The sequence below is a fragment of the Balaenoptera musculus genome, chromosome 3 (assembly GCF_009873245.2).
Source record: "Balaenoptera musculus isolate JJ_BM4_2016_0621 chromosome 3, mBalMus1.pri.v3, whole genome shotgun sequence".
NCBI lineage: Eukaryota > Metazoa > Chordata > Mammalia > Artiodactyla > Balaenopteridae > Balaenoptera > Balaenoptera musculus.
Genome location: NC_045787.1, coordinates 119532549 through 119604637, shown reverse-complemented (window position 1 = coordinate 119604637; position 72089 = coordinate 119532549).

Sequence of the window (72089 nt, the reverse complement as noted above, 5' to 3'; positions counted from 1 at the left end):
GTCCTCAGTGGAGATATTTCTAGCTTTTCCTCCTCCTACTCCACCCCTCAAATAATAAGGAGCTTTCAATCCTCTGAACTGAGGCAGCACCACCACCTCTGCAGGCACTGATTGAGCCCTCACCAAATGTTGGCTGTCTGTTGAAAGTACCCAGCCTGGGGCCTTAAATTAGTCATGTAATGGTTCCAACTCTTTTCATTCAATTAAATTTAATAACATTTGATTAAATGTCCAAGTGCTATGCTGGGCCATAGCCCTGTGTATATACAAAGTGTAGTTAATGGACCCAGCAGGAGTGCCTGAAGTACATTAAAGTATGATCCCACCTTCTTCATTTAATCCACCTTGGTGTTCCCAGCTCCTGTACCACCCCACCCCCATCTGCATGATTCCTAACCTCTTTCCAGATCTAGGTCCCTATGCTGTCTGTTGCCTATCCTTTTCAATAGGTTCATTCTGTCTGTTCTACAGGGGTTATGACTTGCCGTGTTCAAGGAATACTAAGGAAAGAGGATGATTTTTGACTCACGAAGAAGTTGACTGATACCCTCTGAATTAGTCAGCACAGACTTCCGTAACAAAATATCATAGAGTGGGTGGCTTACACAACAGGAATTGATTTCTCACAGTTCTGGAGACTGGAAGTGTGTTGTCAGGGTGCCAGCGTGGTTGAGTTCTGGTGAAGCCCCTCTTACTGGCTTGCAGACAGCTGCCTTCTCACTATATCCTCATATGATGGAAAGAGAGAGCTCTGGTAACTCTCCCTCTTCTTAAAGGGACACTAATTCCATCATGGGGCCTCACCTTCATGACCTTATCTAAACCTAATTAGCTCTCAAACGGTCCACCTTCAAGTACCATTACATTGGTGGTTAGAGCTTCAACATATGAAATTTAGGAACACATAAGCAATACCCTCAGTGCATTGGCTTTCAGTTTTCACAATTTAGTTTGGTGAATTTGAGATTATATTATCTGGCTCTATATAGAGTATCCCTCACAAAATAGAATACTGACTCAGAAAGTTTATCGATATAAAGAATCCCTCACACAAAGCATATGATCATATGACCATCTCAGTAGATACAGAAAAAGCTTTTGACAAAATTCAACATCCATTTATGATAAAAACTCTCAACAAAGTGGGTATAGAGGAAGCATACCTCAACATATAAAGGCCATATATGACAAACCCACAGCCAACATCACGCTCAATGGCAAAGAGTTGAAAGCATTTCCTCTAAGATCAGAAACATGACAAGGATGCTAATCCTCATCATGCATTCAACATTGTAGTGTAAGACCTAGCCTCAGAAATCAGACAAGAAAAAGAAATAAAAGGAATCCAAACTGGAAAGGAAGAAGTAAAACTGTCACTGTTAGCAGATGACATGATACAATACATAGAAAATCCTCAAGATGCTACCAAAAAAACTGCTAGAACTCATCAGTGAATTTGGTAAAGTTGAAAAATTAATATACAGAAATCTGTAGCATTACTATACACTAACAACAGACTATCAGAAAAAAGAAATTAAGAAAAGAATCCCATTTATAATTGCATCAAAAAGAATAAAATGCCTAGAAATAAATCTAACTAAGGATGTAAACAACTCATACTTGGAAAACTACAAGACAGTGATGAAAGAAACTGAAGACAACACAAATGGATGGAAAGATATACTGTGCTCATGGGTTGAAAGAATTAATATTGTAAAAATGACCATACTACCCAAGGCAATATTCAGTGCAATCCCTACCAGAATACTAATGACATTTTTCACAGAACTAGAGCAAATAATTCTAAATTTTGTATGGGGACACAAAAGACCCCAAATAGCCAAAACAATCTTGAGAGAGAAGTACAAAGCTGGAAGTATCATGATCCCTGATTTCAAACTATACTACAAAATAATCAAAACTGTATGATACTGGCACAAAAACAGACACATAGATCAATGGAAGAGAATAGAGAGCACAGAAATGAACCCACACTTAAGTGAGCAGTTCATCTATGATATAGGAGGCAAGAATATACAATGGGGAAAAGACAACCTCTTCAATAAATAGTGTTGGGAAAACTGGACAGCTATATGCAAAAGAATCCAACTGGACTAGTTTCTCACACCATGTACAAAAATAAATTTGAAATGGAGTAAAGACTTAAATGTAAGACCTGAAACCGTAAAACTTCTAGAAGAAAACATAGGCAATAAGCTCTTTGACATGGTCTTAATAATATTTTTTTTTGTATATGTTTCCTCAGACAAGGGAAACAAAAGCAAAAATAAACAAGTGCGACTATGTCAAACTAAAAAGCTTTTTGTACAGCAAAGGAATCTATCAATAAAATGAAAACCCTGCCTACTGAATAAAAGACGATATTTGCAAATTATATATCTGATAAGGAGTTAATACCCCCAAAATACAAAGAACTCATACAACTCAACATCTAAAGAATAAACATGCAAATTAAAAAATGGACAATGGATCTGAATAGATATGTTCCCCCAGAAGACATACAGATGACCAACAGCCACATGAAAAGAAGCTCAACATCACTAATCATCAGGGAAATGCAAATCAAAACCACAGTGAAAGGGACTTCCCTGGCGATCCAGTGGTTAAGACTTCACCTTCCAATGCAGGGGCTGCAGGTTCGATCCCTGGTCAGGGAGCTAAGATCCCACATGTCTTGCAGCCAAAAAACCAAAACATAAAACACAAGCAATATTGTAATGAATTCAGTAAAGACTTTAAAAATGGTCCACATCAAAAAAATCTTAAAAAAAAAAAACACAATGATATATCACCTTACACCTGTCAGAATGGCTGTTATCAAAAAGACAACAAATAGTAAGTATTGGCAAGGATGTGGAGAAAAGGGAACCCTTGTACCCTGTTGGTGGGAATGTTAGTTGGTGCAGTCATTATGGAAAACAGTATGGAGATTCGTCAAAAAATTAAAAATAAAACTACGTGGGGGCTTCCCTGGTGGCGCAGTGGTTGAGAATCTGCCTGCCAATGCAAGGGAACACGGGTTCGAGCCCTGGTCTGGGAAGATCCCACATGCTGTGGAGCAACTTGGCCCGTGAGCCACAACTACTGAGCCTTTGCGTCTGGAGCCTGTGCTCCCAATAAGAGAGGCCACGATAGTGAGAGGCCCGTGCACCGTGATGAAGAGTGGCCCCCGCTTGCCGCAACTAGAGAAAGCCCTTGCACAGAAACGAAGACCCAACACAGCCAAAAATAAATTAAAAAAAAAAAAAAAAAAAAAAAGAAACGCTGTTTCTTAAAAAAACAGAAAAAACAAACAGAAAAACTATGTGGGACTTCCCTCACGGATCAGTGGTTAAGACTCTGCATTTCCACTGCCAGGGGCACAGGTTCAATCCCTGATTGGAGAACTAAGATCCTGCACTCCATGCAGTGCAGCCAAGGAAAAATAAAAAAGTAAATAAATAAATAAAACTACCATATGATCCAGTAATTCCATTCCTGGGTATTTACCTGAAGAAAATGAAAACACTAATTAGAAAAGATATATACACCTCTATGTTCATTGCAGCATTGTTTATAACAGCCAAGATATGGAAGCAACCTAAGTGTCCATAAGAGTCCATAGATAGGTGAATGGATAAAGAAGATGTGGTGTATATATACATAGATGTATATATAGTGGAATATTACTCAGCCATAAAAAGAATGAAATCTTGCCATTTGTGGTAACATGAATGGACTCAGAGGGTATTATATTATAGCAAGTGAAATAAGTCAGACAAAGAAAGACAAATACTCTATGATTTCACTTATATGTGGAATCTAAGAAACAAAACAAATGAACAAACATAGCAAAACAGAAACAGTTATGGATACAGAGTGTTCTGTGTATCAGGTGGCAACAGGTGGTTGCCATAGGGGAAGTGGGTGGGGGGAGGAAAAGAAAGAGGTGAGGGAGATTAAGAGGTACAAACTTCCAGTTGCAAAATAAATGAGCCACAGGTATGAAATGTACAGTGTGGGGAATATAGTCAACAACTATGTAATGTCTTAGTATGGTGATATATCATAACTAGACTATGATCTATCATTTTGAAATATCAAATATAGTAGTATAGTATAGAAATATCAAATCACTATGTTGTGTAACAGGAACAAAAATAGTGTTGTAGGTGAATTAGACTTCAAACACAAACAGATAAACTCATAGAAAAAAAGATCAGGTTTGTGGTTACCAGAATTGGGGTTAGGAGAGTGGGGAATTGGATGAAGGCAGTCAAAAGGTACAAACTTCCAGTTACAAGATAAATAAGTACTAGGGATGCAATGTACAACACGATAAATATAATTGACACTAATATGTGTTATATATGAAAGTTGTTAAGAGAGCAAATCCTAAGAGTTCTCATCACAAGGAAACATTTTTTTCTATTTCTTTAATTTTGTGGGTATATGAGATGATGGATGTTCAGTGAACTCACTGTGATAATCATTTCATGATGTATACAAATCAAATCATTATGCTGTACACCTTAAACTTGTACAGCGATGTATGTCAATTATATCTCACTAAAACTGGAAGAAGAAAAGAATCCCTTGATTAAAGATATTATGAAAAGTCTAGACAAAAATAAGAAATCTACATCTCTCAATTTCTATTCTTGATCTGAATACTTTTATAGCCACATTCAGTGATGATTGAATGCTATTAATAAAACATCTACTATAAATATATATTTCACTGAGATGAATTTTTCCTTAAGTATATTGTCACACAAGTTTTTGGTGTTCTGATATTTCTGGTAAACAGTATTTTTCTCAAGTGTTGAAATATCAGTATTTTGGGGGAGGGGTCCGATATAATTATTTTATATCTAAAATCTGAATTATTTCTGTCCTAAGAAATTCCTGGAGAGTAACAAAGTACATTAAAATTTCAAATCAAATAAAGATACAGCTGTTTAGGAAATGTTCTTCAGTACCTTCAAAACCCTCAAGAGGAGGAATAAAAGCAAAGTTTCTATTGAAAGAATCATTCTTTTTCTAGTTCAAAGACTTCCTGAACGAAAGGGAAATAAATTGACAGTACTAAAACTGATACAGGGAACTTAATCTCCATTGGAATCTCAGTCTATATATGATCAAACTAGCAGAAGAGGAATCAGTAGTGCTTTCTTTAAAACAACAAATATGGTTTACCATCATTTAAAAAATTACAGTTCTTGAAAAAAAAGATTAATATGTTCTCAAAATAATAAAACAGTAGAGGGGATAGTTGGAGAGGAAAGAGTCAAAGGAAAACATTTAGAGTTATATCTCTCTTCTCAGTATTTGTCGATTAGAATCATAAAACTTTTCCAGAAGCTGGAACAAATTTGTGCTAACAATTATAACACTTTAGGATTGCCTTCTAAAAAATCAAATATATTCCACTTTCAATGTTCTTAATGTATACTGTGTTGGTTTATATTTAATATTTGGGTTAGTTTTGAATAATGCTTTATTTTACCTGTAAATTTTTGTTTGAATAATGTATGTTTTTATTTAACTTTTTATAGATTTGCTTTAACTTGTTGCTTTTTAATATATTTATGTTTTTGTTTGCAATATGGTGAATATTTAGCTTTACTGACTTTTTATATTATGAATTTTGAACATATAAATTAAGCAGATATCTAAGTGAATATCCATGCTTTTATAATATACAAAATATGTACCAAAATGCTTTATTGTCATTTTGATATTTTTGTACTTTGAGGAGTTGGTTAATAAAAGTGTGAAACTGTCACAATTAGGGAGATTTTTAAATACTGGGTATTTTAACTTTATCTCATCCTTTGAAAGTTTCAAGTTTTTAATGTTTTATAATGAAAGCAATATATTAATAGTAGTCCATTCAGAAAATGTATAAATAGATTCATATATTGAAGGTGGGTGTTGAGTAAGTTTTTACCAACGGGAAGCACAGCGCAAAAAGCTTGGAGACTGTTAACTCTACAAAACGATAACATATTTATGTTGTCTGGGGATTTTTTAAAGAAAAGCTAGCATTCAGCAAGTGAAAACAATGAAAACCATCTGATGATCTAAAAAGTATTTTGGAAAGATTTCTGGGGTTCCTAAATTTATCACAGTTAGTTCAAGCCATGCTTTCTCCTCCTTAAAAACGATCTGATCCTGCCCCACTACTCCCCATAATACTAGACAGACCCAAGGAAAGTCGTTTGATTGCTTCCATTTTCCATGGCATCTTGTAGCATGCTTGTCGTTACTGGAAGGGGAAAATGAGAAAATATTCCTTGGCTTTTGTTCAGGAGATGTTTCAACTGTATGTATCTGAATAGCCTTCCCTGAGTATCTGGTGTATGAGGTCATTTAGCTGAAGGCTTCCCTCTGTCACAGGGTGCAAGCAATAAAACTACCAGAGAGCAAGTAGAGTCATTCCAAACATGCATTTCTCTGTGTTGCCTTAAACAAAGAAACAGGACGAGCCTGTATTCCTAAAGAATAGAGGATTTTTTTTTTGTAAAACATTTTTTTTAATTGAAGTATCGTTGATTTACAATGTTGCGTTAGTTTCTGGTGTACAGAAAAGTGATTCAGTTATATGTAGATATAGATATATAGATACAAATATAGATATATAGATATATAGATTCTTTTTCAGATTCTTTTCCATTATAGTTTATTACAAGATGTTGAATATAGTTCTCTGTGCTCTACAGTAGGACCTTGTTTTTTATCTATTTTATATATAGTAGTTTGTATCTGCTAATCCCAGACTCCTAATTTATCCCTCCCTCTCCTGCCTTCGGTAACCGTAAATTCGTTTTCTATGCCTGTGAGTCTGTTTCTGTTTTGTAAATAAGTACATTAGTATCATTTTTTAGATTCCATAATAAGTGATATCATATGATATTTGTCTTTCTCTGACTTACTTCACTTAGTATGACAATCTCTAGGTCCATCCATGTTGCTGCAAATGGCATTATTTCATTCTTTTTTATGGCTGACTAATATTCCATTATATATATATATATATATATATATATATATATATATATATATATATATATATATATATATATATATATATATATATATATATACACATACATACATGCATACACCATGTCTTCTTTATCCATTCATCTGTCAGTGGACATTTAGGTTGCTTCCATGTCTTGGCTATTGTAAATAATGCTGCTATGAACATTGGAGTGCATTATCTTTTCAAATTCGAGTTTTTGTCTTTTCTGGATATATGCCCAGGAGTAGGATTGCTGGATCATATGGTAACTCTATGTTTAGTTTTTTAAGGAACCTCCATACTGTTCTCCATAGTGGCTGCACCAATTTACATTCCCACCAATAGTGCAGGAGGGTTCCCTTTTCACCACACCCTTTCCAGCATTTATTATTTGTAGACTTTTTGATGATGGCCAGTCAGACTGGTATGAGGTGATACCTCACTGTGGTTTTAATTTGCATTTCTCTAATAATTAGCAATGTTGAGCATCTTTTCATCTATCTTTTGACCATCTGTATGTCTTTGGAAAAATGTCTATTTAGGTCTTCTGCCCATTTTTTGATTGAGTTGTTTGTTTTTTTGTTGTTGAATTGTAGGAGCTCTTTGTATATTTGGAAGTTAAGCCCTTGTCGGTTGCATCATTTGCAAACTTTTTTGTTTGTAGGTTGTCTTTTCATTTTGTTTATGGTTTTCTTTGCTGTGCAGAAGCTTATGAGTTTGATTAGGTCTCATTTGTTTATTTTTGCTTTCATTTCTGCTGCCTTGGGAGACTGACCTAAGAAAACTTTGCTATGATTTATGTCAGAGAATGTTTTGCCTCTTTTCTCTTCTAGGAGTTTTATAGTGTCATGTCTTATATTTAAGTGTTTAAGCCATTTTGAGTTTATTTTATATATGGTGTGAGGGAATGTTCTAACTTCACTGATTTACGTGTAGCTGCTCAGGTTTCCCAACACCACTTGTTGAAGAGACTGTCTTTTCTCCATTGTATGTTCTTGCCTCCTTTGTCAAAGATTAATTGATCATAAGTGTGTGGGTTTATTTCTAGGCTCTCTATTCTGTTCCATTGATCCATATGTCTGATTTATCATGCCATACCACTCTGTTTTGATTACTGTAGCTTTGTAGTATTGTCTGAAATCTGGGAGGGTTAGATGTTCTCTTTGGGAAATATTCATTTGCTGATGGAAGAGGGGATGATTGCTCGCATCAGGTACAAATGATTTAAAGCCTCAAGTGCCAAGAATTTATCTCATACATGAAGTCCAGCGCCACCCTTACCCACATTAATGTTTGTAACTTTGAAGAGACACTGGGTCACTGCAGGGAAAGAGAATACTTCAACTACATTGGCAGTCCTGGTATTTGTGCTAAATCCCATCCTACTGGGATTGAGCCCTTGGGCAAACAAGGGGAAGATGGTCTTGATTTGTCACTTCTAAAGGTATGTCTCTCTCTATATATTGATTCACAAACATTGTCTCCATCCTTTCTGTGGAAGCCTTCCTCAAATAGGACTCACACTTAGACCACATGTAAATGTGGATAATGATCGCTTAAGTGTTGTCAGAGAATTTGGCACAATGCCCTGCAAAATCAATGGAACTGTAGGAGAGACTGCTTTTATCCTCAGCATGGATCAAATCAAGACATGAGAAGGAGCATGCCTTCCAAGAATGCTTTTCTAAAACATTGCTGGGGAGAAATACAATTGAAGGGAAATCTGACATGTGGCTGGAATATGTTAGGTAACTTCTCAACTTCATAATCAAAAGCAGTTGTCATTTGATTGAAGTAGAAAACCAAGGAGGAAGTTGGTTTGTTCTACTACTTGAATCTTTTGAAGTTACAATCACCTATACCTACAGATTCCCAACAAAGACCATATGTTATTACACGTCTTAATTGTGACTTCATTTTTTAATTTTAAATTTGAGTCTTTTAAAAAATAGTGAGAAGGAACAGGAGAGATTAATGGGAAAAAATGAACATCTAAGAAGCAGTTAACTAAGATATTTGAAAGTATGCAGTGAATTTGATTCATAAATGTTTTACTGTCCCAATGCTAACAGTTTCTTAAAATTGTAGCTCATGATTCCAGTGGAGGTAGAATCTATACTCAAATAATATTCAGTAAATTGAATTGAACATAAATGAAGCTCAATTTCTCAGGGAATATATATATATATATATATATGTAACTTTCTATCAGAAGATGAAATGGAAATGAATATAGATAACTAGTAAAAAATATATGATACCTTATTTACTAATGTATTTTTATTAGCCTTATTTTTCATGTCTTTTTATTCTGTATTTTTGATGCTTTTGCCATCTTGGAGCCTTGCTAACCCTGGAGGGACTGCCTCTCTCAGGGTCAGCTAATTCCTAGAGATAGCAAATAACCTGCCTGTGAATGTGCCTTTCATATGCAGACCAACCAATACAGAGCTTATACTTCTAACCACCAACTTTACTGAGCTCTTCCACTCCAAGCCCCTATTTCCCTAACTTACTCATCCCAGGGGCTGACTCCCAAACAACCAGGAATACCCCCTCCACCACAGAGCCTGCTGAATTATTCAAACTAGCCTGTCCTAGTCTCACCAATTACTTCCTGAAGAAACCACAATAAAGGCTCTTGACACAACATTCCCCTCTCCCCCTGCCTCCTGAGCAATCCTGGCACTTCCCCCCTATGGTGTGGTGCGCCCCTTCCTCTTGGGATCTGTGAGCATAACAAACTATCTTTTCAGTGACAGTAATAAAACCTATATTTTAAAACACAGCCTGGTGATATAAATGCTTCCTGTGTTATGGCAGACTAGATTTCTTCCAAATCAACCTCCAGGTACAAATCATAAAAATGCTGAATGAAACATAAAAACATATTTTAAAATGCATAGCTAGTTCACTAGATAATAAAGAAAAGCCAAATTGATGAAAAGTGCAGCTCCAGACAAGTAACCAAGTTGATGGCTGGAAACCTCCTGAGGGTATTCACTAATCTCTGGTGCCTAGAGCTTCAGTTTTAGTTGGCTTTACATAGGAAACAGAAGGCAAAGCCTAGACATTGCACAAGGTGGGGAGTTACTCTCGTAAAACAGGGACCCCTCAAAAGTGTTGATCTTGGTGGATGAACTAGAAAAGGCTACAGCCCACAAACCAAGATAGTCTTGGTTTGGGGTTGGGAAGGGGAAATGGTTAATGATCTCTCTTGAGGATTCATAGTGTTAAGACTGACCTCAAATAAATGTGGGGCTGGAATTCACAATGTATTTGTATCCCCCCAAAACCTCAGGCCAAGAAGTTTGTTTAAGTGGTCCTAGGTTGGAAGAATATCCAGCTGCCTGGAAGAAACAAATGGAAGTCATATCTAGAGAAACTAACCTCAACCTTGGTCTCAAACACTTCCCACAGATAAAATTCCAAAAACTTTAATGCACATCAGCACATATACAAAAACACTGAAATACATGATAGCATCTAGGTACACTGTCATAGCCAGAAGCACAGTAGACTACCGAGTACTCTAAAAGTAGTGTTTCCTAGGTGAATTTTCAAAATAAAGAGCCTGGGCTCGACGACCCTTGAGGTCCCTTTGATCTCCACAGTTCTGACACCTAAAACACTAAACTGTGAAACAGAAGAGAGTTGCTGGAAATGCACAGCCATGCGAGAGGTCGAGGTTTAGGTTTTCAGAAGGAAGGTACGGAGTTGCTGACTCAGCCTTGATGTTTTCTAGGCTCTTCGCCTACACAGGCCGAGGAGTGGTGTCTGGCCATCCTGCTCATGCTTGGGACAGTGTTAGTCATGCTGTCTTTTGGATGAGGATGAGGATTTCCTAGTTCCTTTCACATTCCCCTTGAAGCATCAAGCGTGTTCCTTTACTGCCTGAAGCAGTGTTTTGACCACAAAGAACAGCCAGGAGAGCTATGTGTCATGGACTATCTCAGTGCTCTGTGCAAAGTTCCCATGCAGCTGAAGAGAGTTGCTCAGATGTACAGAAAGGCCACAGGCCCTGATTCTTCCTCCCCCTCCCCCTCACACTGGCCTTCTCGTCATGGTGGTTCTGCTGTGATTATCAGTTATGGATTGGTTAAGCACCACACTGCCACTTAATGTCTCTGAACCTATGGAGAAGTTACTTCACCTCTTTGAGCCTCGGTTGGCATCCTTATTATCAAAGTAGGCATATTCCTAGTACCTACCTTTTAGGATTGCTATAAAGATTAAATAAGATAATCTCCCTGAAGCACTTAGCACAGCGCCTGGCGTGATGTGTTCCACAATTGGCAGTTAGTGTCACTACCTTCCCAACTGGGGAAGATAAAATTAAGAGTTTGATGAACACATCACCCCTGAGGTATGATGAGAATGATCAGATATCTGAGATATCTAGAAACTTCTGCACATTATTAGTATGCACTGAAGTTTCAAGCCATGTTTAAGAAAGGGAGTTTTGAGCTGAATCAAATTACATATTTGTTTGTTTGTTTATTCCATAGCAACTTCTTATTCTAAAAAGGATTTGAAGCACCCCGAAGAGACTATATATCATGCAGCAACATATAAAATTAGATGTGGAAAATAAATTTCAAGAGGAAAATCAAGGTAAGAAAATTGAAATATATAGTACATGACAGAGAAAAATTTGTAATAGAGTCTTAAACATCTGGTATCTAATGCATTTCAGTTGTTCTTAAACCCAGAGAAACTAAATCTGGAACAGAGAAAGAAGGGCATCAAAGGTTTTGAGTCTATTTCCCTAACTCAGGAGATTATCCGTGGCTTATGGCAAAGCCTTCTACAAAAGGTTAATTACATGCTTCTTTAAAGGATGGGCAGATGACACCTTCAAGCGTCTAAGAGTCCTCAAAAGGACCTTTACAATGCCTTTGTTAGCCTGTAGGTCCCCGCGGTGTAGCTAGAGGGTCAGAGTGTTGGGTCTTGCTCAGTAGTGGGCATTTATTATGTTTTTGTGATTTCTCCGTGCCCTTTGAACACCCATCCTATATTTGTGGAAATTTCTCCCTGTAGTGGATGCTCAGGGAGAAGCAGTTGACCCTGATATTTATTCTTCTCCTTGTGCTGTTTTCATAGTCCCTAAATCTGATTCTAAAGAAAAAAAAATGCTATATTTTCAGGTCATAGAGATTAAGCATAATGTAAAGCAGAATAATATAAAAACATGGTCACAACAAATGTTATTATTTTAAGGCTGTGTTTAATGGAGCTTTGTAAATGCATGCAATAATGTTTCAGTTTTTGAAATTAATTCATAAAAAGGAGGCTTTTCTAATGTCTATTCTCAAACTATTTTGCTCCTCAAATGTACATAGGTTCCCATAAGGTATTAAATGAACAATGTATAGTTAATTTTCTAGAGTTGCATTTGTATAGTTCTCTAGTTATCTGGGTATTATTAGATGTATTATGAAGAATTTAGTACAATAATTCCATTGTTTTCATCTTGAATTGTTGGAGTTAGCAGTTTAAATGGACCATCTACTTTTCCAAATTAATTTTTCAGATTTTCTGCGGTCTCATATACTCTTTACACTTCACACTTTATCCCTCTTCTACACAGTTTAAAAAAAAAAAAGGTGTCATTTGATCATCAAAGCATGGAGAGGACTGTCAATTAAAACAGGAAAATCTAAACAATATTCCTTAAGTACTTTACTTGCTTTGGATTGTGTTTTCCTTCACTGCTTAAAAAGTCATCGCATTACTGAATTTCAGCCATTCTAAAGCACATATCTTTTTAACAGAGCTGAAATACATATATGTTTCATAATCAGTGGCGTGTCATAGTTTGACTGTTTTTTATTATCTGAAGATAGAAAATAATGGCATATGTTATAATTGATACGTCTTAAATCCAGTGAAATTGGATGGCAGATGTCTATGAAGCACTGTTTTCTGGGTATTCTATACCATACTAGGCACTGGAGAAATGCAACAGCCCCTGACTGAAGGCAGCAGCTTCCACACGTGCCCTAGGAGCTCTAGGGCTTCTTGTGAGGAGGGAGCTTGGGCTCACCCTTGCAGAAACTCTGTCCTTTTGTCCTTTCTTGCTTTCCAAACAAATGGGACTTGTCTGCAAGCTTTCCTTAGAAGAGAGGCTGTGTTGCTACCTAAAACAAAACAGAATTTTGAAAATTAGTGACCAGAGAGAGAGTGACTACCCACAGCAGAGTGAACATAGCTCTTCCTGAGCTCCTGCTGTGGGATAGACCCAGAACTAGATACGGTACATATGGGGCAGGGGATTTTATTGAGGTACTATTTTGTGCTTTGTCGTGTACAATTCTACCGCTCCTCCTCCACGTCTAGCCACGTTTTGTTCTCTTTACCCCCCCGGGAGGTTTGTGGCAGGGCCAGAAGCAAGAACACCTCTTCCTGGTTCTTATAAACAGTTCAGTCCTTAAAGATGATGCTGGCTGTTCTCCACCTCCCCGCCCCCGCACTGGGGAAGGGTCTAGGTCTGAGCCCAGCACTGCGGCCCCCTCTGTGAAGGTGGTCTCAGGAGACGGCTTCCAAATACACATAGGAGGGTGGACCCCAGGTACAGGACTCTAATTCTCTGTAGTAATCTTGACAGAGACTCTCCTGGACCACATTTTAGTCAGCCTCCTCTGAACCCTGTGCTCGACTAGGCCCAGACTCGGGCTACTGTCTCTGTCCTTGTAGATTCCAATTTTAGCAAGAATCCTGCTACGGCAGTTTAGCCAGAATCCTCCACTTCTGAAATCTGATCACCTTCAGTACCCGCCCCAATTCATCATCTGCCATCATCCCGCTGGTAATATCTAAGCACCCTGACTAGCCTTCAGTAAGAATCCAGTTAGGTCAGTTTAGCAAGAATTACCCTTCTGTCTTAGTAATTTTCCATCCACCAACCCCCTCTCCCCAGTCTGCTCCTTGGCTATAAATCCCCACTTTTCTTTATCATATTTGGAGCTGAGCCCAATCTCTCACCCCTACTGCAAAACCCCATTGCAGTAATTCCTACACCTGTCGCAACAGTCCTGAATAAAGTCTGCCTTACCATCATAAAAAGTGTCAGAATATTTTGTTTCTTTGACAGTCTGTGCCCCAAGAGTGCCAAGGCAGAGCACAGTCACCAGACCTGCAGAGACAGTGAATGTCTTCTTGGCACCCAGGGTGGGCAGATGTCTGGAGGGGTCTTTGGTGCTTTGACAGGTGCAGCATAATGAAAGGAGAGGAGGGAGATCTCTAGAGGTGGCTGTACTTGAATTTCACACCAGCCTGCTAGGTGGATGCTTGGAGAAGCTTTAAGTTGATCTAAAAAAAAAAAACAAAAAACATTTCTTGCACAGCAAAATTTGGTCTTGCAAATTTATATCATGGCATATTTTATCCCATTCAGCACCAGCATCACAGCATCTGAAAGGTTAGTGTTACAGCCATTTTCCCATTGAGATCTGAGAGTCTCAGAAAGAGAAGAGATTTGCCCAACTTTTCAGAGTGAGGCCATCAATGTAGAACTTATGTGTAATAAAAGGCATAACAAGGATACCTTATTTCCTGGCGGAATTATTTAATTGCCTACTTGACGACTACTTTCTAGTCTAGTCATTCTTCAAAGGTATGCTTTCTCATTGCTTTCTTTTTAAGGGTGTTGAGTCATTCAGGAAATGAAGCCAGACTTGAGGAAATAGTCTTAATTATACCCCAAATATCTGGATACAAAGTAAACAAAAAATAAATAAATAAAAGGAAACATTCAGCTTCATCTGGAGGATTAAGAAGCCCTGTGGGCAGAGTCAGCATGGGAGAAAGATGAAAGACATTCATTTAAATTGTGGTATAGTGTCCTGCTCTGTGTTTATTCTTTTTCTTTTCAAGTGAAATCTAAGATGGAACCTCAATATTTAGGATGAACAAAAATGAATGGGATCCTCAGGCAGTTTAAATTTTGACAGAGGCTGAAAATATACCATTCTTTATGCAATCTATGAGGCATCTTCCTCGGAGCTCTGAGGGCATCCTAAGCAAAGCTGAAAACTATTTTGGGGAAGAGGACCCTAGTAGAAGGACAGTAGGATAGTGATAATTAGCATGAACTCAGCAAAGTGCTAACAGATGGCAACCCATTTTTTAAAACTGTTTAGGAAGGCTGAACACAGGCTTAGGAGTCTAAATTAGTCTCTTCCATTTAGCAGCTGGTTAACTTATGGCACATCATTTAACCTCTGAAAATCAGCTTTTTTTTTTTTTTTTAACATCTTTATGGGAATAAAATTGCTTTACAATGTTGTGGTAGTTTCTGCTGTATAACAAAGTGAATCAGCTATACATATACATATATCCCCATATCCCCTCCCTCCCACCCTCCCTATCCCACCCCTCTAGGTGGTCACAAAGCACCGAGCTGATCTCCCTATGCTATGCGGCTGCTTCCCACTAGCTATCTATTTTACGTTTGGTAGTGTATATATGTCCATGCCACTCTCTCACTTTGTCACAGCTTACCCTTCCCCCTCCCCATGTCCTCAAGTCCATTCTCTATGTCTGCGTCTTTATTCCTGTCCTGCCCCTAGGTTCTTCAGAACCATTTTTTTTTTTTAGATTCCATATATATGCATTAGCATATGGGATTTGTTTTTCTCTTTCTGACTTACTTCACTCTGTATGACAGTCTCTAGGTCCATCCACCTCACTACAAATAACTTAATTTCGTTTCTTTTTATGGCTGATTAAAATTCCATTGTATGTATGTGCCACATCTTCTTTATCCATTCATCTGTCAGTGGGCACTTCAGTTGCTTCCATATCCTGGCTATTGTAAATAGTGCTGCAGTGAACATTGTGGTACATGACTCTTTTTGAATTATCGTTTTCTCAGGGTATATGCCCAGTGGTGAGGTTGCTGGGTCATATGGTAGTTCTATTTTTAGATTTTTAAGGAACCTCCGTTCTGTTCTCCAGGGTGGCTATATCAATTTACATTCCCACCAACAGTGCAAGAGGGTTCCCTTTTCTCCACACCCTCTCCAGCATTTATTGTTTGTAGATTTTTTGATGATGGCCATTCTGACCGGTGTGAGGTGATACCTCATTGTGGTGTTGATTTGCCTTTCTCTAATGATTAGTAATGTTGAGCATCCTTTCATGTGTTTGTTGTCAATATGTATATCTTCGTTGGAGAAATGTCTATTTAGGTCTTCTGCCCATTTTTGGATTGGGTTGTTTGTTTTTTTGATATTGAGCTGCATGAGCTGCTTGTATATTTTGGAGATTGATCCTTTGTCAGTTGCTTCTTTGCAGATATTTTCTCCCATTCTGAGGGTTGTCTTTTCGTCTTGTTTATCATTTCCTTTGCTGTGCAAAAGCTGTTAAGTTTCATTATCTCCCATTTGTTTATTTTTGTTTTTATTTCCATTTCTCTAGGAGGTGGGTCAAAAAGGATCTTGCTGTGATTTATGCCACAGAGTGTTCTGCCTATGTTTTCCTCTAAGAGTTTTATAGTGTCTGGCCTTACATTTAGGTCTTTAATCCATTTTGAGTTTATTTTTGTAGATGGTGTGAGGGAGTGTTCTAATTTCATTCTTTTACATGTAGCTGTCCAGTTATCCCAGCACCACTTACTGAAGAGGCTGTCCTTTCTCCATTGTATATTTTTGCCTCCTTTATCAAAGATATGGTGACCATATGTGCGTGGGTTTATCTCTGGGCTTTCTATCCTGTTCCATTGATCTATATTTCTGTTTTTGTGCCAGTATATACTGTCTTGATTACTGTAGCTTTGTAGTATAGTCTGAAGTCAGAGAGCCTGATTCCTCCAGCTCCGTTTTTCTTTCTCAAGATTGTTTTGGCTGTGCGGGGTCTTTTGTGTTTCCATACAAATTGTGAACTTTTTGTTCCAGTTCTGTGAAAAATGCCATTGGTAGTTAGATACGGATTGCATTGGATCTGTAGATTGCTTTGGGTAGTATAGTCCTTTTCACAATGTTGATTCTTCCAATCCAAGAACATGGTATATCTCTCCATCTGTTTGTATCGTCTTTAATCTCTTTCATCAGTGTCTTATAGTTTTCTGCATACAGGTCTTTTGTCTCCTTAGTAAGTTTATTCCTAGATATTTTATTCTTTTTGTTGCAATGCTAAATGGGAGTATTTCCTTAATTTCTCTTTCAGATTTTTTCGTCGTTAGTGTACAGGAATGCAAGAGATTTCTGTGCATTAATTTTTTCTCCTGCTACTTTACCAAATTCATTGATTAGCTCTAGTAATTTTCTGGAAGCATCTTTAGGATTTTCTATGCATAGTATCATGTCATCTGCAAACAGTGACAGTTTTACTTCTTTTCTGATTTGGAATCTTTTATTTCTTTTTATTCTCTGATTGCTGTGGCTAAAACTTCCAAAACTATGTTGAATAATAGTGATGAGAGTGGGCAACCTTGTCTTGTTCCTGATCTTAGAGGAAATGGTTTCAGTTTTTCACCATTGAGAATGATTTTGGCTGTGCGTTAGTCATATATGGCTTTTATTATGTTGAGGTAGGTTCCCTCTATGCCTACTTTCTTTTTTTTTTTTTTAATTAATTAATTTATTTATTTATTTTTGGCTGTGTTGGGTCTTCGTTTCTGTGCTAGGGCCTTCTCTAGTTGCGGCGAGCAGGGGCCACTCCTCATCGCGGCGTGCGGGCCTCACACTATTACGGCCCCTCTTGTTGCGGAGCACAGGCTCCAGACGTGCAGGCTCAGCAGCTGTGGCTCATGGGCCCAGTCGCTCTGCGGCACGTGGGATCCTCCCAGACCAGGGCTCGAACCCGTGTCCCCTGCATTGGCAGGCGGACTCTCAACCACTGTACCACCAGGGAAGCCCTGTGCCTACTTTCTGAAGAGTTTTTATTATAAATGGGTGTTGAATTTTCTGGAAAGCTTTTTCTGCATCTACTGAATTTATCACGTGGTTTTTATCCTTCAATTTGTTAATATGATGTGTCACATTCATTGGTTAGCATATATTGCTGAATCCTTGCATTCCTGGGATAAACCCCACTTGATCATGGTGTATGATCCTTTTAATGTTCTGTCTGATTTGTTTGCTAGTATTTTGGTGAGGATTTTTGCATCTATGTTCATCATTGATACTGGCCTGTAGTTTTCTTTTTTTGTGACATCTTTGTCTGGTTTTGGTATCAGGGTGATGGTGGCCTCATAGAATGAGTTTGGGAGTGTTCCTCCCTCTGCTATATTTTGGAAGAGTTTGAGAAGGATAGGTGTTAACGCTTCTCTAAATGTTTGATAGAATTCGCCTGTGAAGCCATCTTGTCCTGGGCTTTTGTTTGTTGGAAGATTTTTAATCACAGTTTCAATTTCAGTGCTTGTGATTGGTCTGTTTATATTTTCTATTTCTTCCTGGTTCAGTCTTGGAAGGTTGTGCTTTTCTAAGAATTTGTCCATTTCTTCCAGGTTGTCCATTTTATTGGCATATAGTTGCTTGTAGTAATCTCTCATGATCCTTTGTATTTCTTCAGGTAGGATTGTATTGCTATAAACTTCCCTCGTAGAACTGCTTTTGCTGCATCCCATCGGTTTTGGGTCATTGTGTTTTCATTGTCATTTGGTTCTACGTATTTTTTGATTTCCTCTTTGATTTCTTCAGTGATCTCTTGGTTATTTAGTAGCTTATTGTTTAGACTCCATGTGTTTGTATTTTTTACAAGGTTTTTTTTACTGTAATTGATATCTAGTCTCATAGTGTTGTGGTCAGAAAAGATACCTGATATGATTTCAACGTTCTTAAATTTACCAAGGCTTGATTTGTGACCCAAGATATGTTCTATCCTGGAGAAAGTTCCATGAGCACTTGAGAAGGAAGTGTATTCTGTTGTTTTTGGATGGAATGTCCTATAAATATCAATTAAGTCCATCCTGTTTAATGTGTCATTTAAAGCTGGTTTTTGTATCCATTTAGCCAGTCTATGTCTTTTGGTTGGAGCATTTAGTCCATTTACATTTAAGGAAATTATCTGTATGTATGTTCCTTTTATCATTTTCTTAATTGTTTTGGGTTTGTTCTTGTAGGTCTTTTCCTTTTTTTGTGTTTCCTGCCTAGAGAAGTTCCTTTAGCATTTGTTGTAAAGCTGGTTTGGTGGTGCTGAATCCTCTTAACTTTTGCTTGTCTGTAAATGTTTTAATTTCTCCTTTGAATCTGAATGAGATCCTTGCTGGGTAGAGTAATCTTGGTTGTAGGTTTTTCCCTTTCATCACTTTATATATGTCCTGTCACTCCCTTCTGGCTTGCAGAGTTTCTGCTGAAAGATCAGCTGTTAACCTTTGGGGGATTCCCTTTATGTTATTGGCTGCTTTTCCCTTGTTGCTTTCAATATTTTTTCTTTGTATTTAATTTTTGATAGTTTAATATGTGTCTTGGTGTGTTTCTCCTTGGATTTATCCTGTATGGGACTGTCTGTGCTTCCTGGACTTGATTGACTATTTCCTTTTCCATATTAGGGAAGTTTTCAATTATAATCTCTTCAAATATTTTCTCAGACCCTTTCTTTTTCTCTTCTTCTTCTGGGACCCCTATAATTTGAATGCTGGTGCATTTAATGTTGTCCCCGAGGTCTCTAAGACTGTCCTCAATTCTTTTCATTCTTTTTTCTTTATTCTGCTCTGTGATAGTTATTTCCACTATTTTATCTTCCAGGTCACTTATCCATTCTTCTGCCTCAATTATTCTGCTGCTGATTCCTTCTAGAGAATTTTAAATTTCATTTACTATGTTGTTCATCATTGTTTGTTTGCTCTTTAGTTCTTCTAGGTCCTTGTTAAAACTTTCTTGTATTTGCTCCATTCTATTTCCAAGATTCTGGATCACCTTTACTATCATTTTTCTGAATTCTTTTTCAGGTAGACTGCCTATTTCCTCTTCATTTGTTAGGTCTGGTGGGTTTTTACCTTGCTCCTTCATCTGCTGTGTGTTTCTCTGTCTTCTCATTTTGTTTAACTTACTGTGTTTGGTGTCTCCTTTTAGCAGGCTGCAGGTTCATGGTTCCTGTTGTTTTTGGTGTCTGCCGCCAGCGGGTGAGGTGGTTCAGTGGCTTTTGTAGGCTTCCTGGTAAAGGGAACTGGTGTCTGTGTTCTGGTGGGTGGGGCTGGATCTTGTCTTTCCAGTGGGGAGGACCACTTCTGGTGGTGTTTTGGGGTGTCTGTGAACTTAGTATGATTTTAGGTAGCCTCTCTGCTAATGGATGGGGTTGTGTTCCTGTCCTGCTAGTTGTTTGGCATGGAGCGTCCAGCACTGGAGCTTGCTGGCCCTTGGGTGGAGCTGGGTCTTAGCATTGAGACAGAGATCTCTGGGAGAGCTACAGCCGATTGATACTGCATGGGGCCAGGGCACCTCTGGTTGTCCAATGTCCTGAACTCGGCCCTCCCACCTCAGAGGCTCAGGCCTGATACCAGCACCAAGACCCTGTCAGCCACATGGCTCAGAAGAAAAGGGAGAAAAAAAAATTTTTTTTAATAAATAAATAAAAATTATTAAAATAAAAAAAAATAATAATAATAAAAAGAAAAAGAAGAGAGCAACCAAACCAATAAACAAATCCACCAATGATAACAAATGCTGAAACTATACTAAGATAAAAATCGGAAACAAATCAGTCACAGATAGCAAACCCCAAGTCTACAGTTGCTCCCAAAGTCCACCGCCTCAGTTGGGATGATTCGTTGTCTATTCAGGTATTCCACAGATGCAGGGTACATCAAGTTGATTGTGGAGATTTAATCTGTTGCTCCTTAGGCTGCATGGAGAAATTTCCCTTTCTCTTCTTTGTTCACACAGCTCCTGGGGTTCAGCTTTGGATTTGGCCCCACCTCTGTGTGTAGGTCACCCTCAGGCTTCTGTTCCTTTTGGGAGGTCTGAGGTCTTCTGCCAGTGTTCAGTAGGCGTCCTGTAGGAGTTGTTCCACATGTAGGTGTATTTTTGATATATTTATGGGGAGGAAGGTGATCTCCACATCTTACTCCTCTGCCATCTTGAAGGTCTCCCTCCTGTTGCATCAGCTTTATCTTCCAGAAAATAGACGTCGTAACAGAATATACCTCATGGGTTGATGTGAGGATTAAATGAGATGATGGGTGTAAGCTTTTAGCCTGAGGTTTCCACACGATAAGCACACAATAAATGGTTGCCTTTTTAGTAAGTATTATTCTACAACAACTGCTGTTAGTTGCACCCATGAGTCTACAAGTGCTTTGAATTAAACTCTGGCAGCAACCATTCTCTCCTCTTCCTCCTCCTCTTCCTTTCTGTCTTTCTTCTTCTGATCTTTTCCCTCCTCCTTCTACTCCTCCTTCCAACATGATTTGAATTGAGCTAATGTCAAAGTTCTAGAGCCCACATCTTTTCAGCATGAGCATAAAAAATGAGAGTTTCACAATCTTTGCCTAAATTCATTTAGAGGGAAAGCTTAGATCTGGAGGAGAATGACTCATTATTATTCACAGCTCTGTAAAAACTAGAAGGTAAATATTGGCCTTCTGGATGCAAAGCATTACATTTCCTCTAAAATTTGTGTGAAGTGGTTTCCCACTAAGAATATAAAATAGATGATTTTGTTTTGAGAGCAGTTATTATTATGCAGATTAGAGATTAAGCACCCAAATATCTTATTTGCTAATTCACCATTCATGAGAAAATTAGACATGCTAAAATTTCTCCTTTTTAGAGCACAGAATCTTCTAAATTCTCAACTCAAAACGAGGGCTACCATTTCAAACAGATATTTAAATGCATGCAGATCTTTCTCAAAATCTTCAATCCAGATGAAAAGTGTAATTCAGTTTTCAGTGCTGCTGCTTTTTGACAAAGCACTATGATTTCTTTCTTGTTTCTTTTTTTATACATATATGCAGACAATTGCAGTGAAAGCAGTAATTAATTTGTAAGACAGATGAATTGAAAGTTCAGCATTCTAAAGAGGTATTTCAGTGTCTCAGAGCAATCACAGCATTGTGTTTCCTTCTCTTTCTTAATGGGTCTCAACTTCCTGTGGCCTTTGTTGCTAGGAAACTAGTCTATACTGAATTGAAAGCCACCTTTTTGTTATTGTTGTTGACTCTATGGAGGCTGAAATGAACCAGGCAGATCTCGACTCTTTCAGGATTATCTATCAGTGCCTATGGGTGATGTGAAAAACCCTGAGCTCGACATTATTTCTGGAGCCATTGCTGAAAACCCCAGGAGCCATCCAGTTCCTTTATAACTTCCCTTTGGAAATTTCCATTAGCCTATCCTGTGTGAAGTTAAGTATCCCAGAAGTAGATGGATAAAAAGAATCTGTGGTCCATTTCCCTTCATTTCCATATTGCATTAAGGTCCAGGCCACCTTAGGAACATTGACTGATGTTTAGTGAGGTAGAGCTTCAAAGGAATGACGCACTCCTGGGCAAATTGCATACTTTCAGTTTAGTGCTTTTTGTATTCACAGTTCAAATTCAGAATCTGAATGTATGCCGGAGGCTTTTCAGCTTCCTCAGTGGTATTGAAATTACCAAAATGCATTTGCAAGATGAATAAGTGTGTTTTAGATGTCTTGGTCAGAGGAAGAAGATAGTGAATACAACTTGTTTCCTCCCTGGTCCAACTCAGAAATACAGATTCTCTTTAACAGCATTTTGATTCTGATGCAGTTTGAAGAGTGTATATTCAGAGGCAGAGGTCATGCCTGTAAGATGCAAATCATCTGATGGTAGAAGTAAAGGTTCAAGGTAGGGCGTTAAAGCAGCCCTGAAGTCCAATATGACCAGAAATGGACCATCAGCCAGTGAGGGAATGGGGTAAGAAGCTCCTGGAAGAGCTCAAAGACTGGCTGACTCTATTCTTTGAAGCTTTTCTGCTTTTCTTTTCCCATTCAATTATGCACCCTTTTGTTTATGTGTGTGTGTGTGTGTGACTCCACTATATTTCAAGCTTGAATTGAGCTAATGGCAGAATTCTAGAGCTCACGTCTTTTCAGCATGAGCATGGAAAATGAGGATTTCCAAATCTTTGCCTAAATTTACTTGGAGAAAAAGCTCTTCCCACTACACCTTGATCTCCTGTTACCTTAAGCATATAGATGGTATATAGATGGCATGCACCAACAGTTACTAGATGTACTTCAGTGGTCCCTCACAGATGACTCTGAGTATATCTAAATTATACCCCAAATTATGCATATCTGTTGTTAGATGCAATCAGTCAGATCAGTTGAAAGAAAAACCAAATATAGACACAGTCAAATAGCTGATTATACAGCAAGCCATTTTAATATGATTGCATCAGCAGTATTTTCATTCCTGCTGTCATCAGAATATCCCCTCAGTTTAGGTAGCTGGAAATGGAATAAGAACATGTCATCTTCAGCTGTGACCATGAGGATAGGTGCTGGCAGCCGGGTGGCAGCTGGCCCAGAGGAAAGCAGTAGGGGAGCTGAGGGGACCTCCAGCCAGTCTAGAGGACCATGGTAGCACTGTGCATCTTCTATTCTGGCTTCTGCCGCAGGTGGTAGTGCATGCTCATTTCTAGCATTCAGAATAGCCCTTGTTAACCGAGCCACCAGCCTGCTGATAGATGCTGGGCTCAGACAGACTAGCTCAGGGTTCCTGCATCTCATGGATCAAGAGCTCTACCAATTTTCCTTTCTCCCAATCCCTTCCCAGGGGACTGGGCAGAGTCTCCTTTTCCATCCTCAAACACAAAAGCTCTGATGCTGCTATCTTTCCTTGGCAGTGGAGCCGTTTGCCCATCCTCCTGATACACCCACTTTTTTGAGTTCTGCCCTTAGTGACTCAAAGGAAAGTTACTCTCCTAAAGGCAGTAAATGCTTCCAAAGAAACTTTCTGAGATATAGCTTGTGGATAGGAAAACAGAATTCTGGCAGGGCATTAGTGCATACTAAATAAGGATAAAACCATTCTTCCATTTCAGAAATTATGTCTGCCTTTTCATAGTGGGATATTCACAATAAAGCAGTGTTTCTTAGTGCCGTAGAACCTGGACTTTGGAAGAAAGCCATTCGCGTTCAAACTGTACCCTACCGGGAGCCATGAGCAATTACTTTACCTCTCTAAGCCTCAATTTCCTCACTCATGCAAATTATAGTAATTATAGGAATATTCATCTTACAAAGATTATTGTGAGGATTCCATGAGATAATGCATATTCTTAGCAGAGAACCTGGCATAGAATAAAATGTACATTAAGTAGTTTCTATTATTATTATCATCATTATGTCTCACTGTAGTATCCTATGAGCACTTTCCATGCATTACTGGGTACTGGGGAGGGAAGATGAATAAAACAGACATTCTACTCTCAAGGAACTCTCAGTCCAGTGAAGAAAACAGACATGTGAAGAGTAAGTTACAGGACAAAGTGGTGTTTTAACAGAGGAAAACATACACTGTCATGAGAGTCTTGAGGAAGTCTAGAGATAGAGATTCCGAAAGTTTTCACAAAGGAGGGACATGTGATCTGGCTATTGAAGGAAGAATAATAAGGGGAGGAGGAAAAAATTTCAGGCAATGGAGCATTTATCTCAAGATAAAAGACTCTTTCTTGCTGTGTTTGGACAACTTGAGTCAGCTTGGCACTAAGCTTGAGCTTGGTGTGCCTGTGGATAGGGTGCGGTTTGGAAGTGTGAGAGCCTAGAAGAGACAGTCTTGGTGTATTTCCTTCCTGCAGTAGGTACTTATGGAACTTTCTGGGCTGTCTTATCTGTACTAAGACTGTCAGCTAAATGGCATAATCCAAATTTAGTAGTTCATTAGCCCTAACTAGTAGCAGTTCAACAAAAGAATTGGCAGGCTTTCATTGGGATTGCTTGTATCCTCAAATATTGGTAAAGATAATAAATATTGCAGGCAACTCTCTTAAAAAAACCTACCCTTGGTAGATTAATATAAATCCCCACCTAAAGTTTCTACTACCCAATACAATACATCTGGCTTTCAACAAAAATGACAAGGCAAAACCTACCCAAAACCTACCCTTGCCTCTGTGTTTGGAATATTTCAGGTGAAAATTTCTCTAGCTTGAATGATCTGGGGTTTTTGGTTTTGTTTTAACTTCATTCTTCATACTTACAGCTTAACATTTTCTTTCTTAAAGAAAACAGTTGTCATCATAAGTTATTTGAGGGGCATGAATGCCTTTTTAACAAAACTCTGTAGTTAGGATGAGAAACTCTTTCTTATGGTTACAGTACTATTGAGTGTCTAGAAAGTGTTGAGTTAGACTCACATTTGAATCCTGCTTCCACTGCCTACTGTCCTTGTGTCCTCAGAAAAGTTAGAGCTCCATGTAAGCTTCATTTTTTCATCTTCAAGTTGGGAACACTTCTTCACTTAAAAAAATTAGTAGACTTCTTTAGAGCAGCTCCAGATCCTTAGCCAAATTGAGCAGAGGGTACAGAGACTCCCATATACTAATATGCCCATATATGCAGAGCATACCACACCATCAACTCTTCACTTTCGAGGGATAATTTTGCTGGGCCTAAGATTCCAGGTTGGTGGGTTTTTTCTTTTTTTTTTTTCTTTCACCACTTTAAACAATTTACTCCATTGTCTTCTTCCTTACATAGTTTTTCATGAGAAGTTTGCTGTAGTTCTTATCCTTTCTCCTCTATAGATAAGGTGGTCTTCCCATTCCACCCCCCAGCTTTTCCCAAAGTTTTCTCTTTGTCGTTAGTTTTCTGCAGTTTGAATATGATATGCCAAGGTACTTTTTGTTTTTTATTTTTCCTGCTTGGTGTTCTCTGAGCTTTCTATGTATGTTATGTGGTGTCTGCCATTAATTTTGAAAGCTGTCAAATATTATTACTTCAAATTGTTCATGTCTTCTATTCTCCTTCTTGTATTCCAATAATGTGTATGTTGAAACTATCTGTTAGTTCTTGGATGTTCTGGTTTTTTTTTTTCTTCTTTCCCCATTCTTTTTCTCTTTGCATTTCTCTTTGGGAAGTTTCTACTGACCTAGCTTAAAGCCCACTGATTCTTTCCTCAGCTGTGTTCAGTCTACTGAGGAGCCCATCAAAGGCATTCTTCATTTATGTTACAGTGGTTTTGATCTCTAGCATTTCCTTTTGATTTTTTCTTAGAGGTTTCATCTCCCTGCCTGCATTACCCATCTGTTTTTGCATGTTGTTTACTTTTTCCATTAGAGCCCTTAACACATTAATCATAGTTATTTAAAGTAATCCCAACATCTGTGTCATACTTGAGTCTGGTTCGGATGATTGTTTTGTTTTTTTGAAGTGTTCCTACCAATCTATGGTTCCAGTAGCTTCTGCTCCATGTAAGCAGTTCTGGCAGTGACTCTCTCTATGTGCCTATCTCTCTGTATTTCAGGGCAGCTGTTTGTCCTTCAACCTTGGTTCTCTGGAAAATGATTGATCTTTAGATTGCCCAGATTTTTGTTGTTGTTGTAAGGACAGGAGTGATAACTTACAAATTCTTTGCACACTGGAGCTGAATCAGAAGTCCAAGTTGGGAATAAAAATAGTTTGTGTGTCAGAGTTCTTTGGGGGAAGATCCAGTGAGATCATGCATGTAAACTGCTTGGCATAGTTTCAAGCACAGAGTAAATGTTTAGTAAATTTTAGCTTTTATTATCATATCAGAGAAGATTTACAATTGTATTCCTATTAACATACAACAAAAACTAAGTATTTTACTACAGTACATTTCTTAAAAAAAAAAAAAACTTAAAATAAAAGAAACTATTTTAACCAGACTACACGAATCCAGCCAAGTAGTACAGGATTAAAACTGAACACCATCCAAATTCTAAATTATATCTCCAGTTCCAAAAATACACAACAATTCAGTCTTGTCATGCTTCACTTACCAAAGCATACTTGCCATTGGAAATAAACATCTCAGTTTCTAGGATCCAGTGATTTTTATATTCCAGGTGCTATGTGATATAAAATTGATTTTCCCTTTGTGCTTTCTCTGGAACTATTCAATATATAATGAGAGAAACAGCCAGGTGAACAGCTAATTGTAATACTGTACAATGAAAGTGTGGTAAAGATATAGGAGGAATGTTATGGAGTGATTAAGGCAAAGCCTCTGAATTCATTCTAACTGCATTCAAATCCCAGTTCCATGATTTCACCTTGCAATGAGATTTTAGGCAAAGTATTTAGCCTCTCTCTGCCTCGGTTCACTCATATATAAAATGGGACTAATGAAACATATAGGTTTCAATGCCTGTAGAATGCTTAGCATAGAGCCTGGAGCAAGCAAGGTATTTGGCAAACTTAGCTCCAACAATTAGCTATAACAAAATGTTGTGAGGAAGAGTAACTTAAGGTTGATGGCAGGAACAAAGTTTTGTTTCTCAAGCTCTCCCAAATGCCAGGCACGTAGTAAGTTCTCAGTACATCACTCAAGTCAGTGAATGACTGAATGAATGAATGAGTCATTAATTCTGCAGGGTGTACAGAAGGTGTCCCAGGGCTGCATTTGAAACTGGTTTGTAGGGTAAGGAGGGAATCTTCAAGTGGAGGAAGGAGAAAAAAACAATTGTGGGGAAAGATAACCTGTCATGAAAAAGCAAGCTGGGAATTATCCAGTGTGGCTAGAGCTTTGGGTACAGAGGGCGATATTACCTATTTAGGAAACATGGAGGTTCCAGAAAAACTTTCTTAGAAATTTTGCTTTAAATATGAGAAATAAGCTTTTGAGTCAGTGTCCCCAAAGTCTTATTCACCTTTTGTTAAAATTGCCCAGCCCATTCCCCACCTCAAAGACCTGAAAACTAAACTAAACTAAAAGAACCAGGTAATGGAATCAGCAATTTGGGACTGTATTTAGGTTTTGATTTCCAAGATTTTTAGGAAATGGAGAATTTTTTTTTTAAATTATGTGGTCACGTAATTCTACTCCTCTGGTTTTGCTATCTCAAATTCTACCTCTGTGATTTTTCGATTTCAAGTACACCTAAAGAGCTGCTAAAATTCAGATTCCCAGGATCTCCACCAGACTTACTGAGTCAGGATTTCTAGATACAAGAAACTAAGAATATATATTGTAAACATGTATCTCAGCTGAGATACATGTTCAGAACCTCCACAGATGTGCTGAAGGTAAAAATACAAGACCTGCACACATCCTGCTCTGTTTTCCCTTCTACCTTGTTGTGCTCAGCTGTTCTGGGACACAGAGGACAAGGGGGAAAGGTTGTGGTGTGATACTGGAAGGGATAGAGCCTGAACTAAAGTCACAGCAGAAGTAGACAGGAGGAGGGATGGGAGGGATGGGAAATGTTAATGAAATTTCTCTTTCAGTGGAGTGATTATGTATAAACTTATTATTTATGCCTTCTATATTCTTCCCATTCTTTACAATAATTCAATAGTACTACTCAGGGACAAAAATTGTAGTAGTTGACATTTACATTATCAGATTTTTAAATCTTATTTTGATTAAATCAACTTTCTCAAATTATTTAACAAATATTTATCTCTTTGAGGAAACTTCTTAAAGGCAAGGGAAGATATCAACACTCTAGACCATGGGTAACAAGACAAAATAAATCACAAATGAACTCAAGAGCAATGTTATATAGATGAAAGAAGTATATGACCCTAAGTATACTTTATATAAGAATATAAAAAATTCATGTAAATAATAACTTAGAGGTAATATGTTGTTTTTCAAAAGGATCCAACATAGGTTCCCCTTTATTTAAAATTTACCAGTTGATTTTCCTTGAGTGCTAAATAGTATGTCAGTCATTATGCTAATTATCATATATAATCCTCAAAAAAATATCCTATGAGATACATGCTCTATTAGCCACATTTTACAAATGAGAACATTTAGTCTTAAAAAGACCCAACAGCTAGGAAGTGGCAGTTAGGACATAAACTCATGTCTCTTACAATCCAAAGCCAATACAATACAGAGTGCCATCCCCAAACATTTTGATGAGGATGTCATACTTTAAGTTAAAACATTTCAGTATTCAATAAACTGAGGAGTGACATAGTTTACCTGGAAAAGAATTCTTGGAAAAAAAGTAAATGGGGGGCTTCTCTGGTGGTGCAGTGGTTAAGAATCCACCTGCCAATGCAGGGGACAAGGGTTCGAGCCCTGGTCCGGGAAGATCCCATGTGCCACGGAGCAACAAAGCCTGGGCGCCACAACTACTGAGACTGCGCCCTAGAGCCCGCGAGCCACAACTACTGAGCCCGTGTGCCACAACTACTGAAGCCTGCGTGCCTAGAGCCCGTGCTCCTCAACAAGAGAAGCCACCACAATGAGAAGCCCGCACGCAGCAACGAAGACCCAACGCAGCCAAAAAAAAAATAAATAAATAAAATAAATAAATAAATTTTAAAAAATCAAGGAAAAAAAAAGTAAATGGGTTCTCTTTGTTAGTTGCTCTGATTTGTTTTCTCACTTCCCTTCAAAAACAGAACTACACTACCCTGTAGATATAGTCAGTGGATAGACAGATGCAGTCTTGATGGTGAGACTCTGAGTGTCCTGGGATTTCTATAGTCTTCACAGCTCATGTCCAAGTCAGCTTTCAGTGTCCCTAGGAAGATTCTTGATCAGGACTCAGCGACTGCCCTTAAAATTCTAGTTCTAATTCTGTCTTCAAACTGGAGGAGACCAGGTAGGGAAGTACTAGTTTATGGTATCTAAGAGGAATTAACTAGGCAAAGCTAACTCTGCAGGACACTGGAAGTCCCTGCCTTCAGCTGAGACAGGTGTCACTGTCTTAGACATCTCAGTCTGAAGAGGGATCATTTCAGGAATCACTAACATTTCACCTTGTGAGATAGCAGGTTTGCTGACCATGTTTTAGGAAGTGGAGGTTTAAATGTGTTTTGGAGTGACAACTGACTTAGAGGCATTAGTATTTTACCGTAACACTCTAGGATCAAGTTTTCCTAGTAAAGAAAGAAAAACTAGATTCTTGGGCATTGAAGCAGCTAACCTAGACATTGAAATCCATTCAAATTACCTGAACACGCATTTCTCTGAACTCCTACCATGGCCAGTGGATAATTGTAACCTCTCCATGTCCCTGTGGCTGGACTTGCAACACTATGGATTTTCATAGGAAAAGCAGAAAGGCAGGTCAATGTTCCAGATGTTTCCAATGATCCAGATGTCTGGTGTGATGGCAAGGCCTATCCAGATGGTCACTGAATATATAATCTTTTGCCTGGATGTTGGCTGCCATCTGTACACCCAGGCTTAGAACCTAACAGGGCATCAGTCAATACCACGTTGTCTGGTAATTAGAGATTTACTTGAGTACATTTTGTCCACTGGGAGACTGCTGTTTCAGTAATCTTCCAGCCAGACACATTTGCCTGAATATTCATGGTCACTTAGAAGGCACTTGGCACTCACACGCTGACTAATAGTTTAATTTCTCCCACCTACCCTTCAACATCTGATCTTTCTGTCTATTCCCTAGGCTTTTATTATTTCCCCTTTCAAATTTTGAAGACCTCTGGAGAGAATGCCACAAACATGGCTTGGAGGTTGCCTGAATTTGTATGTTATCCATCTGAGCAATTTCTATTTGCTGGTGAATGAAGTCACCTGTCACACTGTTGCTCATATGCAATGTGGTGGCTTTTCCTGTTATCCACTCTTGTTTGTCTGTCCTCCTCTGGGCAGCCAGAGACCTTTTAAATAATCCCCTTAGGAAAAAGCCTGAAATCTTTACCATGGCTTAGAAGTCATCCAAGGTCCTCTCCTTGGTCTCTTTTTTAACTTTTGTCACGCTTGCTTTCTTTTCTTCTTTCTTTACTTCTAAAGCAGCACTTTTTCTCTGGCATCTAAAGCTTCACACATTCATGGATTCCAGCTTCCCTCCCTCTCTGACTCAGTAAATTTCACTTAGGTCTGAGACGAAACCTCTTTTGCTTAGAGAATACGTCCAGAAAACGCCAAGCAATGTCAGTGTGCCTTATCTACACCGCTGTAGAATCCTAGTTTCCCTTTATATATCCCACCTTGTCTGTAATTATTTCTTGACACTCTTCCCTCTGTACTGTATTATCCTAAGGGTCAGCAACTGTGTGTGTTTTTAAGTGCATATCCCAGTATCTGGCACATAGTGGCACTCGCAAATATTTGCAAGTTAGTGAATGAAAATGAAAGTAGAGGTTTAACCTGGCAAGTTTAGGATCAATGTAATAATATGACAATATTGAATCAATGCTTCAATTGAATCAATGATTCAATATCAACAAATATTTTCTTGAATATTTCTCCTATTTGCCAGGTACTATGAGAGATACAAAAATAGTAGTGTATAGTCTCTTTCGCCAAAGAATGTATCTAGTTAAAATACTTGCTAGAGGATGGCCACTATAACAGTATATAACTTTTGCAAATTTAATCTATAGGCCTACAGTAATATTAATGACTGGATGAGTGATTATTTTCCATTCTTTTTTCTCCCTTGTTGGTTTCATCATGACTGTGGTTTATATGGAGACTTAGGATGTTGGGTTCTCAGACTTCTCTTTTGGGGTCTGTGTTTTCTCTCCATTTTAAGGAGTAATTGGTCCTTACTGGCCTTTATTGCCTCAGCCTAAGATGCTGTCTCATCCAGCTCAACTGTTCTACTCTCTTCTATGAAGCTATGGGACAGGGAAGAAAAGCTTCTCCTTTTTCATGGTGCCTGGGTTCCACGCCTGCCATTTCCTCCTTGGGTTGAAGATGATTGGAGGTACAGGAGGCATAGACCGAGATTAGGCTTGAAATTCCTCCTGAAGCCAAGCACCTGCTAGGGAGGGGAGAGAACGGTTTTCCTTTGTGGTCAACCAGGCATGTTGTGTGGTGATAGAGATTTTGGAAGAACTTTGTCCAACCTGTTCTGCTGGCCTGGCACTTGCTTAAGGTTTTGCCTTTAAAGTGTTATTTCTTCAGCTTAAATCCCAGGTTAAATTCTGTTTTTCTGGACAGGTTAACATTTAACTCTTCACATGAATTGGTTTTTCAGGTTGATTTCTAACTAAAGACCAGTGTGAGACTCAGAACACACTCAAAATGTTTGACTAGGATAAGGACAGTACAAAGAGAAATAAGTCACAGAGGGCATCTATGGGGTGTCTCTGGTAGAGTGGGGAGGAGAAGAAGGATGGGGTGGGATCAGGGTAGTTACAGGCAGCTGTGGTATCATAGGAAGAGCCCTGGACTTGAAGGCAGACACACCTGCTTGGTCTTGGCTTTGCTGCTGATCAGCTGGGTGACCTTGAGCACGTCCCACCTTTGAGGCTCAACTTCCTCCTTCATTAAATAAGAAGAAGCATCCTACTTGAAAGGATGGCAGCGAGGCTCAAAACACAAAATATGAGAAATGTTTATAGGTGGTAGCACATGAAGCTGTCATGAGGCATTATCCTGGCAAAGTATTGAGTTGATGGGCTCTAGAGCCAGACTGCCTGGATCTCAATTGTGGCTGGACCACTCAGCAGCCTGACCTTGAGTAAGGCACTCCCTTCCTTTGTCTGTAAAATGGGGATGCTAAGTGTACGTACTTCTTAAGACTGTGAGGATTAAACACGTTCATATACATACAGCTCTTAAAACAATCCCGAAAGACTGTAAGTGTTTAGCTCAATAAAATGTAGGTGTGATGATGATGATAATGATGAGGAGGATAAAGATGGTGGTGAGGGTCAGCAGAAGCAGCAGCATCCAGAGGCACTGAGTTGTTCAGAGCAAAGACTCAGGAGATATCCAGCTGAGTTCACATCCTGGCCCACCCCCTGTTAGCGTAAACAAGACGCTCCAGGTCTCTGTGATCCATTTCCTCATCTGTAAAACAGGGATCAAATACTGCCTACTGAACAGAAATGTTTAGAAGATTCACATAACTCATCTTTAGCTCACACAGTGCTTGGCACATGTAAGTATTCAATAGATTTTGGCTATTATTATTATTATTAATTAATTAATTTATTTATTTTTGGCTGTGTCGGGTCTTTGTTTCTGTGCGAGGGCTTTCTCTAGTTGTGGCAAGTGGGGGCCACTCTTCATCGTGGTGCGCGGGCCTCTCACTATCACGGCCTGTCTTGTTGCGGAGCACAGGCTCCAGACGCGCAGGCTCAGTAGTTGTGGCTCACGGTCCTAGTTGCTCCGCGGCATGTGGGATCTTCCCAGACCAGGGCCCGAACCCGTGTCCCCTGCATTGGCAGGCAGACTCTCAACCACTGCGCCACCAGGGAAGCCCGGCTATTATTATTGAAAGGTCAATGTTAACAAAGACTCAGAGTTAACAGGGCTGGGGAAAGATGAACTTAAAAACCATGAAACATCAAAAGGGTGTTAAGATAATTTCCCAGGGATCCCAGCTTTCTCTAGCCTCTGGGTCTTAACTCGGCACAACTCGTGGCTGCTCCTGTTCTTTGCCAGCTCTTCTATCTCCTTTTTGTCCATTTAGGTGACATATTTTGAGTGTTTACCACATGCCAGGCAGTGGGGCTCCGTACTTTATAAGGACTGTCTCTTTTAATCCTCCCCATATCTCTGTATGATAACCACGATTTATGAATGAGAGGCACGAAGCACAGAGAGGTTTAGTTACCTTGACCAAGGCCACAGAGCTAAGAAAAAATAAAGCCTGGAGTAGAATCCTGTTCCCAGCAACTCCTCATCATAAGGCCACACTGCCTTCCATTCCACCTTCCTACAGGAGCTTGTGACCCTGTTGGGGCCATCAAGCTGGCCTCTCCCAGCCCAAACTTCAGTAGCGGTGTTTTCTGCTCATTCCCCAGTGTGGCTGGCAGCCTCTTAGAAGTAGAAAAACAAAATGTCTAAGCCTTGCCGAGAACCAAAGTAGCTGCTTGAGTTGATTAATGACTAAGGCACTCTGGGGTTATAGAACAATAGTCATTCTATTAGAAGGCAGAAGTGCACAGTTCTCAAAAGAGTTCCAGAAGCAGACAGCCCTGAGATGTCTATGACACTGAGAAAGTGAAGTATACTGAGCCCCCAACGTCTCAGCTATAGAATGTGTATCATAATACCTGTCCTAAGGAGTTGCTGTAGTCATCGAATAGTATAACATGAGTAAAGTGCTTATGCCTAGTATTACCAGCATTTATGAGGCACACACTGCAGAACATGGCAAATCAGGGTTAACTTATCTTGCTACCAGATAGTGTACGAGACTGGAAATCCAGAATTTGGCCTGCGTTTGGGTGTTAATATCTCCTCTGAGGGGAGGCATTGCAGAACTTGTAGGGTCCACAATGTTTGCTGACTAAACCTCTGAGCCTCTCTTCTGGTTCAGCGAGAGGACTCCTGCGCGTCCCCAGGAATGTTGTCAAAAACAGGCCATCTGATGCTGATTCAATGTGGCTTCCTGTGGGATTCAGGCATGCTTCAGAGCCTTGTGCAAGGTGAGGGGCAGGGGAAAAGGGTCAGCCTGGGAGTCAGGAGCCAGGGCTAACACCAGCTTGGCTACTACCAGCTCTGTGTCCTTGTGCCCCAGTTTCCCCATCTGTGAAATGGACATCGAGAAAAAAAAAAACACAACCCTCCCAGAGTGATTGCAAGCAGTTAACTCTTAGCAAACATTTGCTGAGCACCTACTGTTATGTCCAGGCACCATGCTGGGCTCTAGAAATCCAAACATAAATGAGGCATTCTCTGCACAGTAGACAGCAAGCTGCCCTTCGCTGGAGGGGAAGCCACATAGAGCACCATTCTTCCTACCATGCCTATGTGGTCACACCTGAAGTTGTAGCAGTTTGGCAAAATCACTAAGCACACAGCAAAATAAACAGCTTTGTGGTCTTAAACATGGCATTAAGCCTCTCCATCTCTCAGCTAGCTCATCTGTAAATACCACCTCTCCCTTAGAGCTTCTGTGAAAATTTGGGGGGATACTGTATGCTTCACAGGAGTTATATTTTTAAATGATTAATAACTTTTTCCTTTCAGCCTTTCAGAGTGCAAGGTCTTCTCCTTAGTTGCATGGGACGTCTATCTTGGGAAGTACTTGTAAGGGGGTATAGGTGTGAGGAAGGATGTATTAGCATTTGTTTTAGAAAAAATACAAAGAGAGAAGGGGTGATATTTAACCTCTGACATTGAAAATATGATTTTTCAGAAAGGTTTGACTTGCTTCCTGGATGTTGCCTGAACACTACCTAAGGGACCATTTAAACTATAATTATTAAGCTTGAAATGGAATTGGAACAAGAATTGTTATTTTTTTCTTCTTAAGCAAAGCATTGGGCCTTGGAAGGGACACCAGATAAGTTGGAGACAAATTGAATAAGCTATATTTGCTCTGAACATCTGGTTTGAAAACTGAATTAAATTTGTACCTAGCACAGTTTTGGGAACATAGTCAATAGTTAAAATTATTATGTTTGCTGTCTGAATTTATAATAATTACAATGGAAGTATGCATAGCAAAAAAAAAATGACGCACTGTCCAAAAATCATTTATATTTAACTTTTCCTCTTAACACATAAGGAAAGGAAACCACATAAGGCTGAGAGCTCATTGCAGGCAGGAGGTGTACCTTATTCATCTCCATATCTCCATCACCCAGCAGAGTCCTTAGAATAGAGTTAGCATTCAATAAATGAAAGAATTAACAAATTACTCCATATGTGGACATACCATGGTCCAGTTTTGGAGAAGCAAAACTACCAACTTACCCAGCTTACTGGGGATGGTATTTGGCGGTTATAACAAAAAAATCACAACCCCTGGTGGGCAGTCCTAAGTCTCTGAACAAGTTGTGTAACCCTGGCCAAGCTATTTAACCACTCTGCACGTCAGCTGCCTCTATCTGCAAAACGGAACAGATTATCTGCCAACCTTACAGGTTCATTGTGAGAACTGAATGAGAACATTGTATGGGAAAGCAGAAAAACGCTAGAAATATGAAATGCTTCATTCCCAAGAAACCTTAAGATGAATAGGCCACCTGTGGAACTCTGAGACTTGGCTGTTGTTTCATTCCCAGGAGGACCAAGGCATTTTAAGAGAATTATTTCATTTTTCTTCCCTGCCTACGATTTAGATAAGGTACAATCTTAATGACACCTGTTTTTATAAAATTGAGCGATTAAAGCATCCAAAGAATCCATGAAGTCAGCTAGAGAGTGTGATTTGAAATTATTTCTCTTATTTTTAATCAAGACTTTATTCTTATTAACAGTTCCTAAATTTCTGGCCTCGGTTGGCTTCATTTAAGATCAGAGTGAAATGAATTTTATGACTTCATGACAAAGCCAAGCATTTATTATTATAACTTCAGTCAAAAACAGATGAGGCAATCTGAGCAAATTCCAATGTAGATATTGGCCCAGAACTAACCAAATCTAAACCTCCCCTAACAACCACATAGCATCTGCCTTCTCCACGTTTGTGACTGAGCTGCGTACAATACCTTTGCCTAGGAACAAGAATGAGCAATTACAGAATTCAGAAAATTTCACTTTCATAGTAGAAGCAATAGGAGCAATAGAAGATCTCTTAAAAGCTATCCTAAAATCAATAGCATCAGTGTTAATGAATAATCGATGTGCACCTACCCTTTCTGCCCAGCTGTGCTATATATCTCCCTTAAGTCAACTGTCCCTCCCAATCAACATTCCCTCTCCCAACTACAAGGCTTTCTTAAACCAATAGTTCTCAGTGGATCTGTTCTCCATAATAGTGATTCAAGGATGCCACCAAATTTTGTTGCATGAATTGTTAATATATTTTTGGCTTCCCAGAATCTACTTTTTTCTGCTTTGGGGTTTCCTTTGGAGGACTTGCCATGTATTCCTTCTTAGTTCCCATGGTTTGGGTGGGCCTGACCCCAGTCCTAGATGTATAAGTGGGCATGTGACCTAAGCCTGAGCAAACCAGCATTTCTTTCCCTTTGGCTCAGGATTTGGTTCAAGAATGGGCACATGACCCAACTTGGACCAATAAAAATTAGGCCCTTGTTCAAACTGTTGGGAATAGAAGAGAGAAGCATTCCTTTTTTTGCTACATTCAAATCTGGGAGGTTTTCGGCCTGGAGCTTACATGCTACCATGTGGGATTTGAGATTAAAGCCAACTCATGATTTTCCTTTTAAATTGAGCCAGTTTGCGTTGAGTTTCCTATCTACTGTGAGGGACTTCCCTGTTTTGTCATTTTTAAAGTCCTGCATCCCAGGAAACCTCTCAGTTCTGGGCAAACCGGAATGATGGTTACTCTGTCCATTGCCAACAAAACAGCCCAACCTGACGTAAATGTATATGATATAGTTCCTTACAGTTGAGGCGACATCACCTTACTGTGCTGTGCACTGATGGGACATTGAACTAATGCCTTGTGTGACACGGGCAGTGTTTGACACAATTTGATGTAAGAAATGAGGTGGTAGAACAAAGTGAAAGAGGGCAGAACAAAGTCAAGGCATGAAAGAGGGATTGCCTCTTCACTGGAACCTCTGAGGACTTTGCCTCAGTGTAGCCAGAAAGGACAGGGTCAGGCAGTAAATCTTTCTGATCAATCAGCAAAAACTGAAGGGTTGACAAGGAATGGTAATGCTCTTCTGTGAATGGGTTCCCGTACACTGGTAGACATTTTTTTTCCTGTGCTGTGTTATTGTAATTACTGCTCACTAGTTTTAGTGTTACTTTGAATCTTTTCATCAAGCCATTAAAACTTCTAGTTTTCAAACGTGTGACATGACAATGAAAGGATATAGAATAATTGCCCCGACCCTTAATACTTTCTCCCTTTGTGTATAGACCTTACTTCCTCTTCTTAATTTTAAGACTCTTAGGGGCAGACGTAAGTCTTACTTATCTTATGTTCTCCTTCCACACCAAAGTCAGCTTGAACATGGGTGGCAGTCTAATATTTTTGGAACAAATTAATCTGAACCCTTTTAGGGCATAGTCATTTTACTTATCATTTTACTAATAGAATTTGAAGGAGTTTAAAACTCTACACTGAATATGGATTCTTTTCAGACATTAAATTCTCGGGATGTTTTGAGATAGCTGGATCACATTTGGAGGGGTTCGAGTTATCCACTGGGAACTGGAAAAGGTATAGATGAATTTCCAGTCTTTGATTCTTAGTGTGCAGAGAAGGTTTGTGTCTGCAACAAAGAAGCATTTCAGAAGTGGCAGATTTGTTTGATGCCAGTGGGGGTGAGAAGTGTTCGGTAAAGGAATTATAATAAGATTTCTTTTTTTGGAGAGAGGAAAAATAAAGATGGTTAGAGATCCAGGGAGGAAAAGAGAAATACGTCACTTTATAAAAGTCAAAGATCTCTCTTTCTATTCTTATCAGCTCAATAGATGATTCTGAAGCTGAAAATCAGAGACCGTAACCCCATGACTAGAGGGGTATTTTATTTTTTATATTTACTAGAATTTAAATGTGTCAGATCTTAATACCTTTAAATTTAACCTTATGTGATATTTGGATTCAAGAATTCCCATGGAACTATACACAGCCACACAGCTCACAGCATAAGGCATTTATGCATATAAATTATAAACATATATGCATAGGACTATATATATCTATCCATATAAATGCATTTATCTAAATACATGTATATGTATTCAGAACAAATGCCTACAGACAATTGTATTTAAGAACTTAACAAAATGCAAATTTCATCATTGTGACTCAGTAGTATTGAAACTCTCTGTGATTCTAGCAACTCACTCAATGTCCATGGTGACATAAGAGTCAGATAATTCTGCTTCTTGGGGTTTCAGGTCACATCAGGACTTAACATCTGTTCACGTAGACAGAGACTTTGCTTTCTTCAAAGACGTACCCCCTCAAGGTTCTTCTGAATAAGCAAGGCTAGTCATTCCTCCCTGTCTACAATCCCCTTCTCATTAAACCTGTCTTTGCTTCCTTTCTGAAAGTCAGCATCCTTCCTGATGCTGAAACTATGAGTGAAACTATGAGGACCTAGTTAAGGCCATGGGGCTTGTGCTCAAATTTTGGTTCTGCCGTTATTATTTCCATGACTTTCATTTCTTCATCCTAATAGGCCCTCACTTTTTTAAAAAATATTTATTTATTTATTTATTTGGTTGCACCAGGTCCTTAGTTGCAGCACGTGGGCTCCTTAGTTGAGGCAGGTGGGCTCCTTAGTTGCGGCACGTGGGCTCCTTAGTTGTGGCGTGCGAACTCTTAGTTGTGGCATGCATGTGGGATCTAGTTCCCTGACCAGGGACTGAACCCAGGCCCCCCTGCACTGGAAGCGCAGAGTCTTATCCACTGCACCACCAGGGCGTCCCTAGGCCCTCATTTTATAAGTGAGGTTATTCATAGTGACTACTTTGGAGTTGGTATGAATTAATAAGTGTTAGTTCTTAGAACACTACCTGTCTTGCAGTGATGTGTTAGCGCCTGCTAATATGACCCCAACGCCATCCCCTTTAACCACTGATAACTGGACCAGGAGTGGCTACCTCCCTGGGAATATGGAATTCATAGTATTTAAGTCATAATGTCATTTCAGAATTTGGTTTGTAGTTTTTTTCCTTTAAAAAATGTATATTCTGAGTAGTTTCAATTGGTAAAAAAATGTAATTGTGATTTAATGCTGCACAGTGTTTTGGGTTTTTTTTTTTTTTTTTTATTCACTTAGTATAGCAGAGTCAGTTAGCGGAGAGCTCTGGACCTCATAAAAAACAGAATGGGCATCACCATGCTTGAGTCATGAGTACTGATAAACAGAGAAAGCTTAGTTTGAGGGGAGCTTAATAGGTACAAAGTGTTGAGCAAAAAACACTTTATGTGTAGTAGCTCATTTAACCCTTACAACACCATGAGGTAGATACTGTTATTATGTACTATTTTACAGAAGAGAACACTGAGGCACAGATTATTTAAGATTCAAACCCAGGAAGTCTAGTTCCAGGGTCCACACTCTTACCTACTACATATATTGATGTTGTGTACCTGAGCAAGTGAACGAGAGAGGTGAAGAGAGGGAGGGGTAGAGAAAGGGGAAGGGGAAAGCCCGTGCCTGGCCCCATGTCTCCTAAGGCCCAGTTCCTACTCATGGATTCAGTGAGTTACTATTACAACATTTCAAGAAATGTTCTGTACAGCAGAAACTAACACAACAGTGTAAATCAACTATACTCCAGCCCGCCCCCCCCCCAAAAAAAGCAATGTTCTTCTGCTCTATCTGGTTTGAATGGCTTATTCTTATTTGCTGATTCGTGGCTCAGACTTATTTCTGCTTAGGGACAAATGGAGTCTACACTGACCAAGGGGACACCATACTTACTCATGCAGCAAATTGTTCTTTATGGCCCTGGAGGCACCTACAGACTGTGAACCAACCCTCCAGCATAGAAGGCTGGAGGAAGAACTCAGATGCCTGGTGTCAGTTTAAAGTTAGGTTCAGGATTCCTCCAGCCGTAGAAGGAATGAGAGGCACAGGTTATTGCTGAAAGCAGGATGACATAGTTCCCTCCAGGTTAGAACTAAGGTTTATTGAAGAACAGATGGTGCCAAGAGGCAGTAGCTCCCTCTCAGTGTCACCTCAGATCATTTGCATTCTAGCCTTTTGGCTTCTCAAAAATATTCTCTCAGTGACAGCTTTCACTGTTCAAGTAAATAGGTAGTTGAAATTGGACAGAAGATATTTTAAATTAGGAATTCAGGCATCTCCATGGAGATCCAAGTCACCAAAATAGGTCAGAGGCAGCTATGTTTAAAAAAAAAGTTACTGGGAAGTTAGGGGAAAAGGAGAGAGACAGCTGTGATGTCCCAAAAAGAAAGAAAGAAGAAGCAGCCTTTTTCTTTTTCATATGAAAATGAGATTCACTGAAAGCTTTAAAGCATTGAAAATATTACCTCCAGTGACCTGACTGCCTCTTGGTGGTGACACATGTCATTTGAAGAAATGCCAGAGAGGAAGAGGAGAAAATTACATTGGACCCATCAAATATAGGTAGCCATTGAAGGGAAAACACTGACACAAAAGTCTCTGAGTCCACACAGTTTGTTCTGATTGCCCCAATATTTTACTTTTTATCTAAGCTTTACTCAAGTCCTGGATGCACTGAAAAGAGCCGAATTCCTGGCCTGCTGGCAATGAGCTCAGCTTCATTCCTCATGTGTGAACTCAGTTTCGAAATGAATCTCTCCCAGTGCAAAGAAACAGGCAAAGAAACAGTGGAAATTTGTACAGCTCAGTTTGTGTACAGATTAAGGAAAATGGACTCAGTGAATTTGGAATAACAAGATGGATTTTTTTTTCCTCTAGGCAACATACAAAAGATGAAATTCGTGACCACAATAAATGTCAAGCTAATTAACTACTACAAAGCACCATTCTTACTATGGGTCTAATCCCTTTTATGAAAAAACTAATTGGGAGGATTGTAAAGACATCAAAATGTCAGAATCCAGAGATTTTTAAGCTGTGGGTGATTGTTACCTGCCACAATGAGAGCAAGCGTTTTTATTTTCCTACCTGCCAGACTTTGTTTCGCCCTCATTCTCTGATTTTTCAGGCTCCAACTCTCTCTGCTCATTTTTCTCTCCACTTCAATGTTTTACCTTTCACACATAGGATTAGTGTTGTATTTGGGATAGGAATCAAGAAAGAAAAGTCAGGATGGAGGGGAGATTGGGGGTGTGTTAGAAGATGCATCGGAGGGCCTGTAGGCAGAGAAGATGGGCCTAAAGGACTAACTTCAAGGGCACGTTACCTATGCAGTGACCAGGGCCCTATGCTTAGAAGGGACCCACCCTTGGTTTAATGCTCTGCTGTCACCATCTTGAAGTTCTTAATAATTTTGAACAAGGAACCTCACATTTTCATTTTGCATTGGGCCCCACAAATTATATAGCTGGCTCTGAGGACTGGTGGGAAAAGAATTCCCAAGGAGATGTCCTGAGGAGTGGCAGGAAGATAGCAAGTAGAAAGGTTTCCCAGAAGATTATGGAGAACTGGGTTGACATGGGAGGTCCCATTCGTCTACTCAGCAGGACTGAACTCCCATAAGCAAGAAAGTGAAGGCAAGAAACAAGAAAACCAGGAAAGTGCATGTGGTCTGGTTGGTCCTGCCTAGAAAGCTACTATTCTTCTCTTTCTCCTCCATCCAGCATACCAGCACCCTCAATTCCATGCATAAAGTTAAATTCATTGGGCTTAAGATTTTGCCTGCTCTTAGAAAAAACATTACATGATGCAATTATTGATAGTAATAGTAGTCATTTACATTTATTCAATCAGACAAGAAATATTTACTGTGTATTTCCTATAGGAAGCCATTTTTCTAGGTACTGTGGATATAGGGGTGAGTAAGGCAATACAGAAGACTTGCACTCAAGGAGATTACATTCTAGTTGGGAGACAAAAAATAAAACATATAAATAAATACACAAAAATGATAATAGGTGGTACTGATAAATACTACATAAAAGATAAAGTGGTAGGTAGAGACTGGACTTTAGAGTGATCTGTAGTGGCATCTCTGAGGAGGTAGCATGTGTTTGACAGCTGAGTAAATAGAAGGCCACTCTGCAAGGATCTGGAGAAAGAATGCTCCAAGAAGAAGAAACCACACATATGAAGGCTCTCAGAAGAGAACAAGTTTGGTGTGTTTGAGGGGCAGACAGGAGGCCAGTTTGGCTGAAAGCTAGTGGATAATGGAGAGAATAAAGAAACATGAGCTCAAAAAGTCAGTCGAGGTCAGATCACCTTGTAGTCCAGAGGAGGAATTTAGATTTTATGCAAAAATAATGGAAACCATTAGAGAATTTTATCGTAGGGGAGTGGCATGATCCAATTTACATTTTAGAAAGCCTGCTGTGTAGAGGATGGACTATAGGGGCTATACTGGCAAGAATGGGGAAGATGACTTAGAGCCATGGAACTGACCCAGGGGAGAGATAGGTAGCTGCAAAAAGAGAGGTGGCATGGAGATGGTAAGAAGAGGTGGGATTCAGGATAGATTCTGGAGAAGGACTGGTAGGACTTCCTGATGAATTGGATGTAGAATGTTAGGAGCAAAGAGGCAATCTGGGTGACTCCTACGTCATTGGCTTGAGTAACTGGTGATACTGTGGCCTCATTACTGAACATGGAATGATTGCAAAGAAGAGAGTTTTGCTGTACTGAAGGTGGGAGTGGGGAGCAAGAATTCTAATTTGGTCCTTTTACATTTGAGAAGCTACTAAGCATCTAAGTGGAGATGCTAGATAGGCAGTTAGATATACGAGTGCGGTCATGAGAGAAGAGATCTGGCCCAGAGATATAGGAGAATTATTAATGTCAAAGTGGTTTTTTGTTTGTTCGTTTGTTTGTTTTGGCCACACCACCAGGCGTGTGGGATCTTAGTTCCCCACCAGAGATTGAACCCACACCCACTGCACTGGAAGTGTGGAGCCTTAACCACTGGACCACCTGGGAAGTCCCCTTGAAGTGGTTTTTGAAGTCAAGATGGGATGAGAATTATTAATATATTGAGGACTGAATATAAGCAAAGATGATGAGAGAGCCAAGGACAGAACCATGCGCACTTCAAGATTGGAGGTCTAATGTGATAGTAGGGGATAAAAACAGGAGAAGGGTTGTCACAGAACCAGAGATTAAAACATTTTTAAAAGAGGGGAACAATTGACTTTGTAGACATCCAAAGAGAATTCAAGATAGAACAATAAATTAGTCATTGACTTTGGCAAGGTGAAAATAATCAGTGACCTTGAAAAGGACCATTTATGTATAGTGGAGTTAGAAGTGGGGAAAAAATGCCCAATTAGAGTGTATAGCATAGAATGAGAAATGCAAATGGGTGTGCAAACAGCGAGTGTGGACAGCTCTTTTGTGACTTGAGAGAGAGAGAGTAGATGGGATGGAGGGATTGGGAGAGAAGGAGGGAGAACAGAAATAGAGTAGTAGTAGAAGGACACAGGGCCAAGGAAGGGTTCATTTTTTTAAATCTTTAAAAAAATGTTATTTTAAGTCATATTTGTACAGAGTTGCAGCTCATTTAGGAGAGAGGAAGAAACTGATAATGCAGATAAGCTAGGTACAATTGAAATTCTCTTAATTAACCTCTACTTCAGACTGGATTAGCTGTCTTTCTCCTTTTTTTTTGGTAAAGCAATGACCCCCATGGCTGGTATTTTACACTCTGAAACCCATGAATAACTGTGTTTTCCAGTTTGATCTATTGTTTACAAAGAAGCAATTGTGTTCAACTTCAAACCTGCTAAACCTAATTTATAGACACTGAATGTTGCCCTCCACCCCAATCCATTACGTTGGAGTCCTAACCTCTGATGTGATTATATTTGGAGATAGGGCCTTTAAGGATGTTCTGAAATGTTAAATGAGGTCCTAAGGGTGGGGCCCTAATCCAATAGGACTGGTGTCCTTATAAGAAGAGGAAGAGATGCCAGGAGCATGCACACTGAGGGAAAAGACCTTGTGTGAAAACAGCCAGAAGATGGCCATCTGCAAGCCAGAGGACATCATCCCATCCTATCATATGGCCTCAAGGGAAGCCATATCTGCCAATATCTTAATCACGGACTTCTAGCCTCCAGAACTGTGAGAAATAAATTTCTGTTTTTTAAGCCACCCAGTCTATGGTATTTTGGTATGGCAGCCCTAGTCAACCAGTACAGCCTATTGTACTCATTACTGTAATTATGCAATTTAATGAAATACTATATAAAATGAAGAAATCATGCAAAAAAACTGTATGAAAAATTAGCTGAATGCTTTGGAAAGACTTTTTAGTAAGTTACTAAAAACGTTGTTCTATTGTTATGAGCAACACAGCTATAAAAGATTGCAAGAAATCGTAACAATCAAGGATATTGACCTCAGATCATCTTTAAGTGTCTTTCTGTTCTCACTGTATTGTAAAGAAACAAAGCTAAAATTCATAGATGACACAATGTATGCAAAAGCTGAACCAAAACTGCAATTTTTGTCCTGCAAAAGATTGGCAAATGAATAGGTATACGTTAGTTATAATTATTTTAATGATACCCAGCTTTAGTTAGCATTTTCGATTTATGGATCAAGTGTGGTTCCCAGCTGTATCAAATTAGAGGACATTGGCCTCGAAGTACTTGAGGAGGTGAGATGGGATGGGATCCAATGCATAAGGAGAAGTGTTTTCTTTGATAGGAGAAGGGATACTGCTTTCATTTTCACAGGCAGAGATTTAGAAAATATGATGTGGGTAAACTGGTAGAATTGATAGTGGGAAGACGAGACTCTTCTGATCTTACTGCATCTTTTTCCTCTTTAAGTCTGAGGCAAAGTTATCAACAGAGAGTAGAGAGAAGGGTGTGGTGGAGATTTGAGGAAAAAAGAAAGTATGAAATAGCTGTTTTGAAGAGTGGGAAAGTTAATCTACTGAAGAAGTGTGTAGGATCGTCTTGTAGTATTGAGTGCCCATCTAAGTTTTGTGGTCATAAATTTTAAGTGAGTCCAGTTAGTCCGGTTGCCTAATTTTCTCCAGTAAAATTTATCTGCATAGGAGACCATTTACATTTAAAGTATATTTGAGTGTAATTAGGGTTGGTGTTTGCCAGGCTAGTGTAACAGAAAGAGTGGGGCAAAGAAGTTAAGGTGTTTTAAAGGCAATTATTTTTGTAAAGCAATTATGGTCCAATAAAGATGTTAAAAAAAAAAAAGAATTTATCATTCATTCAGCTCTGAAGTCCTAACATTCTTAAACATGGAGTGCTCCATAACACAGCATTCACAATGAATTCTGCCATGTTGCAATGGATTTTGGTGGACATACAAGTGTGAAGAAATTATAAAAACTAAAATAAATAATAAAGGCAATTATTTGAGTGGTGCACCATGGGATTTGGGCTGGATAAAGAGGAAAGTTAGGACATAAAGCAGTGGCAATTCATAAAAATGATAGTAATGTGATAGAGAACTCAGTGGGGCTAAAGAACTGTTGGAGACGGAATATTAGCATGAAATTACTGGAAGGATGAACGGCAAGTTCAAAGTTTGAAGTAGAGATTCTACAAGTGGCACAGTTTGTGATGATAAAAAAAAAAAAATCTAAGAAGTGACCACATGAATGGGTGGCTGAGGTGAGTTGGAGAAACAATCACTTGAGCTGAGGATCTGAGAAGCCAACATGGTGGATGGGCCATTGTGTGTCTGCTGAGGTCACCAGTCATGATGACAGAAGTAGTCCTGAAGGAGAGATGAGTTAGGTGCCCATCACTGATGAATGAGAAAGAGTTACAAGAAGTTCAGAAGATAACAGAAGGAGTAGGGGGCATCAAGTCTCAAAGTTTTAGTGTGGATGATTTTTCAATACTGACAGGAAGTTTCAGTTTGGTCAGTGGAAGGGGAGCTTGAGAAGTTACTTAGAGTTAAGAGTGTTACTTAAAATTGAGGCCCAAGCCAGAATGCAGGAGGCAGGAGGAGGAGTCACTGAGGACGAATTTGTCTACATGTGGACCAGCAGACTGGCACAGTTTAATCTTGTGTGTGTGTGTGTGTACAAAAAGGCACTCTCTGGGGATGGCAGAGCACCTGTGATGGAACCAAATAGTTCACTGGGTAGCGAGAGTCCACTCTTAAATCTCATCCCCAGAACGTCTGCCTCAAAACAATGGTGTAGACATCCTCTGAGATGTTGATTCTAAGAATAGATGGGATGGCCATCCCTAGCTACTGAAAGCTGGGTACTGGAGGGTTTCTGAGTCTGAGCTCAGCTTGTGGTCTTCATCTGCAAAGCCTTTCTTTGCCCTCAGCAACTTCTCATGGTGCCAAGTGGCATCTGTGTCAGCCCACATTCATAAAATAAGAAGATAACTTGGTGCTCGGAAAGCAAATGTGGTCGCTGACCGAGAGCCTTCAACCAGGAAATTAGAGCCCACGGTAAAAAAAATCTTAGGTAAGAAAAGGGACATGGCCTCTGTGTTACATTTAGTGTGAAATGCTACCCAGGGCAAAGGACAATTCAGAGAGAAGTGTGTAATTATAAATATACAAAGGAAATTTTATGTAGAAGCTTTCTCCAGGCAAGTTAGTCAATAATTCATTTTGGAGAAATTGCCTAAGGTTCCATTTGGAACAATTTGGGTTATACAGTTTGTATTATTACCAAGCTTGGATCTTTTACCAGCTCTGTTTGAGCTGTTAGATATCCCCTTGTCAGTGAAGGTGACAGAGATTGGCAAAAGTGAAGCACCAGGCAAGCTTTTCTCAGGGAAATGCCCCATGAGATTGTTATGCCTACCATATTCTGGAATGGGCGTTTGGGATGAGCTCTTCCAGTACATGAACTACTACTAATGACTGCAGTCAGTTTATCAAGGGTGCTCAAACTAGGTGACATGCAGACAAATACATATAATTTCATGTTTTGCTGCACATTTGTGGCAAAAAGCAGGCTCAGGATAAGTTCAGCTTTGGATGGATTGGAAACATAACATCAGCATACAAGTTCCCAGTGTTGACTTCCCATGTTTCAGATGAGTGGTTGAGCTAGAAATTCTTTAAAACCCTACCCTGCCTCCAGATTCTAGGATTCTGATTTCACTGCATCCTCTTCACCCAAATTAGCACATCTTTGCAAATAGAAGGCTTAGGGGCAGACATAGTCTAGTGAGTGTGACTTTCAACTGAGAATGAGGAGAGCATTTGTATTGCCTTAGTGGAATCTGAATGGGGTCTTTGAAGTAGGCAGACTCAATCTCGTAAGGTTATTGTGGTCATCAAATAAGATATGATATGCAGAAACTGAGGCTGAGAGAGAGTATATGACTTCTTTTGATAGCTAGCTGGAGCAGAACGCAAATCCAGGTGGCTTGCTGGAGCCAAGGCAGAATCCATCCTAACTAGTTTAAATAGAAAAGCAATTTATTTAGTTAAGACTGTTAGGTAACTCACAGGCATGGAGACTACACAAAAGGGGAAAAAAGTCTCCTTTAAACCCCTGACTGCCCCAGTGGACACCCCACTGCTGTAACCGCCAGGCACATTCCTAGCAACCAGTTTTGCCCATGGGCCCCTCCTTGACCCTCCTCCTCTGATGTCCCTGGAAGCTGTTCTCCTTTATTATACCAGAAGGAATTCCTCTCTGTGCTGGTTCTGTGTACCCCTAGCTTCTAATTCAAGTGTTGTGTGGATGCATCTGATTGGCAAAGCCTAACGGCAAGAGAGCAGACCGAGAAAGTGAATTTCCAGTGTCTACCTTCCAGTGGAGAGGTGCTGACTCAAAAGGTGGGAAATTCTTTAAACAGAAAGAGAAACTTCAAAGTGTGCTGGAATCCCCAAAATAATAACAGATGGCTCCCAAATACAGTGCTTCACATTCGTGAAGCTGACAAATTACAAATACTTTCATGTTACTTTCATTTAATTCTTTGGAAAGGAGTAATACTGAGAAAGAAAGACAGTAGTCCCCATTTTCCTAAAAGGAGAAACCATTTTTTTGGGTGTGGAAACTCTACAAAGGTTAAGGACTAGACATAAATTCCTCTAGTTAATGAGGGCAGAGCCAGTGCGTAAACTAAGCCCTTTGTGTCAATGGTCCTTTATTTATTGTCATTGGTCTTCTACTTACTCAGGATGGTATTTGCTATTGATCATTTACAAAGACCAGAAGAATTTAGAAGTAAAACAAAAATTCACCTGAAATCTCACCACCCAGAGATAACACATATTTTTATCATAAAAATTGGGATCAAATGATATGCAGGGTTCCATTTCTTACTCTTCCTCTTAACATTGTATCAGGGACCTTCCTCCACATCATTAAAAGTCTTCCAAAACATAATTTAAATGACTATATAATTTCATTGTACATACCAAACATAATTTACTTAACCATATCTTAGTTGTCAGACACATCACTGAAGTTTTGCTATTATAAATAACACTGATAAATGTCATTTTTACATAAATCTTATATGTAAATGTAAATACATAAAAATAGATTTATAGATAGATTATTATAGGTTATAGATATTTGTAATATCTAAATATATGGAACTTCAGCAATACTGGGTCAGCTGGATTTTTGTTCTTGGTAGATGACTTGCTTTTGTTTATTTTTGCTTGAGTATTTTTGTCAAATTTTTTTTTTCTTTACCTGGGTAACTACCAATGTTTGCCAAGATTTATCTAGACATGGACTTCTCTTCATTATTACAGGGCAGTGGTTAGAAGCCTTGGCTCTGGAACCAGACCAAGTGGCACTGAGTCCCTGATTTGCAATATGCTTATGTGACCTTAGGCAGGATAGCAACCTCTCTGTGAGCAGCTGCTTTACCTATAGAGACCATAATTTTTTATAGTTGTGAGTTAATTAAATTAATATGAATAAAGTCTTTAGACAAATGGTCAAGAAATCTTTATTATTACCAAAAGTATTATCCATTATTTTCTATTATGGTAATCCATTCTTCTCTCATCTCTGAAATTTTTCCTCTACCCCTAATCATTTCTTACTGTAACGTGTATGCTCCAGTTGCTCTAGCTTGCTCCTTGAGAATTCCTCTAGTTCTCAGGTATATCTCTCTGTTCTTTCTTTCTTCTGCCTACTTACCCCCTTCTTTTCATCTCTTGATCTTTTTATATTTTTCTCCTGTATCCTCAGAAAGCATTTCCAAGTGTGTCCTCCAAGTTACTGATTCAATATTCGGTACTGACAAGCCTGATTTTACTACCTCCAATGTGGATTTTCATGATCTTATTACAATTTTACAGTCTCCTGGCAATTCATAATTATATTATCCAGCTTCTTTTTTATCTTGGCTCACTCTCTTTACAGTGTACCCTGTTTTCTTCTCAGCTTATTCTCCTAATAACTTTCTTCTCCTGTTTCATTTCGATCGTATCTTGTAGTAGCCCACTAACAATGTCACATGATATTTTAAAATTTTCTTCTGAGTTCTGTACAGATCATTTTTAGAAGTCTGTTCTTCCAAAACTTCAGAATGATTTTTTCTCTCCATTGTTTTCCAGTATGTTTTCATAAGAGCCTTGGGTGTGTTTTGGGTCCTTTTTATTCATCTTCAAACAAAGAGAGATCTTTTGGAACTTGGCATTTGTCCATAGACTGATTCTCTGGATCTCCCTTGACCCTATCATCATCCCCTTGGGTATGCGTCAGATTCTTTTCTAAATTCTTCTGGTGGTTGTTTCTAATTTGCAGCTCAGTCCCCAGTGTCAAATAGCTGTGTATCTAGTGTGGCTCTGTTGCATGGGACAAAGATTTCCCCCACATACACTGTCTGGTTCTTTGATATTCTGAACTAATACAGTATTTGGAAAACCAAAATTCCTAGCATGCGGTTTTCCTATGTTTTTCCTATCTTTATAGGAACCATATTCCAGGATGCAATGTAAAAAAAAAGTCCCAACCACTCCTTTCTAGCCAGTTATTTTATAGAAGTTGTTCTCAAATGGATACAGAAAAGTGGGAGCAAAGAATACCTTCAAAAGTTGTAGCCATGCATTCAAAGCTGACCAGTTTTCCATTTGGTAGAGATTCCAGGTCTTTGAACCAGGTAACTGGCAGTGGTAGAAGGATAGTTTTTTCTGCCATCTTTCTGTACTTGAAAAGGTTATTTCAAGAGGTAGAATACAGATATAGTTCTTCCTGATTGAGTTTCCTAAGCCAGCTCAGTTGATCTTAGGTATAGCGGAAACTCATCCTAGATTCCAGCCATGGGCTTCCTTTTAGTGTTAGTCTTCAGTGTGGCTAGTTTTCATCTTTTCCTTTCTTCTTAGGTACCAAAGTGGGAAGTCAGGATAAGTTGCATCAGGGGCTGCTGGCTATGCCCTTTTTTTTTTTTTTAAACTTTGGGTTTATTTATTTATTTATTTATTCATTTATTTATTCATTTATTTATTTATTTATTTATGGCTGTGTTGGGTCTTCGTTTCTGTGCGAGGGCTTTCTCTAGTTGCGGCAAGTGGGGGCCACTCTTCATCGCGGTGCACGGGCCTCTCACTATCGCGGCCTCTCTTGTTGCGGAGCACAGGCTCCAGACGCGCAGGCTCAGTAATTGTGGCTCACGGGCCCAGTTGCTCCGTGGCATGTGGGATCTTCCCAGACCCACAGGGCTCGAACCCGTGTCCCCTGCATTGGCAGGCAGATTCTCAACCACTGCACCACCAGGGAAGCCCTATGCCCTTTTTATAAGCGAAAGTTTCACCTGTTTATGTTTAAAATGTTCCATGTAAATACTTTTTCTAAATGACAACTCACCTTGATATAGCAGTCTCCTCTAGCTCTTAGTTTTACCTCTTTGCTACCACATGACCACATTTTGCTATATCTCCTATTTATCTGTATACGTGTGCCATCTTCTTCCCACCAAGCAGTGAACTTCTTGAGGGCAGCAACCTTGCCTGGGTCATCAGTATATATCTGTTGCCCTGCCTTGCAGAGTAGTGCTCTGGAAATCTCTGTGTGAGCAATGACAAGGGAGCACAGGGAGACTCTTCATGGGTGCACTTACGACAACAGAAGAAAAGGTTGGCCATCAGCTCCCCCTAGGGTCGTACTAAAGGGGTTTAAAAGCAATTTGAGCTAACACAATTGCAAAAATATGGACTATGTTCCTACTACATGAAAGGTATTTGGGATTCCAAGATGACTAAGCCTCGTCTGCTGCTTTCTCCAGTATGGATAGAAAACAGCCCGTGCATGAGTAGCTCTAATAGAGGGCAAACCATAGTCATGCTTTATTAGAGATTCAAATCAAGCATAGAACTCCAATGAACTGGATTATTTCCACTTGATCACCCAACAAATTTATTGAAGAACAACTCAAGGCAAGGTAATAAGCACGAAACATTCTCCTAATTCTGAGTAGCAGACTCTGTGAGAAGGAGCCAAGAGACTATATTTGATTTGCCTGAATAATGGAGAAGAGCACCCATACTCCCTAGTTACCCATTGTTGGGAAACCTTTGCCATGGATCCTCAACTCATAATTAGGCAAACAACTACAGCTCTGGAATCAGGTGTCGGCCTAAACATATCTATTGTGTATGATGTTCTCTTCTTGCTTCCCACTCAGTTAAGAAAATGCCTTTTCTTTTTTTAGCAACAGTGCTGTTCATTACAGGAGAAACTAAGGTGCCACTCAGGGCATCTATATGTGTTACTGGAAATAGCCTGTGCTTTCTTAAGCAGTTCTTAGTTGTAACCAAGTTTCGTTGCTGGAAACAGCTTTGCCTATTTTTCTGATGCCACAATTTGCTACATTTAACATTTAGCTGATTTTTCCTATTTCCTTCTTTCTAATTAAAAGATGAAAGATTTTTCCAGAAGCCTAATTCTAGCTAATGATGTGAAGGCAAGGAGTGATTGCTAGTATCAGGAAAATAAGGCATATGAATAATATAATAGTTTTTAATCACCTTGCATATTTGTAAAGGAAGCAGGAAGTGATACATTGCCCATTTTAAAGATCTGTAAACCAAGGCGCAGAGCAGGAAAAGTACAGGTCATGGGTGAGTCAGTAAATTAGAGAAATGAAGCATCATAGTTTTTATTTCACACTCGTTCAACTGCGTTATCTGGTTTTCCCTTTATGTTATAGGTACCACACATTTTCTGAAGGGCAAGGATGTACAACATTCTAATGGTGATAGCAGTAACCAACTGGATTGACCTCTTACGATATGTCAGGCACTGTGCTAAGTGCTTTTTATACATTATCTCATTGAATCCATACAACAATGCTGCAAAGTAGGAATTATGTCCATTTTAGTGGTGAGACAGTGAAGGCTCAAAGATGGTAATTGCCCCAGCTAACAGCTAGTACGTGGTAGACTTGAGATTTCTGTCTGACTTCAGAGCCCATGTGCAGCCATGCTGTGCTGTCTTGAGACCATCAAGTCTCAATCCCTCATTTTACTTTTGCCAAATCTGTGGCCCAGAGAAATTACAGCTCGCTCAAAGCCTTACAAAGGGTTGGTGAGAGAGGTAGAATAAAAATGCAGATTTCTTGATTTCCAGAAGGCCTCTGGCTGAGAGTGAAGGGGAGCATTTCTTTGTTGTAGATACGTGCTCCAATCAGTACTGTTTTGCTGAATGTCAAAGCAGAAACACACTATTTCTAGCATTTTTACAGAAAATACGTGGAATATCTATATTTAGGAAAGTTACTTCCAAACTTTGTCACCTACTTCAAATTAAAAGAGATTAGCAGTTAAAAAGTGTGGTCTGAAGACCACTTGCTATAACCTAAGCTAATTTTCTTGTGTTGAGTCTGATATAAGAAATTTCTGATTATCAGTGGGAATAGCACTACCGATCTCCTGATCAGAACGTACATCCCTGAGAACTCTGTGCAGTGAAAAGGGCTTGGTATTTGGGGTCAGAAGTCCAGCGCTAAAGCCCCATTCTTCTTTTCCTCTCTGTGTTGAGTTTGGTGAGGTGGTTTAACCTCTCTAGCTTTTGGTTTTCTCACTATAGATATAGTTATGGCATTTATAGATCACTTACTTAAGGAATGGTTAAAATAAGGCATGTGAAAAGAAATTTGCAAATGGGAAAGGGTATACAAATGTTAGTTTCTATTCTTAAGAAGTATCATTTTCATCCTAAGTTTAAAAAAAGTCATACTTGTTTTAACTATGTATTTTCTACTTATAGTCATTGATTCGTTCATTTTTACATACATCATTTGTTAAGACATCTGCCATGCCTCAGAATGGGAGGTTATAAGGAATATATAAATATTAGAAGGCAGAATCTAACTGCTTATTCATCCTCTACTCTGATGCATAATAGACATCTCAACATATTCAAAACTGAACTCCTGATCCCTACCCCAAATCTGCCTCCTTTCACTCTTCTCCATCCCATTTGATAGCAACTTCATCCTTCTGGGTGCCCAGAACAAAAATTTTGGAATCAAATTTGACTTCTCTTTTTCTCACATATCCCACATTCAGCCTTTCAGAGGACGTTATTAGCTCTGTCTTCAAAATATACTGAGAATCAGAATGCATCTTTCCATATCCACTCCTGCTACCCTGGTCAAAGCTACTAGAGTGGGTTGGGTTATGTCTCCCCAAAAGATACATTTTGGGGAGTGCTAACTCCCAGTACCTGTAACTGTGACCTTACTTGGATAGGATCTTTGCAGAGGTCGTCAAGTTAAGATGAGGTCATTCTGGATTAGGGCAGGCCCTAAATCTCATGACTGATGTCTTTATAAGAGAAAGGAAAGGGAGATTTGGATACAGAGAGACACGGAGGGAGAGGACAGCCATGTGAAGATGGAGGCAGAGATTGGAGAGAAGCAGCCACAAACCACGGAGTGCCTGGATCCGCCAGATGCTGGAAGAGGCAAGGAAGGATTTTTCCCTGGAGCCTTCAGAGGGAGCATGGCCCTGTCCCAGATCTGATTTCATTTCAGAATCGTAGGCTTCAGAGCTAGGAAAGAATAAATTTCTATTGTTTTAAGCCACCAAGATTATGGTAATTTGTTATGGCAGCCCTAGGAGACTAAGAGAGCCATTATCACGCTATGCCTGGATAAATGCCATAGCCTCTTAACTAGACTCTGCTCCCAGCTGCATTTCCTAAATACATTCTCAACACAGCAGCCAGAGAATCCTTTCCAAAGCATAAGTAAGATCATGTGCCTCCCTGGTTCAAAACTGACTTCTTATCTCAGGGCAAAACCCAGAGTTCTTCCAACGGCCTTTGAGGCTCTACAGAATCTGACATTTCCTCCACGGCCCCCTCCTTCTCATCTTTTTTATGCACTCTATCCCAGCACACCTGGCTGCCTGCCTCCTTGTTTCAAACACCCAGGTGCTCTGCCTCAGATCATTGGCACTTGCTGTTCCTTTGGTCCAGAGGTGATAGTCTGATATATAACCACCATGCAGGCATGGACCAATCAGAATGAAGGCTGGCCGGAGGGCTGGAGCTTAATCCTAGAAGCCCTCTGCTGTGTGAGGAGTTCACCTTTAGTCTTCTACTCCCTGGAGAGGTGGCCATACCATATAGTGCAGACATATTTCAGTATTTTAACAACCTGTTTGGCCTTACTAACCTTCCTGGATGAACGTCAGCTTCACCTCTGCTATATTTTCTGCTTTTTTTAGAAACATACAAGGTTTAATCTCTTACCACCTTCAGGTCTTTGCTCAAATGCTACCTTCTCTGAGAGTCCTATTCCAAGCACCCTATTTTAAATTGTACCCCTACACTCCTTATCTAACTCCTCGACTTTCTATTTTTCTATGTAACTTACTGCCATCTGACATATAGATATATTTTTTGCTTATTTATCTTATTATATATAATAGAATATAAATTACACAGGACAGAGGCTTTGTTGTTGTTTTGTTTTGTTTTGTTTGTTCTGCTTTGCTTTGATTTTTTTGTTCTGTTTAATCACCTGCTGTGATCCCAGCACCTAGAACAGTGCCTGGCATGTCATAGAAACTGAGTGAACATTAGTTAGATGAATGAACAAAGGCTTTCAAACAGCTTACAGAATAGCTGTAAGTACATCTGTGGAAACAGTCAGAGAGGAGTCCTGAGCAGCCCACGCACTACAGGAACTGTCATCTGTATCAGCATCTCATCTGGAATGTTGAAGCCTAGGCCAAGGGAAGATGCTCCCCCCTCCGCACTCTCCCGTCTCCCCCCCTCCCCTCTCCCTTCACCGGGGAGAGCCAGTTGAGTGTGATAGGCCCAGATGGGTTCTCTCCAGCAGCCCTCTTCATTTTTATAATTGTGATTAAAATGGCTTTTGTGACACAATCCCAGCATCCTCCTTCATGGCAAAATAGTTTTATTTCTGTTTTGTCAGGTAAAGTATCATTAACAATTTGCCTTGTTTTGACAGCATGGAGCTATAATTAATTTCTACAGGAAAATGCTCCAATTAACACAGTGTTTGCTCCTTGGCTTGAATCTAAATGGAGACTGGAGGAAGCTAACTGAGAAAATTTTAAGAGTATCATTGACATTAGCAAGAAATTCACCTGTGGGTGAATTAAGATGCTGTGTGACAGCTTAGCTACCTCTTTCTTCGAGGAATAATGTCCCCTCTCCCTGTCAACCCCCAAGACATTTTACCAATGGCCATCTCATCTGTGATCTCTCCATTCTCTGAAATCCTATCATATTTATATTATCACTCCTAACACTAGGAAATAGGTACTAGTTTTTAAAAATTTTTCCATATGTTTCCTAGGTAAGTTAAATTTAAAGATAATTTACTATGCAGTAGATGGATGATAGACAGAAATGGACAGAGACAGATAGATAGTAGGTAGGTGGATAGGAAGAGATCTCTAGGGTAAGTTTAAGTGAAAAAATTAGTCTGAAGAACTGTGTATGGTAACTCTTGTGCTATACAAGTAGGAAGAATAAGAATATATATATATATATTTTTTTTTTAAAGATTGATTGATTTATTGATTGATTGCTATGTTGGGTCTTCGTTTCTGTGCGAGGGCTTTCTCTAGTTGCAGCAAGTGGGGGCCACTCTTCATCGCGGTGCGCGGGCCTCTCACTGTTGTGGCCTCTCTTGTTGCGGAGCACGGGCTCCAGACACGCAGGCTCAGTAGTTGTGGCTCACGGGCCCCGTTGCTCTGTGGCATGTGGGATCTTCCCAGACCAGGGCTCGAACCCGTGTCCCCTGCATTGGCAGGCAGACTCTCAACCACTGCGCCACCAGGGAAGCCCCTACATGGCTCTTTTGTAAAATTGTTCCTTTGGACTGTTGCTTGTGGAGCCTATGCCTTTGTTCTCTTAGTCTAAGCAGTCAGGTGTCATTGATGTTCTGGGCCAGCCTTGGAAGAAATATGTAACAGAGCATAATTGGTTAAGTGGATGAATTCTGAATCAGAAAGACTTTGATTGGAATTGTAGATTCATCATGTATTTGCTCTGTGATCTTAGACAAGTTCCTTAAATGTTCTGAACATTTGTATCTACATCTATAAACTAGGTATAATGATTCCTACCTATTGAGATTTTTGTGATGCTTCTATAAGGTAAGAGAAGTCAAACATATGTCACTATGTCTCATATATGTGAGTACCTAATAAATATTAAGAATGACTTGTTATTATTGCTTTTATTTGTATGTATTCATTTCAAGTGCATCTGGAAAGTTTCCTCCCACCACCCTAAGTATCTTTCTTGCTCGTTGACCCAATGCTCATTAGGGCATTAAAGATCCATTACTTTGGGGTAGGTATATTCTCTACCAAGGTTTTCTCATTAAAAATGCAAATTTACTTAACTTAGCTTAACTTTGATATTGTTTTTTTCCCCCGGGATGACTAACCAAAAGCAGGTACCAAATTGAATGGAAACTGGGAGTAGTTTTATTTTTTTATTTTTTTATTTTTTTGGGGGGAGTAGTTTTAGAGCATGGGCTTCTCCTCCTTAGGAATAACAGACCGTGGAGGCAGAGGTATGGGAGTGAAGGGCATCTGCACAGCCTGGGAGATCAGACAGGCAGGAGACAGTCAGAGCAGTGACTAAAGCTGAGAGCAGGACAGGAACAGGGGCTGGAGGGCCTGAGAGCGAGTCCTACTCCACAGACCTGCCAAGCCACCCCACAGGCACCACATGGTGAAATGTGTCAGCTCAGATCCTTGGCACCTGCATCTCTGCCTGTCAGAGCATACCTGGTCATGAGTTTGGGTCTTGCCACTGCATCTGAGCAGGTGTTACTGTGAGACTGTCCACTGTGTACGTAGCTCCCTTTGCCCTTGTAAATCACAAGCTTTGGAGCATGCGAGTCTGGGGCCGTGTTTCTGCATGACCACCAAGTTTACATCCCAATGTTGATTCATTTTTGTCACCATCTTGAGAATTTCCCGTAATAATCAGCTCGGTCTTGAAGTTCTTTTATTTTGGTGTTTAGGGTTGATGCCTGTAGCCACAATTTCCCACAATTAATTCAGTCTTATAGTCATTTCAGACAAACAAGTGTCTTTCTTCCTGAGCCAGCAGGTGTCACTATTGATCATTGGAAAGAAACATGGTAGCCTCACCTGGTAGGAATAGATCCATCTCTGATTAGGGAAAAAAGAATGAGTTTGTCATTTCAGGTTAAAGAGCTACTACCTCAGATCCACTGGCTTCCTGGTAGATAACTGAGTTCTCAAAAGTGTATATGTTTCTTCAGCACTGACTACCTGCAAGGACAAGGCAAGTAGAGGTCTTCATGGAGAATGGAGTTGAAGAAATGGTGCTCTTGGTTTCACTTACTAGTATCAATGCTCTGAGAGTTACTTATAGCCTTATTTTCTATATTCTTTTTTTCTCTATTTAGTTAAATGTAGCCAATTCCACTAAATGAATCTTCCATGGTACATTTTAGTTCCAGAATTGCTTTCTTCCTTTGGTCTGTTCCTCAGTTACTAGACTTGATTTCAGAGAATTCTATGCCAGAAACAGTCAGGTGTGTAAATCATGGAGTGCACTTCAAAATCAAAAGGTAAACTTGGGGAGAGGTATTTTTTGACTATGCATCATCCAAGGTACTGTTCTCTCCTCCAACACATAACTCAACATAAGACAATTTGTTAAATGTGTCCATGCATATCTTTCTCCTCCTGAAATATATACTGAATTATTGTATGGTGACTAAACTATGGCGATTCTTCTGTGAAGCCTACCCCAACCTCCTTCTCCTCTAGAGAATTAATTCTCTTACATAAGAGCCCTCCATTCTTAAATCTTTATTTTCTCTCACTATTTCTCTTGTTTAGTTTGCTGTATGTGTATTTTTCTATGGCTGAACTGTGAGTTCTGCATTTTTTAAGAAAACCAAAGATGTTAGATGTTATCTACCCCAGACCCGCCTCATTTTACATGCAGGTTATGACAATAGCTAGCATTACTTGACTCACTTTTGTAATTGAAACTTCTAGAATAAGCCTTGCATAGATGAGGTACTCGATAAATATTTGAATGTCAGGCATTTCAAATGTCAGTGATGTAACGACAAAACCCCTCCTCTGCTCCCTTAATGAGAAGCTTATAGTCTGGTAGGGGAAATAAAACATTCATATAAATAAGACTTCCTACCTTGTATTAAGTGCTATAGGAATAGTGCACATAAAGTGCATTGGGAACTCAGAGAGAAAATGTTTCTGAGTGGCTGGTCATGGAAAGTTTGTGGAAAAAATAGTTTCTAATCTAGAAATATATATATATACATATGAGAGGGCAAGACAAGTAAGATGAAAGTATGTGGGATGAAGCAAACAGCTAAGCTGAAGCACAGGGACAGGGCAGCCTAGAAGATATATTATGTATGTTGTTCAGTTAGATGAAACCTTGACTAGGTTTAAAAAAAAGAATGAAATATGACAAGAAAAATAATTTAGGCCTTGAACACATAGCATTTTATGTAGACAGTAGGGAATTATTGAGTTTGAGTCAGGAAAATAACATCTAGAGAATGGGGTATATGATATTCCACATTTTTAGAAAATGCAATATTACAATTTAATATTTTAAATGGCACTATATTATCACCTTTGAAATTCTTCTGGTGCCTGCAATAACTTAACTTCTTAGACTAATTCTAGGCAATTGCCTGGGAAAATGAGAATACTTTCTATTTAAACCATGCACTCCCAAAGATTTGGGGGACAAGAATTTCAGATAAAGGAAAGGGCAAGTGCAAAGTCCTTAAGTATGCTCGAGAAACAGGGAAAAAACAACTATTGATGGAAAGTTGGAGACCTTTACTTGGAAATGGGAAGGGAGCAGGAAGTACAGGAATGGTCTTCTAACAGGGAATAGCAGTCTGGCCAGGGAGGCACCACTGATTGGCTTTGGGAGGGAGCTCTGTTTGGCTGGGCTCTGGTAACCTGGCTGTCTCCTGGCTGAACCAGAGTAATGAGAGGAAGAATTCATGAGAAAGGGCTTCCAAGGACCTCTTGGTGTTTATTTTGTTGGTGGCAAGCCTGTGGATTTAGTTTCACCACAGTACCCAATGGAGAAGAGTCAAATCTCCAATGGAAACTGAAGCATTATTAGGAAGATGGAAGGATTTCTAAGTGGCCTGAAAACAGCAAAAACCTACTTCAAGGGGATAAACATTGAGGCTTTCAACAGAAAGAAAATGGCTAGTGGAAAATGGCTAGTAGAGAGGAGTGGAGTAGAGTGGTTTCTTTTTATGAAAGATCATATTACTCAAGAACCATATAAAAGGAATCTTGACTTTCACCTGCTCTTATCCAGACCCTCTCAGTCCCAGTATATTCAGATTTCCATTGAGTGAGACATTACACTATGTGTTCAGAGCTCATGTATATATGAAGAGCTCATGTATATTTGAAGAGTGAGGCTAAAGAGAATTTTTAAGATCAGAGAGGCATTGAATAACGAGTTCAGAGGAAATGCATTAGCAGTGACAACAGTGCGGGTATATTATAAAATCGTAAACCTTGAGCAAATTGTGTACAGTGCTGACCCAGAAGAGAGCCAGATGGTGCTAAATAAAACCTGAGCACTTTACCACTTCAGCTATTTTCTCTTCCACTGCTGATTTATGGAATGGGGAGGATTTATAGGCGTGGTGAATGATTACTAACCAAATATATCCTAGGAGAAACTTCCTCAACCTGAGGGTTTTAACACTCAATCCAAGTAGACCTCTTATAACATTACCTAACATTCATACTTGCATGTTGTATGATTTTTACTATCTGTCACATGATTTTCTCTATCTGTCGAAGACCTCATCTTGTCCAAGTGTCAGCGTCCCTGTGATTTATTCTATAATTGATTCCACCGGCTAAAAGCTATTTTTTTTCTCTAAATTTCCATAGAGTTATAAATGCCCTTCTCATAAAGTGCTCACTGTATTTTTGGTGTTTTTCTAGTTAACTTTTTAACCCTCACGTTTCCCAAGAATAAATAATAACTATCAGGAACAGACTAATCACAATCTCTACTTATGAGAAATTTGCACATTTGTTTAACTATGTGAGTATACATTTCTATAGTAGATCCATTTTACCTCAGTAAACAAACGAGTCAGTATCTCAGTCTAAAACATCTGCATTCAGGTCAGTAATTACCTTATAGTTTTTGTTTTTGTTTTTACAAGAATTGTAAAATTTCATCGGGTTAACTTAAGTACCCAATAAGGCGGCCTCCCCAAAGCAAAGTGAGCTCCATAGTGTTTCCATGTCTGAGTAAGAACTGCTGACAATTTTTAAATGAGGCTTCCTCCACTTTTATCAAGATTACAAGTGTATTCTAGACTGCAGACCCTTAGGGATAGGGACCACGTCTGCATTAGCTCTATACAATGCCTGCCTGTGGTAGCGACTTGCCTCAGAATTGATAAATAAAATAGTCCCTAGTGTTTCTGAGGAAGACTCTGTGTTTGTTGTGGAGTAACCAGAACTTTAATCTCTATCTCAGGCTGGGGGTAGGTTCTAGTAGAAGGCCATTAGAAGCCTGAGGGTATTGGAGAAGTCCCCGTGTAGGGGTAATGGCCCAACCTTCCCTAAGGAGGTTGAATTCTTTCTGGTGTGTCTTTCTGGGGGAGCCTTTCAGAACTGCTGGACTCTTTTTTAAGGAAAGCTCTAGCAGAGAGTAGTGGTTGGCCAGTCTGAATCACCTGTACCCATAGTATTAGTTCCCCGGATGGTAGATGGCAGAGGTATAAGAGACTCATGGGGTTATTAACCAAGCTGACTCTGATGAGCTATCAGATTGGAAAGGGGATTTCATGTTGAGAGCCAGAAGAAATTGCCGGGATGCAAAACTATTTCACTATACCTGGTCCTTCAGGGATCCCAGTTCTCTCTGAAAGGGGTTTTGGTGGAGGCAGTGACATAGAGACCACTAGTCAAAGCCCCCAGGCTCAGATTTTCCCTCTGTTTGGTATGAACAACATATATCTAGAACAAATAGGAGAATAACATATTTACAGATAGTTAAGTAAAGTTCTGGGGTAAGACTTGGGTTTGAATCCTGACTCTGCCATCACTTACTTTGTAATAGGAATGTCTTTAAGCCTCAGTTGCTTTGTTTATAATATGAGGATGATAATAATAGTATCTTCTTCACTGTGTTGTCATGAAATTAAAAAAAATAAATTATATAAAATGTTTAGCATTGTGCTTAACTGTTGGTGTTGATACTGCTGCTATCACTCTGTTACTATTCCATAATCACAGAAAACAACCCACACCGTGCCTTCAGGTGCTCAAATTTTTTAAAATTTATGGCAGCTTTCCTTCAATGGATCCTCTCCTTTTCCTCTTCCTTCCTTCCTCCCTTCCTTTCTTCTATATTCATATATTGAGTATCTGGCCAAGATCTATGCTAGGTGCTAGGGGTGCAATGATAAACTTAGTATCTGTTCCTCAGGAGGTCATAGACAAGTAAAGAAGAGAGATACATAAATAAGTGATTACGATGCATTGTGACAATTACAATAGTGGGTACACAGTGTATAGTGTAGCATGACGGAAGTGATGAGTAACCTTAATAAGGAGAGAACGTTTAGAGGCCAGGATGAACGAGTGTTTGCCAGGATGATTGAGAATGCCATTTCAGCAGAGGAAAAAGCAGGCATAAAAGTGCTTTGGGTATCCTACGTGGTACATTTGGGAAATTGTGAGCAGTTCCATGAAGGTAACACAGTGCAGTCAGAGAAATATTGGGACATGAGGCTGGGACACTGGCACAGTATGTGAAGTTTGGAAATTAGGGAAATGACATAGGTTGTTACATGTTAGGATAAACACTCTGGCAGGAATGGGGAGAAGGAACTGTTTAATTTCACGTATTTCTTTTTTTGTTGTGTTAGTTTCAGGTGTACAGCAAAGTGATTCAATTATACACATTAATAACAGATGTCTCCTCATTTGATTGGCCACGATTGCATCACACGCCCATTCCTGAACCAATCACTTGCAAGGGGAATGGGGAGACTGTTACTGGCTTTGCCTAATCAAAGTTCACCCAGTCTTTCCTGATGCACACATGGCTGATCAGTACTTGAACAAAGATGGAATTTTCTCCGCAAGAAAAAAGGAAGGCCAGAAACACCTGTTGAGTAGACAATCAGTATTGTCTGCCACTGAAGTCAAATAGATAGGCCTTAGTGTCCAAGGGCATGTTACAGCTAAGGAGAGAGAGATGATTCCCAGCCTTCTGGCTTAGGCCACTCAAATAAGTCTAATAATTATCTATATAGACATGTTTCAGTAGGTTTAGATTCAGAAGTAGGACTGTATTACAGTGCATTCTTAAGTTCCTAAGGGACAAAGAAAAGCCTTGAAATGTGAGTTTATCTTAACTGCTCTATGGAATTAGTTCTGTTTTGTATGAAAACTGAATATTCACCAAACTATTGCCCTAAATTGAGCACATTTGGGGTCAATATGTGCATATCCAGTGGTTGGATCTCATTTGTCAATAAAGTAAACATAACTATGAATGTCAGGATTAATGCAAAATAAAATATTCTGCTTAGAAAGAAATTCTTTTTAAGGCAGAAAAATTGAGTTTTCTTTTATATAAGATCCCTAAATAAATATTGCACATATTATTTCCTCCTTCTATACTCACTAAAAATTCTTAAGCTTAAAACAGTTTTTTTTTTTTTTTACCATGAACTAAACATCCAGAATTCTATTTCCAAAGCAGTCAATCTTTGCAGTCATTCTCATCAGTCGCTGAAAAAATGATCTTCAATAAGGGCACATTTGGCCTCTCCTTATAGTGGGAGGCCTGTCTATTTTGTTGCTATGTTACAAATGCACCATCCTCGTACTATAGGCAGGAAGACGGCTGTTTGAAATTAGCCTATACAAAGCCAATAATGGGAAAATAATAAATCTGAGACTTCTAAAAGCACCAGGCCTTGTTCATGTTTTTCTTCTCTTCCTTTTCAAACAAATTTAATTTTTCTTCCTTTATCCCTTCCTTCTCTTTCTTTTCTTTTCCCCAGGAAAACATATTCAGTGTTCTTCAGTAACTTAACATAAAGAGAACTAGATGATAGATTAAATTTCAGGTCAAAAGCCTTCCTAACCTGTGAATTTTCTACCACATCTTCCGTATAAGAAACTTAACTTCAGCACTTTGTAAATAAAAATTATGCCCAGCAACATGTTAATTTCAATTTGTGGTTCAACCAGTACAAGGGACATTCTAAATATTGATTCATGTTGTAGGCAAACTGCAATTAGCGTAAACAGCATGGAGAGATTTGACACTAATTTACAACAAGAGTGTTAAACCTTAGAGGAAACACTGAGCCCTATAAAGTAAAATTTCACAGTGACAGCCTAAAGGACCAGTGATGTGTTCAACATGATTCTGAAGTAGATGAAACGGGACAGGATTCCACTATGTCTATGGCATGGAGAAAATAAGTTATAATTCTATAGCTTTCTAATTAAATAACATTTTAATCTACTTTGTAGAATATCAGATAGTCTTCTTAGAACATATTCAATTTGGGACATTTATGTTTATAGGCGTAAAGGTGCTTCATCCCCTTAACAGACATTTTCTAGCTACCTACTATGCAAATTTTTATCCCAACAGCTTATAACCCCATATCTACTGCAACAGCCTCCTGGTTGGCCTTCCTGATCACCTTCTCTCACCCATCCTCGATTCATTTTATGCTTTATTATTATAGGGCAACATTGATCATACCACTCAGACGCTTTGTCCCTTAGCAATGCCTGTCACCTGCCTCATAAAGTCCATACTCCTCAGCCTGACTTCCAAGGTCCTGTGGTATATGGCCCCAATCTCTCAGCCCTATATGCCATTGTTCTTCTACTTTGGTTATTGGCATCAAAGCCCTCACTTGAAGAAGGGGTCAGTCATGCTAACCAGATGTCTCTTTCTTTGCGGATAACCTATAAATATGGGACCATTTGTTTTCTTTGACTACACTACATATTCTTCCTGCCTCTGCATATGTTCTTCATTCTGCAAGGGGGAAATACCCATCTCACTCTACCTCCATCTTTTCTGAGTTTAAAAACTTGTGGAATCTCAGCTTACAGACATAGCAACTCCTACATCTTATTTCCCTACCAGTAAGTATAGTGGTTCCTTACTTATGTTCATCTTTATGGCACATATATGGCTGGTACTTTGAGCAGAGAATAACATTGAGAATTCACTGTGTCTTGATGGTGAAAATAGCTCAGTGTTATTCTTCTGTTCATTTGGTAACTGAATGACAGAAACTGAAGAATTCCAAGGCATATAACCAGCTCACTGAACATTTTAGAGGACAAATATGAAGCTGAGGTTCAGAGCTTGGTCTCTGAAATCATGCAGACATGAGTCAAAGCTGGCTCTACCACTTACTACCTGTGTGATCTCAGGAAAGTGTTTTTAATGTACTGTAACCTCGATTTTGTCATAGAGGAATGAGAATTGAACTTGTATGATTGTCACAAAGTGGGAATGTGATTTATGGACAAATACCAACAAAAACACTTAAAGGATGTAAACTCTATTTATGGAAAAGGGAATAGAAAATTATGGACATATTACATGAAGCCAGAGATGAGGCAATAGGCTCCCAGTTGGAGATATTGATTCTTTGCAGGTCTTCAGCTCTTGATGACGTTGTAAAAATTGCCAGAGATTTCACCCCCACAGTGAAAAGATTTTGCAAATTATGACACATACTCTTACCATTCTCATGAAAGTTTATATGTCTTCCACTTGACTTTTCTGCTTTGATAGTGTCTGCCTGCCCACTAGTTGCAAATCATGGGTGTAAGGCAACCACAGCCTATTCCTAAGTGTTTATTGTGATATTAGATAGGTCATTTTCCTTTAGATATTCCTGAAGTCTATTCCTGTTCTAATATTTCCTACTTCATTTGGTAGAGGAAAGGATTAAATGAGATAATACGTGTAAAGCATTTAGCATGGTTCTGGACATAGGATAAGTGCTCATTAAATCATAGCTGGAGTTATTATTTGAGCTTTTGCACATTACTTTTTTCTCCTCCAGTGGGGAAATTAAGTGGAGTGATTTAGAGTAAGCCATCCAAATCTTTTGCAGGTGGAACTACTTTGGATTTCCCCCAAGTCTTACCATGACCAATGGGGAATAGGAAGTAGAATGGGAGACATGATATTTTTAATATTAGGAAGAAAAGTTGACCCTTGAGCAACATGGGGGGTAGGGGGATCAACCCACACACAGTCAAAAATCCACATGCAACTTTACAGCACGTCCTCTGTATCTGCGGTTCCACATTCAAGTAAAGATTCAACTACCCATGGATCATGTAGTACTGTAGTACGTATTTATTGAAAAAGAATCTGTGTATAAGTGAACCTACACAGTTCAGACTGTGTTGTTCAAGGGTCATCTGTACATATTGTTCAAGAGGAGTGTGGAATCAGTGTCATCCTCACTTACCCCTTGAAAGAACATGCTCTTTGTTAAGGTGGAGCCAGAGAGGGTGGAGAAAGGCAATGAAGGGACAGGCAGTTGTGATAGTGTGATTTATAATAAGAAATATATTTTTGATCTTCGTCTCCATTTCTGGCATACAGCTCCAAAAAATTTTGGAATTTCCTGTGATGAGAGCCATAAGGTGTCTTTTGTTATGTTAATGAGGTGATTTTTGGACCTCACCTAAGGATGGGGGCTTGTTGCCAAGAGAACCAACCATGTGATTAGTGAGTTGGAAGTTTTAGTCCCACCCTCTGACCTCTGGGGTGGGGAGAGGGGCTGGAGGTTGAACCAGTCTCCAATGGTGAATGATTTAAGCAATCGTGTCTATGTAATGAAGCCTCCATAAAAACTCAAAAGGACTGGGTTCAGAGAGCTTCTTGGGTTGGTGAACATGAAGAGATCTGGGGAGAGTGGCACACTCAGAGAGAGCATGGAAGCTCTGTGCCCCTTTCCCCATACCTTGCCCTACGCATCTCTTCCATCTGGCTGTTCCTGGTTATGTTGTAAGTTAAATGTTTCTCTGAGTTTTGTGAGCCACTCTGTCAAATTAGTTGAACCTAAGGAGGGCATTGTAGGAACCACTGATTTACAGCCAGTCAGTCAGAAGTACAGGTAACAACCTCAATTTGTGACTGGTATCTGAAAGCTGGAGAGGACTTTTGTGAGACTGAGCCCTTAACCTATGGGATCTGCTGCTGTTCTCCAGGTAGATAGTGTCAGAATTGAGTTGAATTGTGTGACACCCAGCTAGTGTCTGGGAATTGCTTGGGAAAACCACCCACCACACACACATGTTGAAATTGGTATTAGAACCCTTGGTCAGTCATTTGAAATCTACAGCTCCTCTGTCTGGCTGTTGGAGAACTCATCTCTACTGTAGTAAATTCTCATTAAGTGGCATATAGTACTGGGCACTTGCTGTGTGTTGAGTGTCCTGCTAAATTCTTTGAGGGAATAGAAGGAAAATATATGGCATGCTGCTTCCTCCTGTTCAATCTGACCTCTTACCAATTGGAACGCTCAGAGCTCAGCTTTTAGTTTTGCTTTTTTTTCTTCTTTATCCACACTCATACCTTTGGTGAGCTCATCTAGTCTCATGTCTTTAAATTCCAACTATATGCCAATGACTTCCAAACTTACATCTCCATCTAGACCTCTCTCCTAAACCCCAGATTCATATGCCCAGATGCTTTCTACAGATCTTCATTAAGAGATCTAATAGATTTCTCAAATCTGACATGGATTTTAGTCATAACTAAATCCCTAACTCCCCCCCCCCCAACCAACTCAGCCATCCTCATCCCCCACAACAAAATCCTATCCCACGGGCACCTCACCCTCTTAGTTAACAGTAACTACATCCTTCTAGTTACTAGGACCAAAAAGTTTGGAGTTTTTGTTTATTCCACTCTTTCTTCAGATTCCCCAAATAATTTGTCATAAATCCTGTTGGATTTCCCTTAAAAATTCATCCAGAAGCTGACCACTTTTAATTATTTCCATTGTTACCACTAAGGTCTGAGTGATTATCATCTGGATTACTGGGTTACAGTAGCTACTTAACAGGTCTTCCTGTTTTCAGCCTTGTCCCCAATTTCATGGTCTATTCTCAGTTCATCAGAGTGATGCTCTAAGAACCTAAGTCAGACCATGTCATCCCTCTGTTCAAGATCACGGTTATCATTCAGATTAAAAGCCACAGTCCTTACAATGGCTTATGGGACACTATGCTTACCCTATCATCCTTCCAGTGATTTTCCATCAAAATCACATAAAAGCCCAAGATGCCATATATGATCTGACTCTGATCGATTCTCTTCCACCCTCACTTACTCTACTCCAGTCATACTGGCCTCTTTATAATTCCTTGAAAATGTTGAGTATGCTCCCATCTCAGGGTCTTTGCACCTGCTGTCTCCTCAGCCTGAAAAGTTCTTCCTCTTGTTCAGCAGCTCAATCTCTCACTTCCTGTAGGTTTCCTCAGGGAGCTCTTCCCTGACTGTCCTATATAAAATAGCATAGTTAATGCCTATCGGCCCCATGTCCCCCATCCCTCTTACCCTGCTTTACTTTTCTCCATGCTACTTCTCACCATCTGAGACATTACATACTAACTTTCTATCCTGGATTTTCTTTTTGCCCCTCCAGATTCACTCTCTTCTCTTCCACACCCATTCTGTTCACTGGGAGGCTCACCAGTATGGACTGCATCACATGGGCATTCTGGCCCCCGGCCTTCTAGATTCCAGTTAGGTTCAACCAGTGGTGGGCACTGGCAGAGACTGCACCATGGGAGGAGGGTGAGGTTGGAGTGTTAGCACCCATCTCCCTTCCCGCCATACTGCTTTCTGGAGTGTCTGTTTCTTCTCCCATGGCCACAGCTACTATAAACAGTGGTCTCCCACAGCTACAGGTCTCAATTCTTGTGACTGACTGCTCCCTTCTTCTAACCCTTGAGGCCTAGAGAGGTAGCAGCTCTCTACTATTGCTAGCCCCAGGGTACTTCACCACGCCTTGCTGGTTTCCCTTAATCCTGTAGCACCTTTACAATCAGTCCCTTCGTTAAACTCTCCCCAATCTAATTACCTTGCTTGACTGAGCCATGTGTTTCCTGTGGACACCTCAATTTGTTTACTTGTTTATTGGCTGTGTCCTCCTCTACACACACACACACACACACACACACAAATGTTTGATTCCTCAAGAGTAGGAATTTTGTGACTAGAATACCTGTCACATAGTAGGCAGTTGATAAATTTGTTGATGGATAGATAATGAATGAATGTATTCTCTTATTCTCAAAAGAAATTCATGAGATAGGAATTACTGTCTCCATTTTGCAAATAAGGAAATCAAGGATCAAAAAGAAGTAACTTGCCCAAGATCATGCAGCTGGTACAAGACAATACTGATTGGAATGTGCTGTATTTGCATCTCTACCTTGCATTTTTTTTTTCATTAAATTATGTAATATCTTTCACATTGCTATTAAATGAAAAGTTGTTAATTTTATCATGGTTCCATGATATTGGATTATGTCACATAGTTTGTGAATTATTCAGTTGCCACGGTAGTTAAATATCCACAGAGAAATAACCTTAGCTTTTAGCATACAGTAGAAGGCTTACTGATCCATCAGCTAGTAAAGAGAGTATATTTTAAATCCAGCCCATACATTAAATCCAAACCATATGTAAATGGCTTTGACTGATAAGGCTGTTTCTCGAGCATACTGCTAGGACTGCTTCAGCAAGGTTGTTTTAACTCTCCAGTCAGATGAGAGATGGGAGTCTGGGCTAGAGGAAGGCAGGTTCAAAGCCAGCTAGCAGGAAGTGCTTTGAACCCTGCAGGAGTTTGCTGATGTAAGGCAGAGAGGGACCCAGTTCCCACAACGGAAAGCGAGGGCTCTAGTCCTTGTTTCGCGCCGCACTAGCTAACTCTGAGGGCCATGAACCATGTTCCTCTGAAAATCAAACACTTTACCTTCTTACTCTTCTAAAACCTACCAGAAATACTCTCTTCTCCTCTTTTTTTTCTCCTCCATAACAGCTAGGCCTCCGGAGACATGGGGTGGTAAGAAAAATGTGCTAGTAAGTTAATGTCTTTTGAGGGAAATAGATGAAGAAGATCATTTAGAAAAAAAAACCCAGGCAACTACTGTGCATACAATTTCCAAATGAAAATAAGCAAAAGGTCCTCGTTGTAAAGGGAACATATTTTTCAGGTTCGAACTGCTCTGGTAGGACTTGAGCTTCTAAACCCATTAAAAAGTGACTTGTCTTCTCTTGGTCGCCCCATGGGAAGTGAAGGAGTCATCATCCCAGTGTCTTCTCCAACATAAAAGCAGCAGACTAGAGGGAGGTTGCTTCCAGTCAGCCAACCACCAGATGCCTGTTGAGCATCTGTCATGTTCCCTGTGGAGCACAGGGTACAGAGCATGTAGGGCTGAGCTCTGCACTGTGGACCCTACCCTCACCGGGCTTACATCCTACCAGGGGAAACAGATATGAAATAAATACATGAGTTGCTTCTGAGTACACAAAGGGCTATGGTGGAGAAGTAAAGAGTCTTGTCAGAGCTTATTAGGGGGGAAGCTTATTTGGTAAACAAAGTCAGGATATCCCTCTGAGAAGGATGAGCCTGGAAAGATGTGGGAGACTGTGGACCATGCCTATTGTATTTTTAATTATAAACCCAAAACTAGCACAGGGCCTGGCAGATACTCAGTTTGGGTTATCATGGCTGTGTAACAATCCACTCTGAGAGTTAGTAGCCTAAAATGACAACAACCTATTCTTCTTTCGTAATTCTGTGGGTTGGTGGGACTCCACTGAGGATTATTTTGCTCCACATGCCATTGGCTTGGGCTGCAGTCACCTAGGGGCTCAGAGGGGCAGGCATGTCCAGGGTGGCTCACTCTAATGTTTGGTGCCTTGGGAGAGATGGCTGGAAGGCTTGGGCTCAGCAGGGATGGCTGGAACCACTGGGCCTCTCTGTTCATGCAGTTCCAGGGGCTTTCCTGCTCCACACGGCCTCTCCATGTAATTTTTCCAGCAGGGTCACTGGACTTCTTACCTAACAGCTAAGATATCCCCGAAGTGCAAAAGTAGAAGCTGCCATGACTTTGTAAAGCTTAGGTGTGACTCTGGAATGGAGCCACTATTGCTGTATCATGGTGGTTGGAGTGAGTCCCAGGGCCAGCCCAGACTCAGTGAGGGAGAGGATCACACAAGGGTATGACTCTCTGGAGGTGTGGTTCATCGGGGGAGGTCATCTTTGGAGTCTAGGCGTCCCTCTAGGTGCTCAATAATTTTATTTTTAGTAACGGGGGAAGAAATGAGTAGGAATCAATGCAGAGGGAGAGGCATAAGCAGTATCTTTGATGATAGAAAGGCAGGTACAAGTAAGTATTTTTGAAGGACCTGGGAGAAGTTCAGCTGGGCTGGAGCACAGAGAGAGAGGAGGAGGGTTATGGATGAGACTGGAGAGTGGAGACTGGGAACAGGCTGAACCTGGAGCCTGACTACCCTTGAACTTTTCAGTTATATAGTCAAATAAATTCCCTTCTCCCGGTGCCAGTTTGAGCTGGGTTTCTATCTTAGAATTAAGAGGCCTGACTAATGGTAGGGAGGCGGCAAATCATGCTGCCCAGGAGAGGAAGGCCCTGGGGGTGACCTCACCGCTGAATGCAGAACCATTTGGAAACAACCTGTTCCGTACAAATGTGGAGCACTGTGATTATCCCGGATGTGCAGACCAGAGGTCGGATAGGATCTGCCCCTGACATCAAAAAGAGAAAGGTCTGTGGGTGGATGTTCCAATGGCTTCAGAAGTCCCTTTCCACAAGCATGATTAACATCAACAGCCGACTGCTGCTCAGTATTGCTGCAGTAACTGGTCAAACACTTTAAGGGCTCTTCTCAAATCCCCACAATGTAAATTTGCTTGTGTCAGTTTCCACAAGCCACAGTTCCAGCTTTCTGAATCCTAGACCCACACTGCCTTGAGGGTTCCTATATTACAATTTATTGAGCAGATTCAATAAGATAATTCATGCAAAATGCTCAGCACAGCATGTAGTCAGAATATAATAAAGCCCCAATAAGTGTTAG